This window comes from Nicotiana sylvestris, chromosome 5, assembly GCF_000393655.2.
Source record: "Nicotiana sylvestris chromosome 5, ASM39365v2, whole genome shotgun sequence".
Classification (NCBI taxonomy): domain Eukaryota; kingdom Viridiplantae; phylum Streptophyta; class Magnoliopsida; order Solanales; family Solanaceae; genus Nicotiana; species Nicotiana sylvestris.
The window spans coordinates 173,964,724-174,036,812 of record NC_091061.1 but is presented as its reverse complement, the minus strand read 5'-3'; the positions used below and the strand labels follow the sequence as shown (position 1 = coordinate 174,036,812).

Genomic DNA, 72,089 nt, shown 5'->3' with positions numbered 1-72,089 from the left:
CATCTCAAAAACTCCAGCGAACTCCTCCAAAAGAACACCCTTAAGCAGCGGTTGCTGCTTCTTCAAACACCATCTTAGATCCCTCCCCACTTGAACCCTAACGTCGTCGTCTCAAGAAACATCCCAGCGGCAAGTCCCTTTTCTCTCTAACGTTCCTCGTTTCTCGCTGCCATCGCCGATCGCCAGCTTCCTCCGCCCAAGTTCCACCTGAAACGCGCCATTTTTGTCGTTCAAACGACCATCCTTACTACCTCATCGTCCAGCCACTCCAACCCTCAACCAAACGAACCAGTCCATTGCCACCTACAACCTCCTTCCACGACCACCCATACCCACGACGAACAACAGCCGTGAAACAACTCTAAACGCCAGCTCCACTGTCACGTCTTCAACACCCCAAGTCGCCGGAAAAACCAGCAACGACCACTCCACATGAGCAACCACCATCGCTTCTGCTACGTCTAGCCATGAACTCGATCATCATTGCGTCAAAAATGAAAATGGGTAGAAAACAGTGATGTTTGTTCAGGCGCGTCGAGTTTCCGTTCGAACCCGTACTTCAAACTAGTAGGTTTCCGTTCTTTTTCTTTTAGTTTTCATTTAGTAAATTCATATTCCGCTCCTTTTCTTCTTTCCATGATTATGTTCTTGTTCCGATAGGTTGGTTTGAATTCAAACCCAGGTCTTTGTTTGAGTTAGATTTAATTCGTGTTCATTTTTTGTTGAAGCTCGTTAGTTTTTCATCAAGTGATTTAATGTGAGTGTTTATGTGTTGGTCTTTAGTTTTTGATTTAGTTTGAATCATTCACCTTTGTTGTAATGTTGTTGGATTTAATTCGAAGTTCGATTGATGATCGAGTTTAGTGATTTGTATTTACTTGTTTGTTCTGCTGAGTTTGTTCAGATATGAATCTGACTTTGTTGTTAATTCATGAACATTGTCGATTAGGAGTTTGTTTGGCAAGTTTATTATGCAGAATTTGATTATTAGTTGGAAATTGATTAGATGAATTGGTTATAGCTGTTATAGTTTGGTTAATTGATTTAGGAGGATTGGATATAGCTGATAGGGTAGAATGGTAATTTCAGTAGTTTCAGTGGCATTTTCGGGATTTTAAATGAGTCTTAAAATATGATTAATTGGAGTGCTCCGTCAACTAGGTACTAATAATATTAAAATAATACATTGTTTAATATATGGTGGGGGACAAGAAAAGTGGTAGTGGGAATTAATACATTGTTTAATATAGTGGGGGACAAAACATGCGGTAGTGGGGAATAAGGGAATTAAATAAAGAAAATATATGTGTTAGTGGGAACTAATATATTTGTTTAATATAGTGGGGGACAAAACATTAAGTAGTGGGATTCAAAAGGGGGATGAGGAGAAGATGGTGGGGTTTTATTTAACTGCTTCAAGTTTTGCTATAAATAAAGAAGAGCTTGACACAAGTTGAGGGAGGAAATTTTCTGAATATTAAGAGAGAATTAGAGGAAATTTTCTGAACATTATGAGAGAATTGGGGATTCTCCGGAACAGAAAAAAAACATTCTGGAAATATAAAGAGAGAGTAGTATACACCCGATATATAATATGCATACACTGGATATATAGAGGGGTCAGAATTTAAGGGTTAAACATTAACTGGTCTTTCAATCTAAAAAAGGTTCACTTTGTTTCTGCCCGTTGATTGTTGTTGGTGTTTTTGGATTTTCATTTGGTTTGTTCCTTGAGTTTGGTTGGTTATTTGCTACTACTTCACTGGTTATTGCTGGATTTTTTGCTTGATTTTGAAATCTGTCACTGGTTTCTCGTTGCTGGTTGTTACTAGTTGCGGGGTGTTGCTGTTGTTATATGCTACTGCATTTTTGCTGATCTTCCTCTTCTTTTGCTTCCAATATCAGGTACACAACTGACATGTTGGTTACTGTAAGCTGAAACATGAAACATGAATACAAATAAAGAGTTGGAGTTTTAATTTGATTTAGTTTTGTTACTGGTTGTACTTAGGACATTCTATACACTACTGTTTTTCGTAAAAAAGTTCTGCCATTTCTGTATAACTGGACAGTGTTATAGTAATGTAGTCAATAATGTCTCATTGTTTTAGTTTGGTTATTAGGTAGTATAAGTTCAAATGCATGTTAAATAAAACCAGGCCAGTAGACTGTTTTAATATCATGGCAATTTAGCTCCAACAATCAATTGTTTGAATTTAGGATTAAAACTAGACCCTTAAGTTACTTCATTCCAATGAATTGCTCTTTCTAAAACTTGCATGTAACTTGCTTAGTTAGATACTATCATCTTATATCTCTGTAAGTGCAAAAATTGTGAACATGTGTAGAAATAATTAACTAGGCCCAATATTGGAATAAGACGGCCCAAGTCAAGTTTAATACTACATGCGGTGAACCTGGGCCCACGTTGGCCAACAGACTGTCCATATTGTGTTTACATTCTGATTTAACAAATTGCGTTCGGAACCCGACTATAACAACTCGTAAGCATGTAAATAAATTAGGACATTTTCTCTTTCATTTTTAGAGACAAATTTAATAGAAAAATTTAGGCACTTTAGGATTATCCTTTTAAAAATAAATGAGATGAGTCTCGCCCAATAAAATGCACGAGTTGCGGGGCCCTCAATAATTGATTAATAATTGTATAGACTTCGGGATTGGTCGTTTAGCAAATTTCACGGCTTTACCCAAAATAATGATACGTTAGTTGCTTTAGGCGCGCCTTTAACAATTTACTTTCGTAAACTCGGGTGCACATTTATGTGACCCAAATCCAAATCTCAACAGAGTCGAAATGTGTCGATAACCACGGGCACATTGATGTGACGTGGTTCGAGATATGTTTTTCACAATGTTGTAATTCTCTGTTAAATTAATAATAATAATAAAAGCGGTAAAGAGTTTAAAGTTTGCACATAAGTTCATAATTGTATAAAATCAGATAATCAAGCCGAATATGACAGTTGAGCAATCGTGCTAGAACCACGGAACTCGAGTATGCCTAACACCTTCTCCCGGGTTAACCGAATTCCTTATCCGGATTTCTGGTGCGCAGACTGTTAAACAGAGTCATTCTTTTCTTCGATTCGGGATTCAACCAGTGACTTGGGACACCATAAATCTCCCAAGTGGCGACTCTGAAATAAATAAATAAATCCCGTTTCGATTGTCCTTTAATTGGAAAAACTCCTTTTCGCGCCCCTTTGCGGCGGCACGGGCGAAAAAGAAGGTGTGACAACCATGGTTTAGTTTAAAAGGGCTAGGTTAGTTTGACATAGGTTAGTAATTTTAGGGGCAATTCAGGGGTAGTATAGACTTTCTAATTAGGGAATCTTTTAGTAACTAAAACTGGAACCCCCTAGAATCTTCTAGAAGAGGGTTCTAGTTAGAATTTCAGTAACTTAGTAGTGTTACTTGGCCAACAAGCCAATAACAGAGGGACTAATTAGCTAAAACTGAAAATAAAAGAGGGATCTAAGAGTGTAAAATAAAATCTGCATGCTGCCTATAAAAAGGGAGTCTACCTGCCTTACAAGAGAAGGGTTAGAGATCCAGAAATTTAAAATTCAAAATTTTCAAAAGTGTAGAATCCTATAGAATCTGAAATTTGAAATCAAAATCTAAAAACCAAAAAAAATTGAAACTCGAAAGGGAGAAGATGAATACTGAAAATCAATCAAGTTCTGCAGAATCCGAAAGTTTTTAAGCACTTAGAGCCCTTGAGGAGCTGATTTATACTGATTATATCTATTTTACCTGGTTTAAAGAATTTCACATGATTTCCTCATTCACTGTTGCTTAAATGATTTTACTGTTTTGATATAGAACTGCTTAGTGCCTTTACGTGATTTCATACTGTCAGCCATTATTTATTGTTATTACTCACTGGGTCGGAGTACTCACATTACTCCCTGCACCATGTGTGCAGGTATAGGTATTCCTGAGGCATAGAACGAGCTTTCTTGCCGTTCTGTTTTCATTGGAGTTATTGAGGTAGCTGCATGGCGTTCACAGACCCGATTTCTCCTTCTATCTCCACTTATTATTCCGCATTTTAGACATATTTCTGTATTAGATTGTTAAAACCTTTTATTAGAGGCTCAGACTTGTGACACCGGATCAGTGGGCTGTTTTATAGAGATTTTTCATGATTATGGTTTCCGCACATTTCATCTGTTAAAATTCATACTTCTATTTATATCAAATTGGTATTAAATCCCGAAAATTATATAGCGATTGGGCTGAAGGAGCCCCTCCGGAGTCTGCACACCCCCAGTGAGCGCAGTCGACTATTATTATTATTATGGATCGGGCTGTACGCCACAACGATATACGGATCGGGCTGCACGCCGCAGCGGTATATATATTTATTGATTCGGTTATCGTGAGAAGTATATGAATTGAGAACTGAGGATAAGAACGAATAAATGAACTGAAGGTTCTGAAACTTCAATAATCGAGGTCCTAGAAGTTCCTAGGGTGATTTCGAATGTGAATCTGTTTCATTCAAGCTTGGTTTGAGAGTTTAATGGTGTTTTTACTTGAAATTACTTCTTGGATGATTTGATAGTGTTTCCTGGGCCTGAAATTAGTACGAAACTACTGCTGATTGCTACTCACTGCTACTGCTCATCATTTAATGCCTTCCTGACTTGAATTTACTTCTGTTTTGGCCATATCCAGGTATTCCTTTGAGCTATGTATAAGTATTATTTTATGCACATGTAAAGGATTCAAAAATCATGCAAATAAGGAATTTGTTGAAGTTGAATTGATGTTGAATGTGATGCCGCCATCTGAATTTAGAGCCATAGATGCTAGTTGATGTCTGCTATTGTTTTAGTGTAGTTTTAGTTTTGGTTTGCATTTACATGAACAATGGACTGTGGTCACTTATATGCATGTTTAAATCTGGTCTAAGTTAGCTAAATACGAATTAGTTCAGTTTGCTGAATTCACAAATGCTTCCATTTCGGAGCAGATGCTAGACCTAGAAAAATATCATTAATTAGTCCGTCAGTTCGAAATTAAAAGCTTACTGTGGCTCAGCCTTGAATTGAAATATTGGCATTCATTTGTAACTAGTACCTTTGTTTGGATTATATGTTCTAATTGATTCGTTTTTTTCATATAAACATCAGTAGATCCATTTGAATTTACAATATGTTTGTCTGTTTAGCCTAATGGAATCTATTTTAGCCTATAAAATCAAGCACCCAGTCATTCATGTTTAAGTTTAGAGCCTGCTAATTAAATCTATTTCATCCAGTTGCTGGTCATTAAAAACAAAGCAGAATTTGGCTCATTGAGTCATTGTTAATGGACGTTCAAAATCAGTTACACTAGTAAGCAATTTATTGAACCATACTGGTCTATAAGGAATTGATTTAACATGGCCCAGTTATACAATAACTGTCCAGAATTAACACCGGGCCCACCCCCTTCTAATTCAATTATTTCATCAAGTCAAGGGCCTGGGCGGCTTGGGCCCAAGTCCCAATTTCGTTGATGTGATGATCTGACCCATCGTCTCATGTGTTACTACTCCATTTTCCTCGTTTATTGCTTCTTCATATTTCATTATCGGCATGTGGTGTGTGAGAGTTGATTTGGAATGGTTTTGATAAGAAATGAGACACTTAGTCTCTTTAAGGAAGGCTTAAGTTGGAAAAGTCAACCAGACGTTGACTTATGAGTTATAGGGCTCGGATGTAATTTTCGGTAATTTGGTTAGCTTTGGGGAATGATTTGTGACTTAGGAGCATGATCGGAATTGAATTTGGAGGTTCGTTGTAGAATTAGGCTTGAATTGGCGAAGTTAGTATTTTGGCGAATTCCGGTTGATATGTGAGATTTTGATTCGAGGGTCGAAATGGAATTCCGAGAGTTGCAGTAGCTCCATTAGGAGATTTTGGATATGTGTGCAAGTTTTAGGTCATTCGGAGGTGTTTAGGTCGAGTGTTTGATCAAAAGTGCATTTAGGAAGTTCTTGAAGAACTTAGGCTTTGATTTGGTGAAATTTGATGATTTTGATGTTAACGATAGTGTTTTGATGGTTCGAGTAAGTTTGAATAAGGTAATAGATCATGTTTGTGCTTTTGGTTGAGGTCCCGGGGGCCTCGGGGTGAATTCAGGTGGTTAAACGGAGAGTTTTGGAGTTTGTTGCATGTTTGAGATTGCAGGTTCTGGTATTTTTGCACCTGCGATTTTGGGACCGCAGGTGCGGTCTCGTAGAAGCGGTCTATGGGAGCGCAGAAGCGGAAATGGTGCTCAAGGCAGGTTCCGCAGAAGCGGAATCCTGGCCGCTGAAGTGGGTTCGCAGGAGCGGATACTTTGCCGCAGAAGCGGTCTAGGACCTTTTAAGTTGAACCGCAGAAGCGGTGGATTAGGCGCAAAAGCGGTAACCGCGGGTGCAGTGTTCGAACAGCAGAAGCGGAAATCTGGGCAGAATAATAAGTTAAGTCTTCTTCGCGAATTTTGAAAGAGCAAACATTTTGGACTTCGGACTAAGGAGATTTTGGGCGATTTTTGAAGAGGGTTCCGAGGGCTATCATCTGGTATGGATTCTTGGACTTAGATTTTGATATTATTGTGTATAAATATGGATTAACATTGAAAACCCAAGGAATTAAAGGTTAAAAATGGAGGCTAGGGCTTGAGTTTTTGATATTTCAAATTGGGATTTTGATAGGACGTTAGAGCTCGGATTTGGGAGTTCTTGGTATGTATGGACTCGTGGAGAGACGAGGAATCCGGTAATGTAAGTTTCGTAATTTTTCGAGAAGCGGGCTCGGGGCTCAGGTTTTGCTAGTCTCGAGATTTTTGCTATTTCTCGATTGTTTTCGATTGGGTATTGTTCCCTTAGCATATTGTGATGCATTCGCTCTGATTTTGGTTAGATTCGACGCACGTGGAGGCCGGTTTGAGGGACAAAGGCGTCGCGGGCTAGAGATTTCGCCAGTTCGAGGTGAGTAATACTTGTAAACGACATCCTGAGGGTTTGAAACCCCGGATTTGCACATCATAGTGCTGTATTGAGGTGACTCGCATGCCGGATACGAGCGTGGGGTAGAGCACCGTTGGGGATTGTGACTTGGTCCGTCCCGGTTGTTGATTTTACTGTGTAGTTGACTGAAACTACTTGTTATCATCATAATTTGGGGTGAATGCCATGTTTGGGCTTCTTGCCAACTCTGTTAATCCCTTGGGGATTGATATCACTGTTTTCACATTTCTTTGCATATTCTTTGGTCTCGGTCCAAGGTTTTAATACTGTTTTGCAAACTTAGCCAACTTTCTAAGATTTGAAAAATTTAAACAATATTTTATTGACATTTTGAGCTGAGGACTATCATGTTAATATTTCCCAAGTGGCTTATGTGCATTTCTTGATTGAGCATGGATCGGACTGTGCGCCGCAGCAGTATACATATATTATACGGATCAGACTGCACGCCGCAGTAGTGTATTATATGGATCGGACTGCACACCACAGTAGTGTATTATATGGATCGGACTGCACGCCACAGTAGTATAGCGCTTAGGCTGTAGGAGCCCCTCCGGAGTCTGTACATACCCCCAGTAAGCGTCGTCGACGTTAAATGGATCGGACTGCGCGCCGCAGTGGGTACTGGAATGTACCATCATATGCATTGCATTGCATTCATGCATTTGTTCATTATTTGTTGTTTGTGATATCTCTAGAGATATTTATCTGCTTTTGCTGGTGCTATCTGATCATTGAGTGTTGGGGCCCGAGTGGCTGACTAGGAACGAAGATATTGCCCGAGGGGCGGATTTCGGTTCATAGTGTCACGAATTGTTTTGAAAGTATTTTTAACAACTATTGAAAAGATCAATTTCAAAAGAGGTTTTTTTTACTGAGCCCAGATGTTTTCCAAAGGATTTCACGGTTTTACTGTTTTCTAAAAAGGGTTGTACTGTTCTATATAGCATGATAGAGTGCCTTACGTGATTTCTTGCTTTCAGTTATCATTTACTTTTATTATTCACTGACTTGGAGTACTCACTTTACTCCCTGCACCTCACGTGCAGTTGCAGGTATTGTTTGCCCGGTAGCGGGTTATTAGCGGATTGAAGATTTGTTATCGTAGCTGAGCCAGGTGACCGCTAGCGTCCGCGGCACCGGATCTTCTCCCTTATTTTATGTTGTTCATAATATATTCAGACTTTGTTCCTATCCCCAGACTTGTAGTACTTTAGTGAACTCTGTAGTAGCTCATGACTGGTGACACCCTGATGGTGGGCTGTGTTGGGTTGTATTCCGCGAACTCATGTTATTTAATTTTCTTGAAACTGTTTATTCATGTTAATTTATTGTTGAAAGAGGCTGTTTAAATGGATTGGCTGGCCTTGTCTTCACGAGAGGCGCCATCACGACCGGAGCGGGGTTTGGGTCGTGACAAGTTGGTATCAGAGCCTATATTAATAGGTCTCACGAGTCATGAGCAGGTTTAGTAGAGTCTCGCGGATCGGTATAGAGACGTCTGTATTTATCCTCGAGAGGCTGCAAAACCTTTAGGAAAACTTCACATTCTTGAATTCTTATCGTGCGTTCTTGATTCAGCTTGAAGAGCAACTCTTGAAATTCCTTCCACGCGATTGTATACGCACGTGAGCGCTCGGTATCAGATGTGCCTTGAGGGCTTGTGATCCCCCGATCGAGGGGTGAGATGTGATTTCTATGAGTTGATGTTGGGACAGTCTGGAGGACTTGAGGCCGAATCTTCGCCTATGGCTTGAGCACTGAGGTGCTGACTTGGTGAGCAAGTGTTTTGAACTTATATGTTCGGTTTTGTCCCTATTAGCCGGAATGGCGGTTGGATAGCCATGTGATGAGTATGTTAGTATGGCGAGATGTGTTTATATGACTTGGTAGTGATGAAGAAGTCTGCAGGATAGTAGATGGACTACTAAGTGATTCGGTTCCTATCGTGGCTTGATGTGTAGCCTGAATTATGGGCACGTGCAGAATATTTTCGTATCTCCTAGTTGAGAAGTGAAGTGCATTTCATGTGGCGGTATGAGTTCAGACTCAAGAAGACCAATGCTGTGTAACGTATATGATGGTGGAAGGTATACTGAAGTACTAAATTGAGGCGAAGTAGGTGGATTATCTCCTGCGGAGTGTTCTTAAGTGGCATGATCCTTATGTGTATGTTAGAATATCTCATGAGTAATTGAAGGGTATGTGTTGAAATTTGATAAATTCGGGTCGCTCTAGATGGTGGACTCTGTGAGCACGTGAATTTTGCTTCACGGAAACTACTCCAAAAGAAATCGAAAAACAAAACAAGTTACCTTCGGGTACAATTTTTGAGAATATACTTGACATTTTAATAATTGTTTTGTCCGTGAACGCTCACCTTGCAATAGTTGAAAATACAAAAATATGTTGCATGCATTTAGGAATTAATGGTACATTTAGAAATTAATTAGCCATAATTTGGTTAAAAGAAAACCAAAAATACATGCATGTGTGTTTCTTGTCATTGAGTGATTTTATTTAATGTTAATTTGTGTGTTAATATGTGTTAAATAATATGTGTGTAATTTTATTTATTTAGGAGTTTTTGTTTAATTTTGGTAATTAAAGAAAAAGAAAAGAGTTGTGAAAAAAATGAAAAGAACTCGGATGGGGCCAAAATATAAATGGAAGTCAGGCCCAAATCAATTACCCCAACCCAGGCTGCCCAGGCACGGTCCCAAACGACGCCGTATCAGCGTCCCCGTTTGAGCCGTTGATCTGATTCAAATGAACGGTCCCAATCAGGCCACTCATTAAACCTCGACGGCACCGTTTCAGGCAGGCTGATCTGAGCCGTCCAACCCCATTGATCCAACGGATCCAGGCCCTCCCCTAGACCCGTTAACACCCAAATGACGTCGTCCCCCTCCTGTGAATAGATCCTGGCCATCAATCTCACCTGATCCAACGGCCTGGATCTAAACCCTAACTCATATATAAACCTAACCCTTTTGCCCCGCCCCCTATCGAAGCACCCCACCCTGTTCCTTCGTCTCTCTCAGAAAAGATCCCAAACCGCTCGAAACCCTAGCAGCCGCCCTGGTTCCCTTTCAACGTAAACCCGGCGGAAAAGACGCCGGTGACTACAAAAACAACACCCCTGATACACCCAACCACCCTGAACACGAATCCACCAACCGTTTACCTCGAATCACCCTGCAACTTCTCGAATCTTCAATCGAAGATTCGAGCAACAAGCAGATCTACACCCACCAACCCCAAACTCACACCACGACACCTCCTGACCTCCCTCACCCCCTAAATGACCTTGATCCCATTCGAATCTGACCAGAACTGAACGAATCCCAAATCAGACCACCAAGAACCCTAGAACTCAGATTTATGGGTGTCTGTCCAAATCAACAAAGGATCGGGGTCTAATAGACTTTAACCGAGGTGTTCTCAGTTGAGAACATTTCGATTAAAGTCTATTCAAAACCAAAGTGGTCGAGTTGGAGTCAGTTTTGATTTCAAATCCCTGAGGTAATTTTTCCCTTTTTCTTTTGTTCTCCTATAGATTCTACCTGTTTTTCATGTTTAGTTTGTTTTGGCTCCTATTTTTCTGTCAATACTCTAAACCCTGAGATAGTATTAAGTTTGTTTTGGTGTTTATTTGATTACCTGTTGTATATTATAGTTTGTATAGTCGTTTAAACAAGTGTCGTCAATTAATGTGCTTGAAATTAGATGAAATCATGATAGTAGTTTATTAACACCCTCCATGTATACTTTCCAGGACAATAGCTCATCTAAATCTGTATGCTAGCATATAATGAACCTTCGAAATATGTTCAGTTTTGTCTGTGAATTAGGCTACTCGTTTAGCCAATGGGTTGTTGTCTTTTGCATTGTTTGGCTGTGAGTTGGGCAGGATTGGTTCCCAATACGACCAACTCATACCATCTTTGATTGACACCCTTGTTGATGGTGTTTGAATCCTTGTTTGAACTTAGTTTAGGAACTAAATATAGCTACAGAAAATCTGACAGACCAACCTAAAATCAATATTGAGTTTAAGCTGATTAGCTAAGTATTCAGTGATTATTAGCTAAAATTCAAAGAGTTTATATACTGACTATTAAAGTTAGGATAGTGCAGTAATATGCCAGGTTTAAGGGGTAATCCTGGGAATCTAGTAACATACTAACAGGCTGTTAAGGATGGGGTCTGCTTAGAGGGTCACTCATTAAGCTTATTTTAATGACAATAGGGTACTGAAATAGGATTAAATTAATATAATAGTGGGGAACCAAAATTGGTAGCATGGGGGTTGATTAAATATTATAGTCTGCCCATACCTTTAGGCAGAAAACACATGCTGGTAGGCTGTCAAGAAGATGGGCTTTGGGGGGTTTTGATTAGTTTAAAGGAGTTATGGGCAGGGATCAAAAGCAGCCTGGAGCCTGCCATTTCTGCCTATAAATAGGCCTATTTAGAACAAGGAAAGGGGGTGGAGGACTGAGAAAGGTCAGTGAGTATTGAGAGCATAGGCTGGAAAATTATTAAGTGTTCAAAGAGAAATAAAGCTGTTAGTTCTAAAGGGTTTGGTCTGTTACTATTTCATTAGGGTATTCTGATTTCTCTGTGGGATTACTACTGTATTCCGGGCTTCTGTATGTTGCTGATTGAGATTGGTCTTATTGCTATTGAAGCTGTTGTTGGTTATTCGTCGAGTTGTTGTGATTATTGAACTGTTGTTACTATTGCATCAAATATTCTGGGTTTTTCTGCTGGTTTACTACTCTGTTCTGGGATTGTTGGTTGGTGCTCGACCATCTGTGGGTTTATCGTTGTTGCAACTGCTGTTGGTTGCTCGTGAACTAGTGGTTATACTGTTGTTGTTTGTTGCTGCTGTATTACTGCTGTCTGTTTGATTGCTGCTGATATCATTCTTCTTATTCTTGTTCTTATTGTCCAGCATCCAGGTACACATTCTAATTTCACTGGTGTAATGATGAACTTGGAGCATGAATAAGAGTATAAGAAGAATTGCAGTCTGAACTTAGTGTAGTGGTTTTTATCCTTTTACTGTTTGCAGTTTAGAACATTCTGTATACCCGACATGTAAAGTTTGACCTCCAAACTGTGTAATGGAATAGTTTTCAGTCTATAAGAGTTTGGTCCAGTAATTTGTCGGTGTATGTTAATTAAGAAGAAACTAGTGGTATAGTAGTGATGTTCGGCCAACAAATGGTTTCACATAGGGTCGGTTAAGAATGACAATGCAGTAATCGCGTTTGTTTCACCTTGGTTCATCAGTAGATAATGTATATTTCAAAGGCATGCTAGGCAATTTGGATTATCGCAAAAAGATAAAAATCGCGTAGGTCATATTGTTGGATAAATGTTGCCTGAAACATGTAGTGATATCACCTAAGTTAGATAGGGTCAGTTTCAGTCTTTTTGCCTTTAAGCGTGTATGGAATAATTAACTGAACCTCATATGTATGCCCATCGATGAATAAGGTTGCCATATGCATGTCTATTTTTCCGATCCAATCAACTGGTTATCACATTTTGCGAGCAGGTAATTGAAAAGTATTCCCCGATTGTTTTATTACAGAGACAGATTTAATAGAGAAAATGTAGTCATTTTAGGGTATCCTTTTAAATTAAAAATTAGATGAGCCTCGCCAAATAAAATGCGTAGATTGCGGGGCCCTCACAAAATGTATTGCTTTAATTATTTAGCCTTAGGGACGAGCCGTTTAGCAAATTTCACGGTTTTCCCAAAATACCAATACGTTGTTCTCTTTAGGACGCGCTTCAATAAATCTTACCTTCTTAAACTCGGGTGCACATTTATGTGACCCAAATCCAAATCTCAATAGAATCGAGATGCGTTTTTAATCACGGGTACATTGATTGTGACGTGGTTCGAGATGCGCGTCCATGATGTTGCAAATTCCTTTTAAAAGAAAAGAATGAGATGAGCCTCGCCGAATGAAAAATACAAAATTGCGGGGCCCTCAGTAAATATTTGACTTTAAAATTTCTTAGACTTCGGAATGGACCATTTAGCAAAACTCCATGGCCCTACCCAAAGTAAATGATACGCTAGTCACTTTAGGCGCGCCTTTAATAATTTAACTTTCTTAAACACGGGTGCGCATTTATGTGACCCAAATCCAAATCTCAACAGAGTCGAGATGTGTCAATAATCACGGGTACATTGATTGTGACGTGGTTCGAGATGTGTTTTCACTATGTTGCAACTCTTGATAAAAAATAACAGTAAATGATAAAAGCGGTTAAAATCTAAATTTTGCACATAGGTTCAACATGTATTAAATCAGATAATCAAGCCAAATATGACAGTTGAGCGACCGTGCTAGAAACACGGAACTCGGGAATGCCTAACACCTTCTCCCGGGTTAACAGAATTCCTTATCCAGATTTCTGGTACGCAGACTGTAATATGGAGTCATTCTTTTCCTTGATTTGGGATTAAAATTGGTGACTTGGGACACCCTAAATCTCCCAAGTGGTGACTCTAAAACAAACAAAGCCCGTTTCGATTGTCCTTTAATTGGAAAAAACTCCCTACGCCCCTCGCGGGGGCAGAAAATGGAGGTGTGACAGACTCAACTGATGTGGGGATGGATGCGAGGTTTGCCGAGGGTTCCAGTACTAGATGATCTGTGTTTTCACAAACTGGTAGATGATTTGAGTTTAATCTCACTATGATATTGTGGCATCATTAGAGTAAAGGTATTATGGGTTATTGAGTGTGTCTTGATATATGGCTTCGAGCCAAGTTGGGGAGGTTGCTATTGATTAGCTGATTGCACGGTCATGTGCTATGTCGGTTCCAGTTCAAGATATGCTGGTGGATCAGTTCTGGTTGCAGAAATTGAGCCGAGGATGGCACGAGTGAAGTAAAATTTTGACAAAGGTTATATGATACTTTGTAGATGTGTTGAAATAATAGAATGCCTGGAGCTGTTGTGGATGAAGAATGCTCAGTGTATCGAGAAGGAAGATATTTGTTGGTGTTTGAAAGAGCTCATATCCTGCGGTGTCAGAGTGCTAATAAGGCACGAGTGCTTCTGTTCGCTAAGTCAGGTAAATTATAGATCGAATATGAAGTAAATAACTCTCGAGAATGGTCTTATTGTGTTCAAGGTTCTACATGTAACAATCAGGTGCCTTAAGGTCGTGTATGTGGTTAGAGAATGTGTTTCATTGGAAAATGTCAAGGCTTGCGATATTTTTATGATGATTATGGGATCCTATGTATTGGTATCTAGAAGGTAATGGCAACGGATTCAGATTCGTAGTAGGTTCTTCAATCAGAGCATGCGGGAATGTGGTATTTATGGGAAACATTTGAGAGGGTATTCAGTGGACTATGGGTCTTTGACAGTGTGGTCTTGTGCTTGGGTCTCGTGTAGTGAACCTAGGTGGAACCATTGTGGTGCTACAGCAAGAGGGGATATCAAGTTGATGATGAATCAGAAAGGAAATTAAATAGAGGGAATAGCTTGATAGTAGAGCAAATCGGTATGGTAAGGATATGATTAATTCTTTGTGTGTTCGAGGCAATGAGTTCGTTCAGGTAGTTTGCAGCAAAGCTCTTGAGTTCTGATAGCTTGTTTAGCTTGGTCTAGTTAGAAGGATTCAGTCTTGACAGTTTAGCCTGTGCAAATGGAATTGGGAGGGAAGTCTTGTTGGGTTTCATCGTGGTTTGGAGATGTATATTTTCTATGGACATGCGGAGCATGGAGTGTGTAATGATTTTTATTCTAAAGGGGATCAATGAAAGTTCTTGGCTAGTTGAGTGCGTCGGCGTCTGCGGCGCGGAAGTGAGATAAACGTTCTCATGTTATCCTTGGAGGGTATGGTATATGCGGTATGTTGTAGAAGACCGAGACTGGCGTGTGCGAGGTTTCGGTCCAGTTCTGAAAGGAAGTTCATAAAACCCTTAGGCAACGGGTAGCCTCAGATGACCAAGGAAATGATACTACTAATTGGAAGTGATTTGACAAGAGTATACGTCTCAAGAAAGGGTAATGTGATTAAACTGATGATACTTCGGTAGTATTGCAGCACTTTCTTGCTAAATCGACTACTAATATCTTTCGTGGAATGATTGGGTACTTGAGGTGTGATGTATATGTTCATACAACAGAATTTGGGATCAGGTGTGGTGATTCGTGTGCTATATGGAGTAGAGACCGGGAGTTCTCATGTCCAGGCTATGTAGTGGTTGTGGATCGTGTGTGTTGGTACCGTTAACGGCTATTGGGATTTGGAAGCCCGAGTGGACCTTTCTTTGCTTGGTATATTAGATTTTGGATATGATATTGGTGTGTAGACTGGTTGTCTCCGTGTTGGGTTATTCTAGACTATTGTGCTATGGGTTATATCGGAAAATGCCACAGGTTGCGTGGCGGGGTGCCTCGGATTATGTTCTAGCGGAGTGGTTGTATTCCAAAGACCAGCGGATGGCTAGGAAGGATTGTTTTTCTTAATTGGGCCTTCGTGGCGGATGTCAGTGCAGAAGTTTCTACCATTGATGCAGTTCCGGTATTGAGGGACTTCTTCGGATACGTTTCTTGTGGCGGGGTATGTCGCTGGGCGAGATTGTGGATTTCGGTATTTATTTGGTGCCGGGCACCGTATCGTATGGCTCCAGTGGGAATAGCTTCAGGCTTCTTGGAATTGAGTTCGTGGGCAGGCCGATGTGGCTATGTATTTGGCTTGAGTTAGCTTGGTTGGCTCCGAAATTGTGTTGATGAGGGATAGGTTGATTCGATAGTTATTGAGCTTGCTAGTGATCTAAGGAGAGCTATGAGTTGCTTTTCGGTGTTTTGAGACGTCATGATTTGTTGGATATGGGCACATGTGGTGCGGTTCTATTGAGGATTCATAGAGAGTCGAGCGGGAAGAGTAATTGAGTGTTGCTCGGTAAATGGAGTGTTGGTTATGGCCTATCGGGTTGCGTGTCATATGTTATTTGTTTCACCGTGGATGTAATGAATCGCTTTGGTTTCAGACATCAAATGTGTGTGGCTGTCGATTTTGATCATAGAGACTTGAGGTGCTTTATGTGTAACAGTATTTGGATAGGATCGCGCATTGTAGCGAGGCTACGTGGAGTTATTACCCTTCGTGGTAGGTTCAGGTACTCTATTTCTATGATGTGAGATGGGGTCTCGGCCTGGTGTTGTAATGGTATTGATGAGCTTAAGGTACAGCTCTTTCGTTTGAGTCATTTTCATGATTTGAGTATGTTCAGACCGTCTCTTATTGGTGCATGTATTATGCAAGTGTGTCTTAGGTCGGTGTTGAGGTGTCATATCACCAGAATGGTATGTAGGATTCGAGGTGATCATTGGAGTCATTAATGAATACGAACAGATTTGATCTCAGTTTGTCAGAAGGATAATATCGAGGTTTGGCTCGGAAATCTGTTGTGATATTAGTCGGAGGGAAGTGGCTTCATGAATGGTTGATCTGAGGAATGGTTACGGTTTATCACGTGTTTCACTTGTAGTTGGTAGTATATGAAAGTGTTGGAATAAGACTTTGGCTAATAAAAGGTTTTCTATCAGTATTTGTTTATTGTAGGCAACTGCTGTGAATAGAGGTTACAGTTCGACTGTTTGGATTATGTGGTATATCATATGATTTCACCTGAGGTTGTAGGTATGGGCTATTATAGCTGGTTTGGGCTTATTCTGAGTGTAGATGTGAGGTTCTGATCTTGTGTATGGTTTCGGAAAGTGCAATGTGGTTCTACGGTTTATGGTCTAGATAGATTGTGAGATTTCAGCTATGTTGTGTTGTCGGACCGATGCGAGATAGGGTGACGTGGGATCACCCCGGGTATATGCTTGGTAAGGTTATTCAGCTATTGGTCGACTTCTAGGACAACTCTGGGTACGCTCGAGACGAGCATTGGTTTAAGTTGGGGAGGATGTGACGACCCGACCCGTCGTCTCATGTGTTACTACTCCATTTTCCCCGTTTATTGCTTCTTCATATTTCTTTATCGGTATGTGGTGTGTGAGAGTTGATTTGGAATGGTTTTGATAAGAAATGAGACACTTAGTCTCTTTAAGGAAGGCTTAAGTTGGAAAAGTCAACCAGACGTTGACCTATGAGTTATAGGGCTCAGATGTGATTTCCGGTGATTTTCGGTGATTTCGTTAGCTTTAGGGAATGATTTGTGACTTAGGAGCGTGATCGGAATTGAATTTGGAGGTCCGTTGTAGAATTAGGCTTGAATTGGCGAAGTTAGTATTTTGGCGAATTCCGGTTGATAGGTGAGATTTTGATTCGAGGGTCGGAATGGAATTCCGAGAATTGCAGTAGCTCTATTAGGCGATTTTGGATATGTGTGCAAGTTTCAGGTCATTCGGAGGCGTTTAGGTCGAGTTTTTGATCGAAAGTGCATTTCGAAAGTTCTTGAAGAACTTAGGCTTTGATTTGGTGAAATTTGATGCTTTTGATGTTAGCGATAGTGTTTTGATGGTTCGATCAAGTTTGAATAAGGTAATAGATCATGTCTGTGCTTTTGGTTGAGGTCCCGGGGGCCTCGGGGTGAATTCAGGTGGTTAAACAGAGAGTTTTGGAGTTTGTTGCATGTTTGAGATTGCAGGTTCTGGTATTTTTTCACCTGCGGTTTTGGGACCGCAGGTGCGGTCTCGCAGAAGCGGTCTATGGGAGCGCAAAAGCGAAAATGGTGCTTAGGGCAGGTTCCGCAGAAGCGGAATCCTAGCCGCTGAAGCGGGTCTGCAGGAGCGGATACTTTGTCGCAGAAGCGGTCTAGGACTTTTTAAGTTGAACCGCAGAAGCGGTGAATTTGGCGCAAAAGCGGTAACCGTGGGTGCAGTGTTCGAACCGGAGAAGCAGAAATCTGGGTAGAATAATAAGTTAAGTCTTCTTCGCGAATTTTGAAAGAGCAAATATTTTGGACTTCGGACTAAGGAGATTTTGGGCGATTTTTGAAGAGGGTTCTGTGGGCTATCATTTGGTATGGATTCTTGGACTTAGATTTTGATATTATTGCAAGCCACGTAATTATAGTTTAAAAATATTAATATAGTTTTTAGAAATTATACTTATTGGTAATTAGTACAGACGCTTCAAAAATAGATTTATAATGGACAAAATTGTAATTTAAATGATTTTTTTAATATTTAGGACTTTAATATTAATTAAAAATTATACTTATTAAATTGTTAATATATAAGAAGTCCTAATTTTTAGGACTTTAAAGTTATATAAAAGTTTACCTTATATAAATTTTCAAAGAGCTCTGCCCATCCTTTAGCGTCTTCCGGCTGAGTGAACATATTAGGCATGAAGTTCATCCGCTTTGGGTGGTGAAAGGCAATATGGTCATCCCAATCCCTGCGTATGATTTCCTATCGCTAGTCGCCTTTCTGAAGGTGTTCTACAAGCCAAAGCTGAAGTAACAGATTGCACCATTCAAAGTGCTTGGCCCCTTGTTGACACTTTTCTAAGGCTCGATATATCTCGGCGATGATCATGGGCACTATGCTGAAAGTCTGCCCATCAATACCTTCCATTAAGTTTCTGGTTACCATGGCTAGTCTGGTGTGCATCCTAGCCTTCTTCATGGGAAAGATCATCATACCCAGGAAATAGAACATGAACACAAAGACCCTTCGATGTATATGCCCTAAAGAGGTAAGGGCGAACTCGTCAGTGTAGGTGCGATAGGACTTGCTATGGCCGAACCTTTCATACAGGAAATCAAACGGTATGTAGGAATCCTTCAGACAAGTCAAATCCGGATTCTTCTTGAGTCCCATCATTTTGAGGAAGCCCCTACCCTTACGATTCTCTGGCATAAGTAGACCAGGAGCCTCCCAAGGAATTCCAGCTAGACCTCCTATTTCTTCCATTAAAGGGGTCATTTCGAGGTCCCCGAAGCGAAAAACCGACCGATCACTGTTCCAGAACAAAGTAGCAGCTTCGATAATTTTGTTGTCAGGCCGGACTTCCACGAGTGAAGGAAGATTTCCTAAGTACTTGCGGACAAGGGTCCGATCACTGGCATGAAGGTCCTCCCACCAGCTTAGCAGCCTTGGGTGGATGTTGGTTACCATACCAAATCTGGGGACTTCGTACCTCATTTTCTGCAAAACAAAGCGTTAGGCCCATACCCCACCAGACTCGACTATTTAAATCAATAATTAGCAATAAGGACATTTAGTTCTCTAAATAAATGCACATAACATGGAGGTGTTCGTTTGGGTTTCAAGGAAACTCGATGGACTTTGGTTTAGGCTATCTTAATGAGTCATTATGCGGACAACATAACTGACTCGGCTAAGTTTTACCATGATGCTAAGTTTGAACAGTTTAACAGTTTAGGCTAAGTTTGATTTGAGTAGAGGTTCAAGAGAACCTAGTTCTAAGTCATGGATAGCAATAATAGGAAGCTGCCATGACTCAGAACTGTACTCTCACACAAGAGGGGGGTCAAAGGGAAGGGACTCACATAGAAAAACATTTACAAAAATACAAGGAAAGAAAGGAAGCATAACAGACTAAGGGTGCAGAAACATAAGGAATGAGAGCATAACAGACTAGGATATAGATGCATAGTGCAAGAAAGCATAAAATAAACACATAGTGAAGAATCCATAACAGAAGGGAGGAAATAAACACATAGTTAAGAGGGTGTTATTTAACTAGGGGGACATACCAGTTGCAATTTTAGAACAGCAGAACAACAAAAGCAAGTAACAGCCAGAAGTCAGCAGGATCAAAAATCCAAATCCCTCCGCAGGTACTTAAGAGTTCAAGAAGAACTCAAGAATGTTTCAGATAGCAAAAAGAGAGAGGAGCAGAGTGCTCAGTAGAGAAAGTAGAGTAATAGTAGAGAAAGTTTTTGAAATTAGAGAAGTGTTCGGAGTGTGTTTTTAATTCTGAAGTGTCTGTGTGTGTTTGTGTTAAGAGAGGAGCAGGTATTTATACTTTGAAGTCAGGCAGGTAACAAAGCAAGAAAATAATCAAGTATCCATTAGGATCAAGCAATAGCAGAGATTTCTTTAATTAAGGAGCCCTAATTTGAACGGTAAAAGGGCAGAAGCTATTTAAGGAAAGGGGATCAAGTAACATATTGTGCATAACATACAAATAAGGGGGTAAATACCTATGGGTCTTGATTAAGGAAAAAGAATTTGAAGTACACGGTTAAGTAAATAAGGCAAGAAGTGAATCAATTAGCACATAGTAAAATCAGGGAACCAGAGATTCAAAAATCACCAATGAACCAAGTAAGGAAATAGGGGAATCGAAAGGTTCAAATTAAACAGAGAAAGAATCAATCAGTCTCACACAAGGCAGTCTGAAATCAGTCCCAAAATCAGAAGTTACTCTGAGAGGGGAATTCTACCTATAAAGAGTGCATAAACTTTAAACATGCGAGGCTGGATTCAAACAAAGAAAAGTGTCATGCAATCAAACATCAGTGAGTAGCGGACTATAGGTAAGAGGGCACATCAGATAGCATGCAAAAGGTCACGCAAAAGGTCTTGCAGAGTTTAGCAAAAGTCAGAACCACATGGAGAAACAAAGTTGAAACAAAGATGACACAACTTCAGGAACTCAGAAATTAGGGCTTTGAAACCAAACAAATTCAGAGATGAGAAGCAAACAAGTCACGTGCAAGTGGCCTCAAGAACTCGACTGAAACCCCCAAATTCTAGGGTTTATACCCTTAATCGAGTGTAGAGACAAAAGCAAATAAATCAGGCATGAATGACAACGAAATAAGTTCAGAAAAACCCAAAGGGACTAAAACCTTAAACATGTCATGAAAACATAATGAAAGAACAAGATACAGTAGAAGAAATCATAAGGAAACAATAGAAGAAATCATAAGGAAACAGTAGAAGAAAGCATAGTAGAAGAAAAATACATAGGAATCACAGTGGAGCAAATAAAATTAAAGAAAACACATAGGAGTCACAGCAGAGCATGTAAAATTAAAGAAAACCCCTAAGTCGGAGAAGATGGACGGTTCTGAAAACAAAGTTTTTGAAAGAAACTTCGAGAAATCATTTGAAACCCTTAAAATAAACACAGATCTAGAACAGATCTAGAGAAATTAGGAGAACCTCGAAAGGCTAGGGTTTCAGAAGAACCCTAGAAGCGAGAAAGTCCTGGAAAAGGTTTGCTCAGAGCCGGATGAGTCAGATATAGGCTCATAGGACCAGGACATGCCGGAGATGGCCGTGAAACTTGAATCGGCGGAGATATGAGCAAAAACCCTCAAGATCAGACCTTGGATCTTCAAGAAAAAAGTGTGCAAGAGCACCTGGAGGGGAGTACGGGCCACCCAGGGCTTGGGATGCCATGGATTCCGGTGAAACATGGTGGAAACCGGTGGGAGAAGGCTAGGGTTTCAGAGAGGGCCAGAGAGAGTTAGAGAGGGTGAAGTGTTCAGGGGCGGCTGTATTTGGGTGAAATGATTAGGGTTAGGGTGTTAGGGATTAAATAATGAAAGAATGAGTTATGGCCGTTGATCAAAAATGATCAACGGCCAGGATTTAAAAGAAAACCGGACGGGTTTACAAATTGGGCTAAGGGGTCGGGTAAAAATGAAATTGGGTCGTTTTAATTGGGTGGAATTGGGGTTTGAATTGGGGTGCAATTTGGGCTAAAATTGTAATGAAATAGGGCCAGATTTTAAATAGCCACTTCTCCCCTTTTTATTTTATAAAAATAATAAAAAAGATTTCTGAAACAAATTGAAGGTACTAAATTAATAAGTAATATACAAATATTAAATAAAAAATACTGGAACTAATTTTATAATTATAAAATACTATTAACTACAAAATAGGCTATAATTGCAATTATATGCAATTTAGTTCTAAAATTGCCAAATAAATTGGTAAAAATATGCAAAAATCACCTTAATTATATTTTGGTGTAAATATGAGGATGAAATAAGTTATTCACCAAAAAATGATAATTTTGGATTTTGTACTGTTAAAATAGACAATAAATTGATTTTTAAAAACTCTTAAAAATTGGAAAAAATACCAAAATTTTTGGGCATGCTTATATATGCATACATATGCTATTTTTAAATTATTTTGAGTATAAAAATACATAGGAAAATATTAGGTATCAACATCCACTGCACTTGATCTTCCTTCAGATTCTCAAATAGCTCTACCCATCCTCTAGCGTCCTCTAGTTGGGCGAACATGTTGGGCATGAAATTCATTCGCTTAGGGTGGTGAAAAGCGATATGATCATCCCAATCTCTGCGTATAATTTCATGTGGGTAATCACCTTTCTGAAGATGTTCTATAAGCCAAAGTTGAAGCAAAAGATTACAACTTTCGAAGTGTTTGGCCCCTTGTTGACACTTTTCCAGGGCTCGATATATCTCAGCGACAATCATGGGCACTATGCTGAAAGACTGCCCATCAATCCCTTCCATCAAGGTCTTGGTTACCATGGCTAGTCTGGTGTGGATCCTAGCCTTCTTCATAGGAAAGATTATCATCCCCAGAAAACAGAACATGAAGACGCAAACCCTTCTCTGGATATGTCGTAAGGAGGTAAGAGCAAATTCGTCGGGGTAGGTGCGGTAGGACTTGCTATGGCCGTACCTCTCGTACAAGTAGTCGAATGGGATGTAGGAGTCCTTCAGACAAGTCAAGTCTGGGTTTTTCTTGAGTCCCATCATTTTGAGAAAGCCTCTACCTTTGCGATTTTCCGGCATAAGCAAACCCGGAGTCTCCCAAGGAATACCAGCTAGACCCCCTATTTCCTCAAGCAAAAGGGTCATTTCAAGGTCCACAAAGCGAAACACTTACCGGTCACTATCCCAGAACAAAGTTGCAGCTTCTATGATTTTGTTGTCAGGATGGATTTCCAAAAGCGAAGGCAAATTCCCTAAGTATTTGCGGACAAGGGTCCGATCACTGGCATGAAGGTCTTCCCACCAGCTTAGCAGCCTTGGGTGGATGTTGGTTACCATACCGAATCTGGGGACTTCGTGCCTTATTTTCTACTAAACAAAGCGTTAGACCCTTACCCCACCAGACTTGACTATTTAAATCAACAATTAGCATGATAGGCATTTAGTTCTCCAAATAAATGCACGGAACATAGAGGTGTCCGTTTGGGTTTCAAGGGAACCCGATGGAATTTGGACTGCGCTATCTTAATGAGTCATTATGTGGACAACATAATTGACTTGGCTAGGTTTGACCATGATGCATGTACAGTTAAATAGAGTATGGTTTTTATTTGAGGTATTAGACTGGTACCCTTGAGCGGACAACTCAAGAGGGAAAGGCACGGAACCGTCGACTACACCATTGATCGACTGGTTTTACCGCAAATATGTCTTTGCCAAATTTAGGGGGTGATAATATCGGAAGAGCGCAACCACTCATTATAAGTGTTGCTATAGTATTTGTTTTGGCACGAGTGGAATATGATGTTGAAGATGCAGTTTACAAAAATGAAACAAATTGACATGTATTTTCACGTACATAAGATAAATGATTACAATAATTGCTCGAAATTACAACGGTATTGAAATAATAAATCAGTAAAGGAAAGCAGTTAAAGGAAAGAAAAGACATGAAGAGCCAAGTTAGTTTCATGATGAAATAATAAAAGGCAGGAAATAAAGGCAATAAATAAAGTCACAAATAGCATGTAATGGTAAAAGCCTAAAGAAGTCCCCAGCAGAGTCGCCATGCTGTCGACCGCCCCCTTTTCCATCCAAACCGGGGTTCGAAAATCGGGTACACAACATTATGGGAGGACAACTCTTATTCCCTTGCGAGAATTGGGTTTGGAATTTAGAGAGTCACCACCTAATAATTATAGTGCATTAGGACACATTTAAAGAAAGGATTTGAGAAGAGGAACCAGAATTTGAGTAAGGGCTTGAGATTATCTCTAGGGAAAGGTGTTAGGTACCCCTCAAGATCCACTAGTGTGGTTCCCGGACATACTACAATTGTGACTTTAGAAGATAGAAGAAACAAATAAGGTTTTCACATAATTATTGCAAGCAAGTTCAAAAGTTCAAAAGAGAAAGGAGATGGAAAGTTTTTAGAAAAAAGTTGATTAAACGAGACAAAATTAATTATAAGTAAAAGGAAATGGGGTCCTAGGTTTATACATAATATGGGTAACATCAATGCAGTACCCGGCGCACACTCCTCAAAAGAGGGGTCGCACGTAATATTAGTGCACCGGTCATCATATCCATATTCTACCCTTCCCACCCCGTTAAGGTATTAAAGCGCGATTAGTCTCATTTACTTATTGCATGCTAGTACCCGTCCAAATCCTATCAGTCTCGGGGTATTAGGACTTCTAATCCTAAAGGGGAGAAAAGGGATGGGGGCCTTTATGGAGTTTAACGGACAAAATACTATATTATGAACTGAGTATAAGTGTATTAGGTAATACTATATCGAATATAAATTATATATATATAATATATATAATTACGCTTTACTATGCACAGAGTATAAGTGTATTAGGTAATACTGTATCGAATATTGCTTATATATATACTTACGCTATACTATGCACTGAGTATCAGTGCATTAGCTAATATTATATCGAATATAGCTTTTATATATATATATATGTACGCTATATTATGCACTGAGTATAAGTGTATTAGGTAATACTATATCGAATATAGCATATATATATATATATATATAATATATATGTCACGACCCTAGTTCACCAATCGTGAACACGTCATGACAGCACCTAGTCACGATGACTAGGTAAGCCTAACAGTGCAGAAGTAACATCTAATACAAAAATATTAAATCAAAAGTTAAATAACTTAAGGAAATGTATATAACTTGCCGCTTGACACATACACTTCGACACTACAAATTCTGAAACAGAAATCCCAAAACCCGGAATCTCACAGAAACCACAGGCTAATAGAAATGTAATACACTGCTCTAACTCCGGAATGTCTACACAACCGAAAGAAAGGAAAATCAAATACTAAAGCTGGAATGAGATAGAGACTCCTGGTCTGCGTACGTGGCAGATATACCTCAAAGTCTCTGGTAGATGTCTCCTGGATCACTGATGGTGCGCCTGACCGGAGGTACCTGGATCTGCACATGAAAAACATGCGCAGAAGAGGTATGAGTACACCACAGCGGTACTCAGTAAGTGCCAAGCCTAACCTCGGTTGGGTAGTGACGAGGAAGGTCAGGTCCCTACTGAGAATAAACATAATAATCAATATGATAATGAGAAGACAATATGAGTATAATCATTGCGAGAATCTAGCCAGATAATAAGTAAAACAGTAACAGAGAACAACATAATCAATGAATAGAGGTACAAACCACAACTGAATATTTATCATCGGGGATCTCCTGGTATCCCGAGTATCTCTTGGTATCCTCAATAAATCGTTCGGGGATCTCTTGGTATCCCGAGGATCTCTTGGTATCCTCAATAAATAATTCGGGGATCTCTTAGTATCCCGAGGATCTCCTGCTATCCTCCATATATAATATTTTCTGTGTCAGGGATCTCTTGGTATCCCGCACTCTCAATCTTAGAACATATCACGTGCAGGGGGGACTCCCGGGATGCCGTCCCATAGTCCCAAATTGTAAATACACCACAACAATTCAAATATTATAAAATGCTAAGTGAGAACAATAAATAGGATTTCTAGTCTAGCATGCTTCACGGAGGACAAATAATACTGTTTAGGCAAATAAGCAAGTAAGTCAGCTAAACATGCTTTTATTAAGCTAACACAGGTTAAATTGCATTTAAAATAGGCAATTACGCAAGAAAACACAGTTTAAATATCCTAAATAAAACGGATTTTCAACAATTATCTCAAGTACGCGCTCGTCACTTTACGCACAAGGCATTCAATTACCAAATTTCATATCTTAAGGGACAAAGTCCCCCACACAAGGTTAGACAAGCCACTTACCTCGAACAAGTGCAAGTCATCCTGAAACCACGCTCTAACCACGAGTGTCCGACTCCAAATGGCTCAAATATATTCAATTAAATTGCATATTGTAAATAAACTAATTTATTCTACAATTAAATTCTAAGCTAATACGCAAAATTATATAAAATAACCAAAATGCCCCTCGGGCCCCACGTCTCGGAACCGGATAAAATTTACATTTCCAAAAACCTCGCACTCTCACGAGTCTAACCATACCAAAATTATACAATTCCCATATCATTTCGACCCTCAAATTAGTGATTCTATCCAAGAGGGTTTCTACCCTTTTCAACAAAATTCTCAGATTAAACACCAAAACTTGTAATAGATTCGATTTATACAACAAAAATTGAGTTAAGAACACTTACCCCGTTGTTCTCTAAGAAAATCTATCCAAAAATCGCCCAATCCGAGCTCCAAATCTCAAAAATGGGAAATGGGAACGAAGTCCCATTTCCAGAACTTATACATTTTGTCCAGGCTTTTCCTTCTTCGCGAACGCGATGCCTTGTCGCGAACGCGAAGAACAAAATGTTCAAGTTCAAAAATTGTTCTCCGCGAACGCGATGCCTTGTCGTGAACGCAAAGAACAAGATGTTCAAGTCCATAATTTACTCTTCTTGGACAGCCCCTAGTATAATGTCCACGTCTTTTGCTACAGATGTCCAAATAACTATTATAATAGGTTTCTGGAAACTAGATTCAAAGAGCTACAACTTTTGTTTTTGTATCATCTCAAAATCCATTGTATATCGAGAGATATGATCCTCCGAAGTAAGACCTGCGCGACATAACTTCTTCTTCTTCGCGAACGCGAGGCACTATTCGCGAATGTGAAGAACAAAGTCCCAGATGAAAAATCCTTCTTCGCGAATGCGAGGCTCTCTTCGTAAATGCAAAGAACAAATTCTCAGAGGCCAAATTCTTCTTCGTGAACGCGATAGGACCCTCGCGGACGCGAACAACAACACCAGATACCAGATACCAGATATCAGCTATTGCAAAACAGCCCAAAATGATCCGTTAACCATCCAAAACTCACCCCGAGGCCCCCGGGACCTCAACCAAAAATACCAACACCTCCTAAAACATCATACAAACTTGTTTCAATTATCAAAACACCTCGACTAACACTAAAATCATCGAAGTACATCAATTTCAAGCCTAAGTTCTTTTAAAACTTCCAAAACACGCATTCGATCAAAAACACAACCAAAACACGTCTGAATGACCTAAAAATTTGAACGCATATCCCAAATCACCTAACGAAGCTACAGTAACTCTCGGAATTCCATTCCGACCATCGGATCAAAATCTCACCTCTCAACCGAAAATTGCCAAAATACTAACTTTCGGCATTTCTAGCCTAAATGAGCTACGGACTTCCAAAACACATTTCGAACACGCTCATAACCCCGAAATCACCTAATGGAGCTAACGGAACCATCGTATTTCCATTCTGAGGCCGTCTTCACACAGTTCCAATTACGGACCATTTTTCAACACTTAAGCTCTCATTTAGGGACTAAGTGTCCCAAAACACTCTGAATCCCAACACCGAACGTTCCGGCAAACCAAAATAGCAGAAATGATCTTAGGGGAAGCAGTTAATGGGGGAACGGGGTGTAAAATCTAAAAATGACCGGCCGGGTCATTACAATATATATACTTACGCTATATTATGCACTAATTAGTATTAGTGCATTAGCTAATATTATATCGAATATAGCTTATATATATAATATATATATACTTACGCTATATTATGCACTGAGTATAAGTGTATTAGGTAATACTATATCGAATATATGTGATGACCCAAAGGGTCATCACCGGTTTTCTTCCTTTATCTGTTATTCCGAGGCCTTGAAAACCTCACTCTTATATGTGAAATTATGTGAAATTTGCTAAATTGTAGCTTTAAATGATTAAAGTTGGCTTTGGTCAATGGTTTGGGTGAACGGACCCGGACCCGTGATTGGACGATCCCGGAGGGTCCGTAGAAAAATATGGAACTCAGGCGTATGCCCAGAATCGAAATCCGAGGTCCCGAGCCCGAGAAATGAATTTTTGAAAGAAATTATTTTTCTAGAATTTATATGGAATTTTGAAATGGAAATTTGATCAGAAGATTATGGTATCGGTCTCGTATTTTGGTCCAGTTGTTCCTTCTATGCGATCGCATAGGCCTTCCTGCGATCACATAGTGTGAGTCTTCCAGGTGCCGAAATTGTTCAATGCGATCGCATAGTCTGCCTCTCGATCGCATAGCTTGGCCAGCTTCTTCAGTGCGAACGCACTCATTCTCTCGCGATCGCACTACATTAAATCAAACCTGGAATTTGCAGCCTCATTTCTTCTATGCGTTAGCATGACCACTTCTGCGATCGCAATGGTCAACTTTCCCTTCCCCTATGCGATCGCAATCCTCCTTCTGCGATCGCATAGAGTAAATCCGCCCAGTGATTTTTTTTAAAATGTTCAAAACAGAATAGTTACGGGACTTAGCCATTTTTCTCACGAACTCTCTTCTTCCACAAGATCTAGGACTCCATTGAAGCCCCCACTCTTCAGGATCACTTGGGTAAGTAATTTCTCACTTATTTCCTTCATTTTCCTTCATTAATTAATGAGTTTCTAAGTTTAAATCATGAAATCTAGTGTTGAAATAGGGGGAAAAGGGTAGAGTTAGGGCTTTTCGATTTTTTTTTATTTAGACCTCGTTTTGGGGTCGAATTTGAAAACAAATTGCATATCCGGGCTCGTGGGGAAATGGGTAACATGGAATTGGTTCGAACCTCGTGTTTTGACCAAGCGGGCCCGGGGTCGATTTTTGAAATTTTGGAAAGAAAGCTAGAAACCCATATTTAGGTATTGGGTTTAGTTTATTTAGCTATTATTGATGTTCTTAAGTCATTATTTCATAGATTCGATTGTGTTGGAGCCGGATTCGAGGGGTAAAGCTATACTAGAGGCTTGAGTTAAGTTTGGAGCATTCGAGGTAAGTGTTTGATCTAACTTTGGCTTGAGGGAATAAGATTAGAGTATTTCTTGCTAATTGCTAATTGATGAGTACGGTGTATAGTCATGGTGATGAGTATCTATACACCGGAGTCTAGCATGACCGTGAGTCCTTATTTGCGTTTATTCGGATTCTGTAGTGACTCTTCCTTGTTAATTGATAAATTCTATATAATGTGAAGAGTATGAGAGAGAATTATGATTTGTGAATTCTTGGAGCGTTGGCTCGAATGATGACTTGACAATTGAGTAAGAAATTGACAAAAGAGAAAGAGATGTAATTATTCCCTTGCCGGGACGTGTAGGTTATTATTGTTGTTGTTCCCTTGTTGGGATTTAAGTATTACTTGTGGTCTTCCTTGCCATGATAGTTGAGCTATTAGTGTGTACCCTTGCCGGGTTAAATATGTTACCGAGTTCCCCTAATAGGATCTTTTCTAGAAAGACTTATATATATTATGAATTGGGATCGTGTGGCACGTAGACCACTATATGAATCATGAAATGGGATCGTGTGGCACGCCGTCCACTTATATATTATACAATGGGATCGTGTGGCATGTCGTCCGCTTATATATTATACAATGGGGTCGTGTGGCACGCCGTCCACTTATATATTATACAATGGGATCGTGTGGCACGCCGACCACTATATATATTATGAACTGGGATCGTGTGGCACGCCGACCACTTATATACTATGATATGGGATCGTGTGGCACGCCGACCACTTATATAATATGGAATCTGAGGTAGTTTTACTGTTTATTTCATATAGTTTATTTTCATCTGTTATTCACATGAGCATGCCCCCTCCCAGCTTTACTTTGTTTTCTTGTACTTGTATATATATATAAATTATGTATATTTCCTTTTATTGCATATATCTGCACAGGTTGTTTTTGGTAGGTCCTGTCTAGCCTCGTCACTACTTCGCCGGGGTTAGGCCAGGCACTTACCAGCACATGGGGTCGGTTATGCTGATGCTACACTCTGTGCATCTTTTTGCATAGATCCAGGAGCAGCTTTCGGACAGCAGTAGGAGCGTTGGGAGCTGACTTCAGTCCAGAGATCTCCCGAGGTAGCCTTTCTAGCGTCCGCATGGCCGGAGTCTCTTCTAGTTTATTTAGTTTATTTTCCTTTGTATCGGAACAAACAGCATTGTACCTTTATTCGGACTTTGTATTTAGCACTCTCTAGTTATTCGTGAGTATTGACACCAGTTCTGGGTAGAGTTGTATTTAAACTTCCGCATTTGCTTCCAGTTATCTATGTTTTAAGACTTCCGCCTTTATATTAATTGTCTTGTTTTATTTATATTGTTGAAGATGTTATCAGAAATATTTAAATACTCGGCTTGCCTAACTCCCATAGTAGGCGTCATCACGACTCCCGATAGTGAAAAATTCGGGTCGTGACAATATAGCATATATATATATATATACTTACGCTATATTATGCACTAAGTATTAGTGCATTAGCTAATATAATATCGAATATAGCTTATATATATATATATATATAGCTAAAATTGAATTAAAAACCTAAATTTATACTATGTACATAATTTTAGATTGAATTAAGAGTAATATAAATTTTTTTTAAGTTGGTCACTATTTTGGTCAAACGGTCAAAAAATAGCGACCAACTTTGGTCGTTATTTCTAAAAAATCAAAACTGATTTAGCTACCAAATTGGTCGCTATTTTTTTTTCAGTAGTCAAAACCGGGAAACCCCTCCCATTCTTTCTAAAAATCCCCAAAATCTCTCTTTTCTCTCTCCCACTCAACCCCCCCCCTTCCGACTCCCAGCACCAGAAGCCCCACTCACGCCACCAATGACCACCGCCCAGCGGATGCCACTCCGTCTCCGCTGCTGCCTCTCTCTCCTTCTCCACCTCCTAAAAATTCTAGGTTAGAATTACAATTTATATCTTTTGTGTATAAATATAATGTTTTGTTTATTAGCTATGAATTACTTTCAATTGATTAGTGTTTCAATTGATTATTTAACATTGTATTTTATGGAAATCTAGGGTTTAGGTTGTATTTAACGTTGAGCTCTAGACGTGACCTGTCGAGTTTCTTGTTACTTGTTGTTGTTGTGATTCTAACTCCTGCATTATTGCCATGTCTCATCCACCCCGGCACGTCACCGACCTCAGGAGGTGGGTTGTTGGCCTGTTACCCCATGCGGAGGCGACCCGCACGTGGCCCGCCTTCATGCAGCGTTACGGCTCCAAAGTATCTTTAGGTAGATTTTTAATAATTCCTTGTGAGTTTTGCAACCTTGCTCACACGTGTTTTTATGCCAACAGGTCGAGGTGCCTCTAGGAGGAGGGCTTCGGCCCCTGTTTTCATGAGATCTAATATCGCCCTAGATGCTCGTGACGTGCTATGCGAGTCGGTTCGGGAAGGTCTCCCTCTTTCGTCTCAACAAGGGACTACGTCCATGGACGCAACTCTGTTAGAGCCGGCATTACCTGCGCCGGCCTCACAACCCGTTAATGAACTTTCCGATGGTGAAGAGCCAGTGGACAGGAAATGGAGGAGGTTGGAGACAGGAAAGGGGGTGGCTACCGAAGCCGATGAGGCTACGTCGCCCCAAATGATATCGAGGCTTGTATTTATGGTCGACGCCATTCTGTTTGGAAGGTCGACTCAGCAGAGGAGGGCCGCTCCCGGCATTAGTTCAGGGCGTGCCGCTGAAGGGGGGTCGTCGACTAGTTTTGGAGTACCAGACGAGGGGGCGGATTCGGACTCAGATATCTCTCAGGAGGACGTGGACGAGTTCGTGGGTGGGCATACCCATGTAGAAATGACGACAAATGGGTCTAACTGTCGTATTACAATTCCAGGGGCTTACAACTTGCTGCAGAATAGTGAGCAGGGTGTGACGGCCCTTACCCTGCTATGTGTTGCCCCCGAGAGTGAGACGCTCAGCACCGTGACCGATGCGGAGTTGTCACGAAGAGTAGCCGGCATGGATTTAAAGGTATTCTTTCATACTCTTTCTCCCCTGTGTATCATAGGATGTCCCGAAAGCACACTTACTTCTGCTTTCTTTTTATAGCCTTATTTTGGAGGTAGGGGGGCTGCCGCGAGCAAAAGAAGATGACCCTCTTCAAGAAGATGCTGAAGAAGTGTCGAAAGTATCGCTCTAAGCATCAAGCGGTGGTCGACCTCTACCAGCAGGACCCCGAGTTTTAAGTGTTCCGCGAGGGGCTCGAGCAGAGGGAGGCCTAGTTGGAGCACAGGTGGGCCGAGCTTGAGGAAGTGAATAGTGAGTTAATGAGAATTGTGGCCCACAATAATGAATTGGAGATGCTCCTTAGAGAGAAAGATGATGAGCTCGAATTGAGCTGTGGGGTGGCGGCGGAGAACGTTGACCTGCAGCGGAGGGTGGCTGAGTTGACCGCCGAGCTCGACGCCAGGGTGATGGAAATAAACGGGCTCAAGGGAGAGCTGAGTGTGAGCGCCGACAAAGTGGTAGAGTTACAAGGGCAAGTCGTTCCCCCTAGTTCAGAAGAGGTGGTTCACCTTTCTCAGCCTTCCTCGTCTCGTTCCCTGTCTGGTCGAGATCCACGCCGCAACGCATATGAGATATGGGTCTTTGCGGAGGCCAAACTTGATGTATATAGATACCTCCATGTTGAGGGTCGGGCGACGGAGGAGGAGGTTCAAGCCAGGCGGACCGAGACTCGTGCTGCTCATGAGTCGTGTGGGTACTACCCCGACTCTCCCGATGGGGGGGATTCTATTTCTGGGGATGTCAATCACCTCAACTCGGAATCCTGGTACAACTATATTTACCCTCCAGGGGGTGACGAGTAGTTGTAGATTTGTGTACTTGTACATATACATATATTTTTGGCTTGTGGAATGTATGGGAGCCCGTTCATGTGGACGAATGTAAACATATTTTTGTTGTAATATAATTTTTACCTTTATTGCTTTGTCCACTTGCTGCTTTTTCTCTTTGGTTTTACTTTTGTGACGCTCGGCCTCAGTAGAGGTTTTTGTAATTCGTTACGAGGGCTCGCTATGGTTCGAACAAGGTCAAACTTATGTCAATGGCCTTAGCCATTAGGATGTCACTTTGACTGTTGTCAAAGTAGTATCCATCGTGGTTCGAATGAGGTCGAACTTATCTCGATGGCCTTAGCCATTTGTCAATGGCCTTAGCCATTAGGATGTTACTTTTACTGTCATCGAAGTAGTATTCGTCGTGGTTCGAACAAGGTCGAACTCATTTCGATGGCCTTAGCCATTAGGATGTTACTTCGACTGTGGTCGAAGTAGTATCCGTCATGGTTCGAATGAGGTTGAACTTATTTCGATGGCCTTAGCCATTTGTCGATGGCTTTGGTCATTAGGATATTACTTCGATTATCGTCGAAGTAATATCCGTCGTGGTTCGAACGAGGTCGAACTTATCTCGATGGCCTTAGCCATTTGACGATGGCCTTAGCCATTAGGATGTTACTTCGGTTGTCGTCGAGGTAATATCCGTCATGGTTCGAATGAGGTAGAAATTATTTTGATGGCCTTAGCCGTTTGTTGATGGCCTTAGCTATTAGTCTGTTGCTTCGGTCATCGTCGAAGTAATATCCGTCGTGGTTCGAACGAGGTCGAACTTATTTTGATGGCCTTAGCCGTTTGTCTATGGCCTTAGCCATTAGGATGTTGCTTCGGCCGTCATCGAAGTAATATATGTTGTGGTTCGAACGAGGTCAAACTTATTTCGATGGCCTTAGCCATTTGTCGATGTTTATTCATTGGAGAATTATGTTCATACAATGGAGATTTCTATTCACACAGTGGAGAATTGTCTGTACAATGGAGATTTAACTAGTGTAGTCCCTTCATTATATTGGCCCAGAGACTGTGTCGACTGGCCGATGTTATGAACTTGCGCTCAGATACCACCAAGTGTCCCCCTCACCGCCTCGTTAAAAACCTCCCCGAGAAAACCTAATTGGGACAAAACTTGGGTGAGGGGAAAAAGAGTACGACTTGGGAGATACCTTTCAGAAGTGGAAGTATTTGAGATGGGCGACATTCCAGTTGTTTTGGAGCGGTTTTCCTTCCATTGTTTCTAGCTGGAACGCTCCTTTTTTGGCAATGACGATGATTTTGTACGGTCCATCCCAGTTAGTTCCCAACTTTCCCTCACTCGGGTCTTTTGATGCCTGTGTTTTGGCTTTAAGGAGGTAGTCACCGATTTTGAGCGGTCTTGCTTTGACTTTTTTGTTGTAATACCTTTCTGCCTGTTGTTTTTGGGCTATCATTCATATATGGTCCATGTCTCTTCATTCTTCAGCTTCATCTAGGTCTTGCAACATGCTTTCGTCGTAGTCTATCCCGATGTTATAGGAGTATCTCAGGTTCGGTTCTCCAACCTCGACGGGTATGACTGCATCGGTCCCATAGACCAGCGAGTATGGTGTTTCCCCCGTGCTGGATTTGGGCATAGTCCGGTATGCCCACAGTACTTCAGGTAGCAATTCGGGCCATAGCCCCTTAGCTTCTTCGAGCTTCTTTTTCAATATGTTCAGTATTGTTTTGTTGGAAGACTCGGCCTGGCTGTTGGCGGCAGGATGATACATAGTGGAGAGTATCCGCTTAATGTGCCACTTTTTGAAGAACTCGGTTGTTTTCCTACCGACGAACTGGGGCCCATAATAATTTTCCATATAAAGGCGAGGACCTCTTGTTCGCGTATTTGTGCGTACGCACCTTCTTCCACCCATTTAGAAAAATAGTCAGTTAAAACTAAGAGAAAGCGTACCTTTTCTCGTCCTGCTGGCAGAGGGACGATTATATCCATTCCCCATTTTATGAAGGGCCATGGCGAGGTGACTGAATGGAGGAGTTCTCCTGCTTAGTATATCATGGGGGAGTACTTTTGGCATTGCTCACATTTTCGGACATGGTGCGCTGCTTCCTTTTTCATGGTGGGCCAGTAATAACCTGCGCGGATAAGGCATCAGACGAGGATGCGATTTCCCGTGTGGGCGCCGCAATGACATTCATGAACCTCTTCTAGTACTTGTCTTGTTTGGTGTGGTCCGAGGCACTTAGCGAGGGGATCCCCAAACGTTCTTTTGTAGAGGTCACGATTTATCAGGCTATATCGGGCGGCCTGCACCCGTAGTTTCTTTGCCTTTTTTTTGTCGTGTGAGAGTGTTCCATCCTGCAAATAGGATACAAGGAGGTTGCGCCAGTCCCAAGTTAGGTTTGAAGAAAGTACCTCGACGTGGTCGACGGCCGAGTGGAGGAGGGTGACCATGTTTTCTTTGTTGATGTTCATGGTGGCCGCGACTAGCTTGGCTAGGCCATCTGCTTCGATGTTTTTCACACTGGAGATTTGCTCGAAGCAGCATTCATATTAGCTTGTGGATTTCTGATTGGTATTTCTGTAGCCTCTGTTCTATGATTTGGTAAGTCCCGGTGACTTGATTTACGACGAGTTGAGAGTCGCAATGGAGGATGAGTCGACGGGCCCCATGAGTGCTAATTTCATACCTGCAATCACAGCCTCATACTCGGCCCTGTTGTTAGCCATCTCGGGACATCGTATGGACTAGCAAATTACTTCGCCCGTGGGGACCTTGAGGACGAGTCCTAGTCTCGATCCCGAGGTATTCGATGTGCCGTCAGTATAGAGGGTCCAAAGGTCAGTAATGGCGGAGGCACGGAGGGCCTCTTGCTCAGCCTTGGGTAGTATCTCCATGCTGAAGTCAGCGACAAAATCGGCAAGTACTTGCGACTTGATGGCGGTTCTGGGATGATATGTTATGTCATGTTCGTTGAGCTCTATGGCCCACTTGGCGAGCCTACCCGAGAGTTTAGGTTTATGTAGGATACTCCTTAGGGGGAAGGTGGTTATCACTTTTATAGGATGGCATTGAAAATAAGGTCTAAGCTTTTGTGAAGCTACGACCAGCGCGAGAGCTAGTTTTTCAAGGTGTGGGTACCTCGTCTCAGCATCTATTAAATTTTTGTTGATATAATAAATAAGGGATTGAGTACCTTTATTTTCACGGACCAAGAAAGCGCTGACAGCAACTTCGGATACGGCCAGGTACACTAGTAGACACTCGTCTGGGTCTGCTTTGACGAGTAGTGGCGGTGAAGATAGGTATGCCTTTAATTTCCTTAGAGCATCGATGCACTCATCGTTCCACTGTAGCCCATGATCTTTCCTCAGTACATTGAAGAACTTGTGGCATCTGTTCAAGGATCGTGAGATGAACCTTGATAGGGCGGCTATTCGCCCTGTCAGTTTTTGTACCTGCTTCTTATTGTTCAGAACCTTAGGTATTGTGTCTATAGCCTTGATCTGGTCTGGGTTGACTTCGATCCCACATTTTGACACAAGAAACCCTAGAAATTTTCTCGAGGCTACGACGAAGGCGCATTTTTTCGGGTTCAATTTCATCTTGTACTGCCTCAGTATCTCGAAGGTTTCTTTCAAGTGACTGATATGGTCCTCCTCTTTTGCTGATTTCACTAACTTGTCGTCGATATAAACCTCCATTGTTTTGCCGAGTTGTTCCTTGAACATCTTAGTGACCAATCTTTGGTATGTTGCTCCCGCATTTTTGAGTCCGAAGGGCATCACTTTATAGCAATAAGTCCCTTGGTGAGTGATGAAAGTCGTCTTTTCTTGGTCCTCTTCGGCCATTAGGATTTGGTTGTAGCCGGAGTAGGCGTCCAAGAAACTCAGCAGTTCGTGCCCTGCCGTTACGTCGATCAGTTGGTCGATGTGGGGCAATGGGAAGGAATCTTTGGGGCACGCTTTGTTCAGATTGGTAAAGTCCACGCACATTCTCCATTTTCCGTTTTTCTTTTTAACCGACCACGTTGGCGATCCAATGGGGTATTTTGATTCTCTGATGGAACCGTTGGTCAACAGCTTGTCTACTTCTTCACTGACTGCCTCGTTGATTGCGGCGTTGAATTTCCTCCTCATTTGCCGTACCGAGAGGTAGAGTGGGTCGACATTCAGCTTGTGAGTGGCGATGTCTTTTGGGATCCCCGACATATCTGAGTGAGAAAAGGCAAATAGATCTGCATGGTTAGTTAAAAATTCGTGGTACTTACTTAGGTTGGAGAGGTTGTGCCCAATATAAACCTTTTTGGTGTTGTCAGTACTATCCAGCTGGACCGGGTCGAGGTTTTTGACCGTCGCTTTGTAGGCTTCTACAACGTCTGGGTCCCTAATGACGTCTAACGGCGGGCTGATTTTAGTTCCTGACATGGCTGATTTCTATGCTTCCGGCTCGCTCCTTTCAACTGTTTGGTGTGCGCGCAGTCCTGAGCAATCTGGTAGCATTCTTGGGCGGTCCGAAGCTCGCCTCGAATGTTGAATATTCCCCATGGGGTGGGAAATTTGACTACCTGGTAGAAGCTCGAGGGAACAGCTCGCATGGTATGTATCCATGGGCGCCCTATGATGGCGTTGTAAGCCATTTCTTGGTTCATGACGTGGAATGTGGTTTCCACCGTGACTCCTACTGCCAAGACTGGCAGTGATATTTCTCCGAGGTTCGCTCCACTACATTGTTAAAACCCGTTAGTGTTATGCAACGCAACATTATTTTATCTTCGAGCCTCATCTGCGTGAGAACTCTCGGATGGATAATACACGCTCCACTTTCGTCGTCTACCATAATTCTTTTTACGTCAGTATCAACAATGCGCAAAGTAATAACTAAAGCATCGTAATGAGGGAAAGACAATCGTCGGTATCAGACTTATCGAAGGTGATACTATCTTCGAAATTGTCATACCGTTCGTGAGCGATCGTATGCTTCAGCTTGTGTGTGGTGGTGAACTTTACATGATTGATCGTCGAGTCGTCGTCGCCGCCGATAATCATCCGTATGGTGCGTGCCAGAGAAGGTGGCTTTGGTAGTCCTTGGGACGGGTCGCGCCCTCTGGAGAAATTTTCCCTTCCTTTGTCGCTAAGCAGTTTTTTCAGGTATCCCTGGTTCAACATTATGACCACCTCCTATCGTAGACCTATGCAATCTTCGATTTTGTGTCCCATTTCCTGATGGAATTCGCATAGGACGTTCGACCTCCTTGCACTTGGGTCTGATTTCATTTTCTGTGGCCATTGCACCTTCGTACCCATCTTCTCTAGTGCGTACACTCTTTCTGAAGAGGAAACACAAAAGTTATGAGCAGATAATAATGGGGGCATACCTCTTTCATTTCGGAGCGGTGCGACGTGTCGTGACACGGCATTTGGATGCCTCGGAGGAGGTGGATTGGGAGCTCTAATATAGGGTTGATGCCTTTCTCTGTTAAAGCGTGGAGGTTGTTCCCTTCACCCGGCGATGCATCGATCCCTTCTTACCTCGGATTGTACTGACGTCATTCGATGGGTTGGACCATTGAGGTCAAAGCTTTATCTATAATTTTGACAAAATAAAATTGAAATAATATTCATGTAATGAAAAAAAAATCGAAAACCCGAAAACCCGACAAAATCGAACCAATCCAAACTGATATAGTTGGTTTGGTTTGGTTTTAATAAAAATAAAACCAAACCGATCCATGTACACCCCTACCTGAACTTAAACAAACATATTACATTGTAGATACGCCCTCAGACAATATGTGTGGTTCATGGGTTATGATACACTAGAATTTGACTAGTCTTTGGTTAAGACAATGTTAGGTGAAGGTAGGGCTGTGTATAATTTGGTAAATACCGAATTACCATATTGAAATTGAAAATTTTGGTATTTGGTATTCGATATTTTGGTATTTCATATGGTGTTTGGTTTAAGTTTTAAAAAATATTGATATTAGATATGGTATTTGGTATTTTAAAATGAAATACCGAAATACCGATATCGTACCGGCATATATATTATACTACACAATACACATATTATTAGTTATAACATAAATATAAAAATCTAAAATTTTACTTTTCTTTTTTCTCTAAGTTGATCAATTAACTCTAAGTAAGTAACAAGACATTTCTAATGATGATCAAATTTATGTTTTATGTACAATTTTCTCTCTCTAAATTGATATTTGCTAGTTTTGGACGAAACTTTTGTCGACAAATGTTTTTAGTTTTGTACTTTTTAGTATTTTAATTCAGAATATTATATTTTATGACTCTATGTACTAGTTAGTATTCAAACCGTAAATCGAAATCGAACCATACCGAATTTAATTAGGTACGATATTAGTATTGCATTTTAAGAAATCAAATATCGTACCATACCGACCGACAAACACCCTAGGTGAAGGGGAGGAATATGGTGACTCGTCGAGCCAAACATACGCTCAAAGCACTACTATCATATCTGTTTAATCTTAGCTCGGCAATCAGCTTTTATTTGGAATTAGGATCATATTTGATCCGAGGTTAGGTTTTTTATCTTGTTTAACGGTTAACCCAAATTTGTAATTAATGGTTGTTTAAAAAATAGTAGATATAAATTGAGATAGTATCCAATCATACTTTAGTAATCTCAGTTGGTCTTTTAATAATAGCAAGCCACTATATTATTATAATACTGTAATGTATCATTAATATAATAAATGTATATACTATAAAATCAAGATCTAGGCTCTAGCATGTACAAAGGAGAATTCTAGTGAGCAGAATATATTTCTTTTCAAGTACCAATCCACAAAAAGAGATTTTAATTTTTGCCAAAAGAGAAACACAATAGGATCAAGTGTGTATATATTGAGAAGAAAAAAACACCTTTTGAGTCAAAAAGGGCAAAAGAACAAAATTCTTGATTACTTTGCAAGTTCTAATCCAGTATGTAAATCCAAATGCTGAATATATTATACCATATTGAGTAGTTTTTTTAAAGTTGCATATGTGCTAGCTAGTGAACTAACTATAAAATTCATAGCAACGGATAAAATCTCCATGGCCTCTAACATGGCCTTCAGTAAACATCCTGAATGCTCGTCCAAACCCTCGGATTATGTTGTCTAAGATATTGTGTTTCTTCAAAATTCTTTTATTCAATAAAAAATAAGGGAAAGTAAAGTCAACAAACTAACTAAAATTTGTAAACCATGTTTTCTGTAAAGCCAACATCCTTGAGTAGTCCAGTTAGCTGTCACAAAGCAAACATAAACATCATTAGAGGCAAAGCAATAATAAGAAACAGGTAATTAAATTCTTTTGGTAGATGGAATAAGTACCTCGCCTTGCTCACGAGGTTTTGGCTTTTCGCCAGATAAATGTTTCATCATCCCAGGAGGGCCACATACCTGGACACAAACAGAAAGTTCCGGATGATTCCACATAAATCTAATGTCATTACAGAATAAATTCAGAATATCAGTGATTGTTCTTGCACCTCATGAAATCTTGAAGAGTATGGCACAGATCACTTACCCTAACCCAGTCACTCTACACCGAGTAACAACTTTTCTATAGCAGTCCGCACCCCCACCCCTCAATTATCATGAAGAGCAAAATACTCTACATGAAACCAACTAACAGCTACATCCTTAAAGTTACCGCATACGGGAGAGCTGCCTTTGTAGCACCTCTGCGTGAAGGCCCCTCTAACGCGTAGTAAACATAAATTGAATGGAAAAGGAAAAGTGAAAGAACAAGTTCTCTATAGGAAACTTCTTCCATATAAGTGAAATCGCCACTTTTCCATGCAAACCTATAACATCTCTAATGTGTACATTCCATTTTGCAAATCTTTAATAAATGGAAACCCCAGGTAAAGGGTTTCACCCCTTTTCTGCTTTAAGAAAAGTTGCAAATTTTACTATACTGATTACATGTCCCATCTGCACCATCTTTCACATACTTTCGCATAGCACTATTGGTTCATGAACTTACACCTTTTCATGGAACAACTATTGGTTTGCACCAGCTACCAGTCAGAGTGAAGCCAATAGAAAGGAAACATACAATTAGGACCCTATCTTCCTTCTTGCTAATTCTCAGGTATTGTGTTCTCAATTACTATATAGTCCTTGACCAGAAAGCAGAGACAAACATCCAAGCATGAAAATCCACTTTCATGTCATACAAAAGATTGAATTGTTGGCCTTTGAAGCACTGACAATTAAACCTCTTTCAGAAAACTTACAAGGATAAGTGTATCATCACTGGGCGGAGGTAGTCCTTTCACAATCATGTCCTTTGATACGTAACCGATGCCGCCTCTCCAATCATTGGTTGGACTATCTACAGTGTAAAATACCTGGATATTGCCATATAGAGAACATGTTGGTTTAATGAGGAAAAGGAGAGGGCAGAAGAACAACAATTCATATTAACTCTGGCAGTACCTTGAGATTAGGGTGAGTTGCTGCAAGTACATCAAGCTTCTTCTTTAGCAGTATGTCATCAGGTGACACATTAGCATATATCAACGAGATCTAAAAGAAAAAAAGGCCCATGAGTGTTCTTGTATATTTATTGATAAAAGACCAACTTAGAAAACAACAGGGGCAAATGCTGCCAGCAAAGTACATCTTTACTACTTCGCATACTACATGGGTATTGAATTCGTCCGTTCAGTTGGTTTTGGATTGTTGAGTTCAATTTAGTAAGTTCACTCAATAGACAGGTAAACCGATTACTGAACCTATATAGGATCAGTTTGGTTTCAGTTTGGGCCTCTTTGGTCTCTAATCGATTGCTTCATAATACAAACTTTTTTTGGCCTTAGATTTGTAGAAATTAATTGTCGCGCCCTCTCCAATCAAAATTATCTTACAATAATTTTTGGACAAACTGTTTTTAGAATAAGTAAATAGGAAACTTTTGTGAAGATTTCAGTGCTTTTACCTTAGAACCAGAAACTCAAAATATTTAAAATGGAAAACCCGGTCGATTTACTTGGTAAGTGCAAAGTGATAAACACCCCTTGCATAGTGACTTGTGGATGACGCACTAAAAGATTGGATCAATAAACATACCTGAGTATGATCGTCAGGGTTTTTAAGAATGGCCTCTATCACCTGGAGCATTGGAGTGATGCCACTGCCCCCTGCAATCTGGCATTGGAAGAATGAGTTTGAATTCTATTATATTTCAGACACACATGAATGGAAGCATAATATAATTCAACCATAATCAGCATCTGATAGAAACATCTATTGAGAATCGGAAAAGGGCTAAATATACCCCTCTACTTTCAAATATTGTTTACTTGTACCCTCCGTTATACTATTGGGCTATCCATATCCCTAACGTCATACTATTGGGTTATCTATACCCCTATTGTCATACTTTGAAACAAAAATACCCCTATTTCTGGATGGAGTGTCACGTGGCAGCACCAGATTAAAACGACCTATTTCTTTTATTTTTACCCGACCCGTCTTTAAAAAACCCACAACCCGACCCCTATTTTCATTTTTTCAGTTTTTTTTTTTAATATTTCAGTTTTTAAAAAACGAAAAGATTATATTAAAAAAAATATTTTTTTTCTGTTTTTACAAATTTGTTTTTTCAGATTTTACAAAACAAAATTCTTTTAAGAAATGAAAAAAATAAAAATAAAAATATTTTTCAAAAACGAAAATATTTTGTTGAAAATAATTTTTTGAGTTTTTAAAAAACGAAATATTTTGTTAAACAATTATTTTTTTCTGTTTTTTTTATAACAAAATATTTTGCAAATAATTTTCAAAAAGAAAAATATTTTTCAAAAACGAAAATCTTTTTTGCAAATATTTTTCAGTTTTAAAAAAACGAAAATATTTTTTTAAAACTGAATTTTTTTTTTCAGTTTTTACATTTTTTACAAATATTTTCGTTTTTGAAAAATATTTTTTTTCATTTTTTTCGTTTTTTAAAAGAATTTTGTTTTGTAAAAACTATTGTTTTTTTTGTAAAAACAGGAAAAAATATTTTTTGTATTTTAACATAATATTTTCGTTTTTTAAAAACTGAAATATTAAAAAAAAAAAAAAAAAACTGAAAATAGGGGTCGGTTGTGGTTTTTTTAAAACGGGTCGGGTAAAAATAAAAGAAATTGGTCGTTTTAATCTGGTGCTGCCACGTGGCACTCCATCCAAAAATAGGGGTATAGATAACCCAATAGTATGACGGTAGGGGTATGGATAGCCCAATAGTATAACGAAGGGTACAAGTAAACAATATTTGAAAGTAGAGGGATATATTTAGCCCTTGTACAAAACAGTGAGAATTATAAATTAAAGTGTGCCCAATGGATAGAGGAGATTTGATTCAAACAATCACTGGAACATGATAAACCTAGATAACACCCACATTTTCAATCAAAACAGTGAGAATTATAAATTAAAGTGTGCCCAATGGATAGAGGAGATTTGATTCAAACCATCACCGGAACATGATAAACCTAGATAACACCCACATTTTCAATCAAAAAGAACCTTAAGGGGTCGTTTGGTAGGGTGTATAAGAATAGTGCGGAATAAGGTGTATAAGAATAGTGCGGAATAAGGTGTATTAGTAATGCATGTATTAGTAACGCATGTATTAGTAATGCAAGCATTAGTTATGCAAATATTATTTCTTATCTATTGTTTGGTGTGGTGTATTAAAATTATAATGCATTGCATAAACTTTAAAAAAAATAGGTGCTTACAAAAATGCCCTCCATATTCTCTAGCTTTAAGGGACTTTAAGGACAATTTTGTCTTTAACTATGCTAATGCATGCATTAAAGCGTTGGTATTACTAATGCCATAATTTTCTATGCATTACTTATGCATAGGATAATGGCAAGTATGGTGTATAACTAATACTTGTATTAGTTATACACAAGTTGAAAAAAGGTACCAAACAATGTATTAGTAATGCATAGAGCTAATGCTTGCATTATTTTTTCTAATACCTCCTACCAAACGACCCCTTAATGTTCATATTCACAATACAAGCTTTATCTACCAGAGAGATCCTAGAGTATTTAACAGTTCAAAATTATCAAGTCCTTGATACACTATCATTCACAGGTAAAGTTTTGATATCAACAAGCTGCATATAACTAGACTTAGCAAATAGTTCTTCTTCACAAGTTTCACATCTGACTCCTCCTGTAATCAGCATGAGTTCCATGCTTCAGTGACATCATTGCATAAAGAATATCACGTAAAGGACGCCATGTATTCAAAGCTGAACAGAATATGAACATGGTGGAAATACCTCCTACCAAACGACCCCTTAATGTTCACATTCACAATACAAGCTTTATCTACCAGAGAGATCCTAGAGTATTTAACAGTTCAAAATTATCAAGTCCTTGATACACTATCATTCACAGGTAAAGTTTTGATATCAACAAGCTGCATATAACTAGACTTAGCAAATAGTTCTTCTTCTTCACAAGTTTCACATCTGACTCCTCCTGTAATCAGCATGAGTTCCATGCTTTTTTTTTTTTTATGAAGCATGAGTTCCATGCTTCAGTGACATCATTGCATAAAGAATATCACGTAAAGGACGCCATGTATTCAAAGCTGAACAGAATATGAACATGCCTTCCACCAATTTCAACTTTCAGTATGGATAGTACTTTCTCTGCTGCTGTTTTTATTTTTGTTAATAGGCATAATAAACTAATTCTGCTGAGTACTCTGCCTACCTTTAAAACTCATCCCAGAAAGTGAGTTATTTCTACATAACTTCCTAATCAAGACCATGAATTAGAGTTTCAACCTAGTCATATTGTACTCTTTCTAAAATTGTAGTGTCACAGAGAACACTTAGATGCAAGCTCTTACCATGCCTATATGTTTCTTCATGTTTGGACTATAACGCAATTTCTCAATGGGCCTGCAGATATAGAATGCAATTGTTGACTTGTAAACTACAAGAATAATAAGATTACGAAAGAAAGAATCTCTGCTAGAATTTACTAAGTTGTGTAACTGACCCTTTCACTTCAAGTACATCGCCTGGTTTTAAGCTTGCAAAATGCTGGCTCATTTTCCCTTCAGGATAAACCTGCATTTTTTATAGTTCCAAGAAACAATGTAAAGAAAAGCAGGTTAAACAACATGTTCTGCAAGTTAGGTCAACAGTAAGTTCGATAATAGATAATGCAGGAATACTACAAGCATATACCTTAATTAACAAATCAAAGTATCCCTTGGAATCTGGATCAGATATAGGAGTATAACTGAAAACAAAAACATACTTAAGAAGATTACTTGCTGTTCAATTTAGAGCGTCCAATGAGGTATCTCATAATAAGCACCAGCCTAAACTCACAATATCAATTTTGAAGGGACAATAAACTTAGTGTGTGTTAACTGTACATGTCTATGAAAATAAAGCTTAGAGACTGTAAACTGTGGCACCTACTCTGGGCAGAAGCTTTAAAAGGGAATTTGACTAGTTGGAAATTTGGCCATTTATATACAGGAAAAGAGTGTTGGTATAAGTTACACTTGGATGTAAAAAATATGACAACCTTATTGTGACAAAGAGTGTAAGTGATTAGCTGAAGATTTTAGTCATTCAAGAGAAGAGATGAATTCGTTTCACATTGATATGAAAAGTAGGTCCATAAAAAGGGATAGATGGAATAGAAGAAAAGCACATAGATGTTTCTTTATGGTTTTAATTAACTTGAAAGGCATAGCACCCAAGGGTGTTGTCTAGTAGGCAATGAAAATGGAATAGACCATGGAAGACAAAGGTTCAGATCCCAGCAGAGGCAAAAAAAAGCTAGGTGATTTTTTTTCATTCGTCTTACCCTTGATGGGAAAAGTTACCGGTACTTGTGTTGGTGAAAGGTAGTAGAGTATTAGTGAATAGTCGAGGTGCATGCAAAATACTCCAAGACATTACCAAAAAAAATTAAGCAGAAAGGCATATTATCTGAACCCAAATAAGATTTTTCAACATTTCATGTGTCATCCTTGACTAGGGAGTATTTGTACTCCTCTCAACCATGGATGTAACCTTCTCACTTTTTATCGGGAAAAAAGACGTGATTTTCATAATTAATATTGTTATCAGCATAAAAATGTAAAAGGAGCATGACTAATTTTTCAGTTCATACAGCTGAAGAGCAACTAATAAGCATTCAAATGGATCAAATAGTAGAGCTATACATGAAAAAGGAAACGCTAAGAAAGAAAATTTATAATAATGAAACTTACGGTCGAATGACATATTTTGGTTTTCCTTCAGCATTTTCTCCCATCGGTGCCCTAAAAGAAGGAAACAATGTATTAGTATGTCAGAAGTAATGATCCAGAAACCATATTCTCCAATCTCCATAATTCTTGTAACACAAGTACAAAACTTCTGAACTTCTATGTTGCGGGACTCTCCAAACTGTAGCCGCACCCGCGTCGGATCCTTCAAAAATGCTCCACTTTTGAAGGATCCGACACGTATCCGGCCACATTTTTAGAGAGTCCGAGCAACATAGCTGAACTTTCTCATGAAACAAAGACACTATGCAAATGAGATAAAAATGTAATGGAACTTACCTCATAAGAATGCAAGATGCAATATCAAGACCTAACTTTGAAGAAGGATCGAATGAAAACCTACAATATTGGAGGAAAGAAAGAACATATCAATAGTATAACCAAACTCAGCCATTAACTACTCTTCATATATCTGAATACAAAACTTGAAGGGGATTTCAACGGTCATAAAACCGAATATACAAACCAAGCTCGGGAGGCTAGTCTATCTACCTTACAATGTAAAGTCTACCCAGTTATAACATGAAAGTCCAACATGATATATTTAGTAGCAAACATAGTGAGTGGAAATAGGGGTGTCAAATGGGCGGGTTGGGTCAATTTTGGGCGGGTCAAAATGAGTTGATTGACCCGCCCAAAAGCTACTTGGGCTAAGATGGGTTGGGTCAAGATGGGTTAAAATTCGGGTCATAACCCAACCCGCTCAACTCTTATTAAACTTTAATTAATATGTGTTATTTTCTTATAAATTATATAATTACTAAATAAGACTTTTTTGCTTTTGTTATGGTCATATTTAAAATTAAACAAAAAATAAAATTATTTCTAAGATATTTTGACAAACTTACTCATGGATCAATTTGGGCTAAAATTAGCCAACTTTAAATGGGTTGAGATGGGTTGGGTCAAGATGGGCTAATTTCAATAAATGGGCGGGTCAATAACCAACCCAACCTTGGGCGGGTCATTTGGGCTTGGGCCAAATTTGACCGCCCTAAGTGGAAACGATGCACAGAAGTCCACAATTATCTACTTAGTACTAGCAGAAACAAACGATGGCAACAAAAGCAAAGGTTTTTTTTCCACCCCGCCAGCTAGCATTTTCTAAATAATCCCCCTCCCATAAATCCAAAGAAAGAGTAGTAAAGGAAAAAAGATTGAGAAGGAACAGATAGTTGAAGAAGCAAACTTATTAGTTGACTCTTTCCTTTAACCTACCTTCCCAACCTTTTATTAGAATCTTCTAAAACAGTATGCAATAACAAGATTCGGGTGATGTTATGATGCAGGATAAAAAGGAAATAGTGCTTCCCAAAAGCTAAAGTCCACACATTCAACCACCTTCTTTAGATACAGATAGGCTAGAAAGCTTGGTTTTTCATATTCTAATTGGTGTAAGACCACCGTTGCAACAGTGGTATTATGAACTCAATTTGTCTAAGGAGTTTTTTGACCAAACAAGCCAGATTTAGTTCACAGGGAGAGACTTCATTTTCTTTTTGATAACAAAATAATTTTATTAATGTTTGGGCAAAGAAAACGCCTGTATACAAAGGTAAGAAACCTACAAAATGAAATCACAGGGAGGTCATCAATGAATGAGTAACATCACTATTAAAGCATTAAAGCAACAATCTTATTAAGATAAAAATAACCTGAACAGATGACTATTGTGGCTAACTGGAGCTCGATCTTGCAGCTTAAATTCAATCCATTTATCAGGATTTAGAGCTGAAAACGAAGACAACAGTAAAATCCATTCAATCTTTTGATCTTTAACAACTATCAAAAGAAACAAATCTTCCATAAGCTGATTTTACTGAAGCAGTTAAACTGGAAGCTCATCAAAAAACATGAACCTAAACAGAAGTGTAAGAGAGAGAGGGTACATATAGACAGATTAATGAAACAACAAAGCTCAGATCTAGCAAAAAAAATTATCTTATCAGCAGAAAACCGTGCAAATTTTTAGACAAAAGTATAAACTACAAGTTATCTGAAGTCATTCCTTTAACATGTTACACCCAAAAAGTTCCTTATATTTTATCTCTGGTTCCCCTTCTTCCTTAAGTAATTTAAATGATAGAACTTATAATTCATTACATCGAAGTCTATGAATATGAATGCCCGCATTTTCAACTTCCCACTTAACTGCATCCACAGTGGACTTATATCACAGACACTAAAATGAAATCAGCACTAATGGTGAAAAGGAAATAGTGTTTTGATTGAGTTGGTGTTCCAACCAAATACGAATATCTTGACTAAAGCATAAGCTTACAGAAGGCGTAAATAGAGGAACTAACCAACTTTTTGACCAGAATCTTCATTGATTTGCTCCAAGTACACCTGTATATGGAAAAATTTCAGCTTTCTATCGAAGATACAGTAAAACAGCTAACCTTAATATGAAAAAATTTCTCGAATTAATCAATTAATGTAGGCACTCTGAAAGTCACAGAAATAAAAATCATGAAGAGAGAAAATTTGTTTTCTGTTAGCTAGTCAACATCAACTCCTGAAAAGAAAAGGAAAACGAATAATCTAGGTTGTAAAACAAGAAGAATCTAATAATTTAACTTTCATTTCAAACCAATTAAGGTGAAGGAATACTGGGTTGTTGTTGTTGTAAGGTGAAGGAAAGACGAGCAAAAAGTTTATTTCAGGGGCACTGATTGAGTAATTCAGAATTAGTAAACATAACATCATACCAAATTACCTCTTTCCTGGTGAGGACTCAATAGCGATTATATTATTTTTAACAAAAATTCACCATTCATACGACCATTGTTTCCGCTATAGTCGTTACTTAAAAATATAGCAAGAAAAAGGATAGGTTTTTCTGTTGGTCCGCAATAGTCAAATATTAGATAAAGAAAATGAAAGTAATGTGCTGGCATTTTTTTTTTTTTTTATGAAGTAATATGTCTCATTAAGAAGGCATCAAGAAGATGCAAAGTTACAAGAAGCAAAAGGGCTAAATAAACAAAAAATTACAGTAGAACATTGTTTGCCCCAAATCAAATGTGTTGGCATTTGCCTACACTATACACATGCAAATAAATTATAATACATATAGATGTACAAATGCATACATAAACATATACAGGTACAAAACATATTACATAGACGTACTTCAGCAATTATAGGATGATAAGGAAGAAGAAAATTTTATCCTCACCAAGCATCTCTTTACGCAAACTTTACAAAACTTAACATATTCTAAATGCATGGTCATATTCCTTAAATAATATGTAGTACCTTACACGTTTAACATTCTAAGCTGTTAGGCCAGTAAATGGTTAAATCCCGAAGCGGAGACCTGTCAGATTGTTCCTCTAGAGTCCAAGTAATGACATCTATGTGGCATGCAAGCAACTTCAAGTCGCTTTTTTTTTTCTTTAATTTGTTCCACCATTAGCAATTATATTTGGACGGAAAGATTTCAAAGCAAAGGAGAGGAGACAAACGATTATAGTAGCTTCCTGTTACTTCCATCCTAAACATAACAAATTATAATAGATTCTGATCAGTACTGTGCAATGACATTAGCATTCCAATATAAACATTTACATATCTTATAAAATAATCCTTAACTAGTCACGGCTTTCCACTATGACAAAAGAAGATTATTCTCTTCTACTTGTACTTATCATAGGTAAATATCTTTTATTTATTTGATAACTAGAAATCTCAATCACCTGGTGCACAATTCGAAACTCAGTACACTTCTCCACTTAAATACGAAACTTATATCTGTGGGGTCAAACTCGTGATACGCGCCTAACTTCAGAGGCAGAACCATGATTTAAATTCTATAGGTTTAAACTTTGAGGTTCTTAGTATTGAACACATTATATTGTTAAGATCCTAGTTATATTTTATCATAAATTTATGATCTGCATCGATAGTACTGGGTTGAGATGAACCCGACACTCCTATGCTACATAGGCGCCTGCCTAACCTACACATCACGCACTGCATTCTTACCACCACTAATCATATACACCTGAGGGGAAGTATAAAAATGATGAAGATAAAAGCAAGCTAAAATAGGACAAGATCTGACATAAAAACAGAACATACATTGACATTGTAAAAAAATGGAAATGAAACCATATATTGAAATAGAGAGATGGGGAAAAGTACCAAATGAGGAGAAGAAGAGCAGTAATAGTAGGAAACACAACCAGCAACGGCAGCAATAGCTCCAAAGGGGAAGCTAGGGTTAGCAAAATTAGACTTGGAATAATGGCCTTCTCTACTGAATGCAGCGATGGGTGCAGCCGCCGCCGCCTTTGCTAGCTTCCTAAAGAACGCCGCCATTTTTAACTACACTGGAGGAGAAAAAAAGGAAATGTGAATTGTGTGATCGATTTAGTGTTCACTTATTGTGTGTGTGTGTGTGTTTTACATTTGCAAAAGCGAGAGACGCGAAAGGAAAGAATCCTACGCGGTCAAGTCCACCGTACTCACAGGCTAAAAAACGGTTTGTTAGTTAAAATACAGTTTTGTTATAAAATAAAAAAGGAAAATTTCCTTAACGTAAGCAAGAAAAATAAAAACAATTATAGACAAACTAAGAGATTAAGGGCTCGTGTACAAGGGATAAGAATAATTAATTTTGAGATTAAATTTGAGGTGAGTTCATTCTATGTTTGAATAGAATAAAATTGTAGTATAACGAGATTAGTTATCCTAGAATTGTAGTATTATTTTTATCTTTATGAAAGGGTGGAATAATAATTACAGGCGAATCCCTTCGCGGATGGCCAGTTGGTTTGAAGGGCGGTCATCCATGTAGATGACCTGGGATCGATCCTCCCTTAATGCCTTCTGGGTCGAGCCTGTCGCACAAGATTTGCCTAGTCGCTGCGAGTTTTTCTGGAGTTCCAAAAATAATTATAGGAGAATTAATCCTGAAACAACATGTTTCCCAACGAAACAACCCCTAATCGATTGAAGGATAAGCAGTGGGATAAGATATGGCGCAAGCTTTCAAGTTCTTAGCCATGAAAAGCTTACTCATCAGTGAAGATGAAGTATTAGACCAAAATATTCACTGAGGTATCAAAGATTTTTGCGTGCAATCATCTAAAGCAAGAAGTAGTCTACGTAAAATTTTATGAACGTGTAGATTTAATCAAATCATGAAGTTTGGTTGAAATGTTATGGAAGTTAAAATTGAATAAGACAGTAACAAATATCGATGTAGTAGTAACACTAATCGCTTTTGCAATTGTTGAACCTCTCCATTACAGGAATAGACTTTGTTAGGAGAACCCGCTAAAGGAATTTTTCCTATCGAAGTAGAGAACCAAACCACCACCAACAACAAAAACAACATATTCAAAATCAGTATAATTTCACTAGTGGGGTCTGGGAAAGCTAGTGTGTACACAAACCTTGCCCCTAACTGGCGAGACAGAGGCAAAGTAGAGAACCAAACCAACACAGAAAGTAAACAGCCAAAGTTTAGGTTCATATCCAAGTCACAAAAATACTACTCTCTACCGGGAAAAAGACATCCATATACTACTGCATTCTCCTAAATCAACTCCATTTTCTTTCTAGCTGACATACAATTCAGCTTTACGCGATGCCCGCTGAAATGTTGATAACTCTGCAAGTATGTCAGCTCCTTTTTCTTTGTTTACCCAATATAAGTCTGGCTCAATTAGCATTCTCACAAGCATTGGAGATTTTGCCAATAGAAGCTTGATAAGCTGCATATCAAGCTTTGTGCCTGTTATTCCTTTAACTTTAACTGTCCGAACATGATTCAATGTCACATCTGAAAAGCTTGTAGAAATGTCATCAGCTTCATCATCCAATTCATCCATAGATACCTAAGAAAGATTAAGAAGATTGAAGATCTAATGAGCATGAAAATAAGGAAGCCGTCATTACATACAAAAGAAAAGAAGAGGGGCAGCCCAGTGTGCAGGGTCCGGAGAAAGACTGGACCACAAGGGTCTATTGTACGCAACTGATAATAAGCGAAATCTAGGTGATTTAGCTATTGTTTATGCTTCTGCTTGATGATATTCCAATGATATATTGTGATTAATTGATGAATTATGGGCTTTAATAGTGAATTGTATATATTTCAGGTAAAGAAGCCTATATTACGTAAATCACATATGATTGGAACCATTTTGGAGCAATAAAAACCCCTCGGAACTAATTATGGTGGAAGAACAAGAAAAGAATCAAGAGCATGGGACAACTGGACTAGCGCGGTCAGATGCGCGGCCGCGCTAGTCCAGATTTCGGAAAAGTTTGTTTAAGGGGTAAAATTGGAATTCCTTCTTAATCCCACTCAATTTACATAAAGCAAAAACTCCATTATTGAGGAGATCAGATTTTTAGAGGAAGAAATAATTTTAGAGAGAGAAAGTGAAGAGAGGACTCAATCTTGAAGTGAAGAAAAGAAGGGGATTACAATCTTGAAGCAAGAACTTAAAAGAGTTTTTCTAAACTTTCTTCTTGTATTTACTTATATTATGTTTAAGACTTTTATTGTTGATATTTGTATAATTATGAGTAGCTAAAAACCCAAGTATTCTGGGGTTATGGGTGTTAGATGATTATGTTGTTTGAAGCTTAAATTGATGATCTTGAATTTATCATTATGGGTTGTTTATTTGATTCTATTGTTAATTATTTTACTGCGTAGCTAACAGTGAAATACTATTTACGAATCTTGAATTAAACTTGAAAAAGGAAATTCTTGATTGCATATAGAATCAAATAGAGCAAGATCCGGATCTTGGGCATCGGGTGAAAGATTCGCAATTAAGATAGAACTATACTTAATTGTCTTGCTTGGTTGAGAAATAGGATTTGTAAATGCATTTGAGTTAATATTAATACCATAGAAATATAGGTATTAATTTAACTTGAATAGGCGCATAAGAAATTAACATATTCTTATGGGTATTATTAACCCTATAATCAATAACCTAGATAATTCAATAAATTATCTTTAAGCTAAAAGCGTATCATGATCTCTAGCAAGCCCATGACCCCGAAATATCTCTCTTATTAATTGTTAAAAGAAAATTATATAAGTGGTGTAGTAACTTTGTGTAGTATTATTGTTAAATTACCAGTCAAAGTTTTAAGTTGGTTATTTATGTATTTTGTAATGAATTAGCTTAAATCGATAATTGTTTGAGTTTGCATCAGTTGATAAGTTAATCACAAGTCCTCGTGGGAACGATACTTTACTTGTTACTATATTACTTGTCGATCGCGTACACTTGCGTGAGTGTTTAGGTCGCAACAAGTTTTTGGCGCCGTTGTCGGGGACTTGGAAATTAGCTACTTGACTGAGTTAAGCTTTTATCAGCTATTGGTTTAAGCATTAATTTTCAGTTCACTTTGTTTGTGTCACGCAGGCTCTTCTTTTGAATGCGGAGGAGTAGAAGCACAAACAATCTCTTCCCTCTTGATCCTGAAATTGAAAGGACACTTCATAAGGCAAGGAAAGAGTTGGAAGCTAGATACAAAACAGAAAGAGCGTTGGACATCTTAGTTCAACCACAGCCAACAGTGATGGCAGGCAATGGAGGGCGTCCGGTGATAGAAGCTGCAAGGCCAAATCTTGCTAATATGACTCAGGCTATTGTGAAGCCTGATATCACTGGTCACTTTGAGCTTAAACAGTACATGGTACAGCTGATTCAGTCCACCGGGCAATATATAGGTCTATCTCATGAAGACCCGCAAAGGCACATTCAGAATTTTTTGGAAATCATTGATACTTACAACTATCCAAATGTTTCCAAGGACTATGTCAGGCTGACCTTGTTTCCGTTTTCATTGCTGGGGGAAGCTAAAGAATGGTTGCAGAAGGAGCCTGCTAATTCAATCCATACTTGGGATGATTTAGCAAAGAAATTCTTAATCAAGTTTTTCCCCACTAAAAAGACAAAGTCTTTGCGGAGTCAGATTCTTGGGTTTCAACAACGGGATGGTGAAACTCTTCGCCAAGCTTGGGAAAGATACAAGAAATTACTTCGAGACTGCCCACATCATTGTCAAACTGATGAGGTATTGGGCCATACTTTTGTTGATGGATTAGATGAGACTTCAAAAATGAATCTTGATTCAGCTTGTGGAGGTAGTTGCATGGCCAGGCCATATAGTGAAATACAACTTTTGCTAAACAACTTCACTGCTAATGATCATAATTGGCAAGGTGAGGGAGAACCAAGGAGAGCAATGAAACAAAAAGCAGCAGGGGTACTTGAACTTGATGACTTTTCCGCCATGAGAGCAGATATAGCAAAATTGGCGAATCAAATGAATAGAATGACAATGAACCAAACACAACAAATGCAACATGTTCAACAAATGTCGATTTTTTGTGAAATGTGTGGTGATAATCACACAAGTGACATGTGCCCAACGAATCTAGAATCTATTTATTATGTGGAGCAACAAAGCAGAGGTCCGATGAACCAACATGCACAATATGGGAACACTTACAATGCAAATTGGAGGAATCATCTTAATTTCTCTTGGAGTGGAAATCAATCAAATCAGAATCAATATAGACCCCAAGGAAATTTTAATCAACCACATAGGCCACCCCAACAGGTAGAAGAAAATACAAATGATTTGTTGAAGAAATTGTTGCATGACAACCAACAACTCAGAACTGATTTTAGAAATCTTGAAAGACAATTGGGACAACTAGTTGCAAATCAAAATACTAGGCCTGCAGGTGCTCTTCCAAGTGATACAGAGAAAAATCCGCAAGTTAGTGCAATTACACTTAGAACTGGAAGGGAATTAGAAGAAGTTCCAAAGAAGAGAAAAGACAAGCCTGTACCTAAGGGTGAATTGATTCCCAAAGCAACACAGGAAGTAAAGAAAGATGATACAATTTCAGCACCTATGAATGTTCCAAGGCCACCACCACCTTTTCCATAAAGATTGCAGAAAAAGAATGACGATCACATGTTCAACAAATTTCTCTCTTTGTTGAGTCAGATTCAATTGAATATTCCGTTGGTAGATGTGATTCGTGATATTCCAAAATATGCCAAATACATAAAAGACATTGTGGCTAACAAGAGGAGACTGACTGAATTTGAAACAGTTGCACTTACTGAGGAGTGCACTTCAAGGGTCCAAAATAAGCTTCCTCAAAAGCTTAAGGACCCTGGCAGCTTTACTATCCTTGTGAGAATAGGCAATGTTGATGTAGGCCATGCACTTTGTGATTTAGGAGCAAGCATAAATTTGATTCCATTGTCTTTGTACAAACAATTGGGTTTGGGGGCTCCAAAACCCACCACTGTGATGTTGCAACTAGCAGACAGGTCCATAGCTTACTCGGAAGGGGTGATTGAAGATGTGCTACTGAAAATTGGGAAATTTATTTTCCCGGCTGATTTCATTATCTTGGATTTTCAGGCCGATGAAAAAGTTCCTATTATATTGGGAAGACCTCTCTTGGCTACAGGTGATGCTATAATTAAAGTAAGAGAAGGAAATATGATCATGAGAGTTGACAACGAGGAAGCTGTTTTTAATGTATATAAAGCAATTCAACTTCCTCGCCATTATGAAGAATTGTCTATGATATCTGTCATGGAGATTGATGAACAACTTATTACCCCAAGTGTATATTTAAAGGATTCTTTAGAAAAAACAATTGTGTTGTTTGAGAGTTTGGAGATTAATGATGAGGTTGAGGAGATGAAACATACTTTGAATGCAACATGTGAATATATAAAAGGTTTAAACCCCTTTAAACCTTTGAACAGGCCAGATGGTCCTCCTCTGAAGCCCTCAGTTGAAGAAACTCCCAAATTGGAATTAAAGCCTTTACCTTCTTTCCTTCATTATGCTTATTTGGGTAGTTCTGAAATGTTACCTATTATTATTTTTGCTGACTTGTCTGAATTGCAGGAAGAGAAATTGTTAAGAGTACTACGTGAGCATAAAAGAGCAATTGGGTGGACAATGTCTGACATAAGAGGTATTAGTCCAGCTTTTTGCATGCATAAAATTCTCATGGAGGAAGGGCACAAGCCAAGCATGGAACAACAATGCCGCCTAAATCCGAACATGAAAGAGGTGGTAAGAAAAGAAGTGATTAAATGGCTTGATGCAGATATTGTATTTCCAATATCTGATAGCAAATGGGTAAGTCCAGTCCAATGTGTTCCAAAGAAAGGAGGAATGACCGTAGTGACAAATGAAAACAATGATCTGATTCCCATTAGAACTGTTACTAGGTGGAGGATTTGCATAGATTATAGAAAATTGAATAATGCCACCCGAAAAGACCATTTTCCCCTTCACTTCATTGACCAAATGCTTGACAGATTAGCCGGGCAAGAATACTACTGTTTTTTGGATGGCTACTCGGAATATAATCAGATTGTTATAGCCCCAGAAGACCAAGAGAAGGCCACATTTACATGTCCCTATGGGACATATGCATTTAAAAGAATGCCATTTGGTCTTTGCAATGCACCTGTGACTTTTCAAAGGTGTATGATGGCGATTTTCACTGATATGGTTGAAAGATTTGTGGAAGTATTTATGGATGATTTTTCTGTATTTGGATGTTCTTTTGATGAATGTTTAATGAATCTTGATAAGGTCCTTGCTAGGTATGAAGAAACAAATTTGGTACTAAATTGGGAAAAATGTCATTTCATGGTACGAGAAGGCATAGTCCTAGGGCATAAAGTGTCCAAGAATGGATTGCAGGTGGATAAAGCAAAGGTGGAAGCAATTGAAAAATTACCTCCACCGACATCAGTTAGAGGCATTCGCAGTTTCTTAGGCCATGCGGGTTTTTACCGTCGTTTCATTAAAGATTTTTCAAAAATTGCATCTCCTTTGTGTAGGCTTCTTGAGAAAGATACATCCTTCAAGTTTGATGATGCTTGTCTGAAAGCATTTGATGAGCTGAAACGAAGATTAGTTACTGCACCGATTATCATTGCTCCAAATTGGAAACTTCCATTTGAATTGATGTGTGATGCAAGTGATATAGTCATTGGAGCTGTTTTAGGGCAGCGGAAAGAGAAAATATTTTATTCCATTCACTATGCGAGTAGAACTCTTAATCCAGCTCAAATGAATTACACTGTTACTGAAAAAGAGTTGCTCGCAGTAGTATGGGCATTTTATAAGTTTAGGTCCTATCTAGTGGGGACCAAAGTCATAGTTTACACAGATCACTCAGCTATAAGGTATTTGTTTGCAAAGAAAGATGCCAAGCCAAGGTTAATTCGATGGGTTCTTCTTTTGCAGGAATTTGATTTGGAGATTCGAGATCGAAAGGGAACAGAAAATCAGGTTGCAGATCATTTATCCAGGCTGGAAAATAGAGGTCATGTCACTCAAGGAGAATCAATCAAAGAAACATTCCCTGACGAACATTTGCTAGCCATCACTTCGGATGAAACCCCGTGGTATGCTGATTATGTGAATTTCATTGCAAGTGGGGTGACTCCACCAGAATTCACAGCTGACCATAGAAGAAGGTTCTTACATGATGTGAGATTCTACATGTGGGACGAGCCTTTTCTATACAAGCAATGCACAGATCAATTGGTAAGAAGGTGTGTCCCTGAGGAGGAGATGAATGCAATATTGCATGACTGTCATTCTTCTCTTTATGGATGTCATCATAGTGGAGACAGAACTACACAAAAGGTTTTGCAATCAGGTTTTTACTGGCCAAAATTATTTAAAGATGCACATGCTTTTGTTAAAAATTGTGATAGGTGCCAAAGAACCGGAACGATCACGAAAAAGCACGAGATGACTTTACAAAATATTTTGGAAGTAGAGCTCTTTGATGTCTGGGGAATAGATTTCATGGGACCATTTCCGTATTCTAATGGGCACAGATATATTTTGGTTGCAGTGGATTATGTGTCTAAGTAGGTTGAGGCCATTGCTCTTCCTACTAATGATGCGAAGGTAGTGGTAAGTTTTGTGAAGAATCACATTTTTACACGTTTTGGAACTCCAATGGTGTTGATAAGTGATGGAGGAACACACTTTTGCAACAAATTGTTGAAAAATGTTCTAGCAAAATATGGTGTAAGACACAAGGTTGCTACTGCATATCACCCTCAAACGAGTGGTTAAGTTGAAGTGTCAAACAGGGAGGTAAAATAGATTTTGGAGAAAACTGTGAGCGCAAATAGGAAAGATTGGTCCGGTAAGTTAGAAGATGCATTGTGGGCTTACCGAACTGCATACAAGACTCCAATAGGTACTTCTCCATACAGGTTGGTTTATGGAAAAGCATGTCATTTGCCTGTTGAGATAGAACATAAAGCTTATTGGGCAATCAAAAAGCTAAATATGAATATGGACTTAGCTGGAGAAAAAAGACTGCTACAACTCAATGAACTTGATGAGTTTCGGTTGCATGCTTATGAAAATGCCAAGTTATATAAAGAAAAGACCAAGAAGTGGCACGACAAACACATTCAACATCGTGAGTTTGAGCCGGGTCAAGAAGTTCTCTTGTTCAACTCAAGGCTAAAGCTTTTTCCTGGAAAGCTTAAGTCCCGTTGGGCAGGCCCTTTGTTGTAGTAAGTGTAACTCCTCATGGAACAGTTGAATTGCGAAACATGAGTTCAACAGGCACGTTCTTGGTAAATGGTCAACGAATTAAACACTATTGGGGTGGTGACATTCAACGTCACAAAACCTCAGTAGATTTAATTGATGTATAATGCAATATGGCATCGTGCCGCGACGTAAAATAAGGCGTTGGTTGGGAGGCAACCTAATGATTGTGGTATTTGTGAATATACAATTTTTTTATTTTGTGTAATAATAAATGCAGGTGAACAAGGGTGGATGCTAAGGTAAGAATTTAAAAAAAAAAAACGAAAATCGCCCAGGTGCGCGGCCGCGCGTTTGACCGCGCTAAGTTGAGATGCTCTCTGTCTTGGCCGCGCATCTGACTAGTGCGGCCGCGCATATGCCCGCTCTAGTGCAGATTTTTTTTCTTTTTCTTTTTGTTTTACTTTGTTAAGTAAATTACTATCCTACCCCCCCTAATTACCCTTCATCTGAAAACCCTCCCCTCTTCAATAATCCCAAACCTTTCCAAACCTTTCTCTTCTCAATAATCCCTCCCCTCTTCAAAACCCTTCTCTTCTCCAAACCTTTCTTCACCATTTTCTTCCAAACAAACCCAACCCTTAAAAAACCAAACCCAAACGATCCCCCATCAAAATCTTCTTCTCCATCTTCACATTCATCTTCTTCACCATTCTCTTCCAACAAAGGTATGAACTCTTGTTTCTTTTTCTTTTATTTTTCTAATTTTTTTTCCTTTCTTTTCTTTTTCAGATTTTGTTTATATGCAAATAAATTAATTATAGTTGTTAAAGTTGATTTTTATGTAGATATTTGATAACATTAGTTGAAACACTAGTAAGAAATTAGTTTTAATTTCTTCTTTCTTGTCATCTTTTATTTTTATTGTTATTTTTCAGATTTTATTGTTGAAGTTTTTATACATATGTTTCATTAGTTGTACATAAATTGTATGTATAAATTAGTGAAATACTTTGGAGTGTTGTTGGTTGATGAGAGTGGGGTGGAGACCCACTTGATTGGTGATGTTTTATGGGTGAATAAGGATGATTATTGTTTATTTGAAAAAAAAAATCAGAAATCACCCAGGTGCGCGGCCGCGCATATGACCGCTCTAGTGCAGAATTTTTTTTTTCTTTTTTCGTTTTTTTTTTAATTTTCTTTTTCTTTTTGTTTTTGTTTTACTTTGTTAATTACAATGCATACAATATGTTTGTGGAAAAGCCCAAATGAATAAGCAAATGTAGTTTGTGACCAATGATGAGTGTGAAGTCTAAGTAACCCCATTGAGTCGCAAATTTTGGATTGGGCTGTGTTAATATGTTATTGTTCTGCAGGTACCATAACTAACTCTAGGAAAATATGTACCACAAGTGCTTCATCGAGCAACCAGGCAGGCAGAGCTAGGTCAACAGGGGCAGCAATTGCATGCCCATTTGATAATACAAAGTTTGTTTCGGCCAAGGCTCAGGACCGATTTGTAGAAAAAGCTGAAAAGAAGCCAATTCCTGAAAGAGGTGTTGACATGAGAAAACTTCAGCGGTTATGCCCTCGTATGCACGATGAGTTGATGAGAAGGGGCTTGCACACATTCGTTAATAAACCCGGTGAGGCAAATCTCATGGTTGTAAGAGAATTTTATGCCAATGCTCCAGAGCATACCAATGGAATAGTTACAGTGCGCCGAAGAGAAGTGAATGCTTCACTCGAGGTGATTTGTACTGCTTACCAGCTGTCTGCACCTCCATAGGAGTATAATGACTTCTATAACTATGGTAAGAACCCCACATACGAAATTTGGGCAAGATTCTTTGAGACCATCTTGGCACCTGGCAAAGAAGTTTCATGGATGACTTATGGGCAAAATTTTCATTCTAATGCACTTATATTTGAAGCAAAGTGTTGGTTGCATCTCATATGCACCCGATTGATCCCATCACACAATAAAACGGAGGTCAATGGCCCCCGAGCTTGTCTTGTATGGTGTTTTGTTAGTGGTCACGACTTTGACGTAGCTAAAGTCATGTATGATGATATGTTCACCCGCAGCAAAATCAAGAGGTATGGGTTCTTTTTCCCTTCACTAGTTACTCAACTATGCAAGGCTGCTAGTGTGCCAGAATATCAACCTGCTGATGGGTTGGTTGGAAAGGAAAGCAAGTTCCGAGCTGATAAAGTGACAACGAGGAAAGAACCGGAGGTAGTAGAGGTGGTAGAATCAAGCATCTCTGATGATGATGACGACGATGACGATGAGGAGGAAAATGAGGCAATGAATGTTGAAAGTGAGGTGCAGCCAGAAGCACCTCGTGCATCAGCTGCAAAACTGTCAAGATCAGCATCACAAGTAGCGCCAATAGCAACACTATCACAAGCAGCTTCATCTTCTCGATCTACCAGATTGCCTCGTCAAAACACATTGGAAAAAGAGGTGGAGGATCTTCGCATCACTATGACTGGGTTGGGCAACCGTGTAGAGGAGATAGCTGACCGACAAGTCAAATCGGAGAAAAAATTTATGGGCTGGCTTAGAAAATTGGGGCATGCATGTAATGTGAATCCTGACACTGTCTCATATCAGGAATGAAATTTCGGGGAGTATCTTTGCCTCTTTTCTTTTTAGCAATGAAAGTCATGAGGACATGCCTAAAGTTTAAGTGTGGGGTGTGGGGTTATTTTAACTATTATGGATTGTAGGATTATTTTGAATTGTGTGGTTTGTTTTTGTTGGATTGGTACATTATGTAAGTTGTTTATGCTATTTCAGTTAAATTAGGTTGTTTGTTTCGTATTGTTTGGCTAGATAGTTAGCCAAGTGGAGTAGTAGAATTTAAAAATTATGGGAAAAAAAACTTTTGTTTGATATGGCTCAGCCTGATGAAGGATTTCTTTCAAAAGGAGGTCTTGAGGGAATGAGTATATAGAAAACAACAAAAAGATTTTTAATTTTATTTGTATTTTTAGGATAATGTAACAACTTCCCCTTGGTTTTTCTTTAAGCCACGGTTCTTTTCCAAGGGTTTATCTTGAACCGAGCATAGGTAGTTTTTAATTTATGTTTTTATATTTTTTATTTTTAGACTAAAATAAGGAGTTATAAGCTATAGAAAAGTGAACTCATAGCGTTGACACACCTGAACGCAATAGACCCTAGAGTGTAACGCGCTTAGTCTTAATTGTTGAATCTCATTGAAAGTGCCTTAAATTGTATGTGTGTTACTGAATTGACTGCTCATAATGAAGTGTCTTGATGAGCTAATCTGAATGAGTTATATGCCATGTGTGGTGAGAATTGTGTAGTCCATGCATTGTATTTGTGTCTAGAACTTGTCCGGTATGTGAATTAAAGCGAAATATTAGGTGATGTTCGATTTGAAAAATAATTTTAGGCTTTCTTTGACCCTTTTGAGCTTAATTGCTTATCACAAATAAAATTTATCTCTAGTTAACCCTATTGAGCCTATAAACTTTTGTTTGGCAACCACATTACAAGCCTATATCCTTTTGTTCTTCATTGATCTTGTTTTGAACATTTTTCCTCTTAAAGCACTTTAATTGTGAAAAGTATGCTAAAAGAATTAAGAAGGAATTAAGTGTGGGGTGGCTTTTTAGTGGAGCAAATGAAAAGTTAGAAAATGCACTTGTTTTGTAACATATACACCATTAGCTGAACTTGAATGAATAAATACATGAGGTTTTGTTCCAGCTAGTGGGTAAAAAATTAATTGGGTGTTGAAAACAAAAAGGGGGAATATTTGGGTGATATATTCTTTGTGAATAAAAAAATGGGTTGGATAAATGAAAGTAACATGTGATGTGTTAAAGTGCTTAGGGAAGTTAGTCACTATTCCTAAATATTTCCTACCTGTCCCTTAGCCCACATTACAATCATGAAAAAGTCCTGATTGATTTTGAATTGAGCTAGCCTACATTAGTAAAAATTTACATTACGGGCAAGCTTATGGTACCAATTGCATGTATGAGGCTTCTATTATGAGAGTGAGTGCTTTCATTGATTTATGTAAGTAAATGATTTGAATGTGCAGAATAAATTCCAAATCTCTTTTGTTGGTGTGATGGTGAGGGCATATGATTTGTGACGAAAAAGCAATTCTTGATTTTTGTGTAGAGCAAGTTGAGGAAGTTTGAATATGCATGGCACTTGAGATTCAACTTTAAAGCTAGGATTGTTCGCTGCTAGGAGCAACATATGTACATTGTTCTCGGTGTAATGCGTTAAGGGAAATGGTTGAGTGAAGGGATCTTTAGAGATAGTTCTAATATAATAGTTTGATTGCTCGAGGACTAGCAATGGATTAAGTGTGGGGTGTTGATAATAAGCGAAATCTAGGTGATTTAGCTATTGTTTATGCTTCTGCTTGATGATATTCCAATGATATATTGTGATTAATTGATGAATTATGGGCTTTAATAGTGAATTGTATATATTTCAGGTAAAGAAGCCTATATTACGTAAATCAAATATGATTGGAACTATTTTGGAGCAATAAAAACCCCTTGGAACTAATTATGGTGGAAGAACAAGAAAAGAATCAAGAGCATGGGACAACTGGACTAGCGCGATCAGATGCACGGTCGCGCTAGTCCAGATTTCGGAAAAGTTTGTTTAAGGGGTAAAATTGGAATTCCTTCTTAATCCCACTCAATTTACATAAAGCAAAAACTCTATTATTGAGGAGATCAGATTTTTAGAGGAAGAAATAATTTTAGAGAGAGAAAGTGAAGAGATGACTCAATCTTGAAGTGAAGAAAAGAAGGGGATTACAATCTTGAAGCAAGAACTTAAAAGAGTTTTTCTAAACTTTCTTCTTGTATTTACTTATATTATGTTTAAGACTTTTATTGTTGATATTTGTATAATTATGAGTAGCTAAAAACCCAAGTATTATGGGGTTATGGGTGTTAGATGATTATGTTGTTTGAAGCTTAAATTGATGATCTTGAATTTATCATTATGGGTTATTTATTTGATTCTGTTGTTAATTATTTTACTGCGTAGCTAACAGTGAAATACTATTTACGAATCTTGAATTAAACTTGAAAAAGAAAATTCTTGATTGCATATAGAATCAAATAGAGCAAGATCCGGATCCTGGGCATCGGGTGAAAGATTCACAATTAAGATAGAACTATACTTAATTGCCTTGCTTGGTTGAGAAATAGGATTTGTAAATGCATTTGAGTTAATAGTAATACCATAGAAATATAGGTATTAATTTAACTTGAATAGGCGCATAAGAAATTGACAGATTCTTATGGGTAATATTAACCCTATAATCAATAACCTAGATAATTCAATAAATTATCTTTAAGCTAAAAGCGTATAATGATCTCTAGCAAGTCCGTGACCCCGGAATATCTCTCTTATCAATTGTTAAAAGAAAATTATATAAGTGGTGTAGTAACTTTGTGTAGTATTATTGTTAAATTACCAATCAAAGTTTTAAGTTGTTTATTTATGTATTTTGTAATGAATTAGCTTAAATCGATCATTGTTTGAGTTTGCATCAGTTGATAAGTTAATCACAAGTCCTCGTGGGAACGATACTTTACTTGTTACTATATTACTTGTCGATCGCGTACACTTGCGTGAGTGTTTAGGTGTCACACCTCCTTTTTCGCCCGCGCCGTCGCAAAGGGGCGCGGAAGGGAGTTTTTCCAATTAAAGGACAATCGAAACGGGATTTATTATTTAAGGATCAGAGTCGCCACTTGGGAGATTTGTGGTGTCCCAAGTCACCGGTTGAATCCCGAATCGAGGAAAAGAATGACTCTGTTTAACAGTCTGCGCACCAGAAATTCGGATAAGGAATTCTGTTAACCCGGGAGAAGGTGTTAGGCATTCCCGAGTTCCGTGGTTCTAGCACGGTCGCTCAACTGTCATATTCGGCTTGATTATCTGATTTTATACAATTATGAACTTATGTGCAAACTTTAAACTCTTTACCGCTTTTATTATTATTATTATTATTATTATTATTATTATTATTATTATTATTTTAACAGAGAATTACAACATTGTGAAAAACGTATCTCGAACCACGTCACATCAATGTACCCGTGGTTATCAACACATTTCGACTCTGTTGAGATTTGGATTTGGGTCACATAAATGTGCACCCGAGTTTAAGAAAGTAAATTGTTAAAGGCGCGCCTAAAGCGACTAGCATATCATTATTTTGGGTAAGGCCGTGAAATTTGCTAAACGACCGATCCCGAAGTCTATACAATTATTAACCAATTATTCCTTACATAAAAAAAAGTAAAAATAAAACGAATATACGTACGCGTAATTCGTTTCAAGACAATTCTATAATTACAAATAATCAAGTTAAAGTGGGTGATAAAAGTTAAAAATATGCAATAAGTTTAAAATGTATTAAAAGTCAGATTAATAAGCCGCATATGATAGTTGAGCGACCGTGCTAGAACCACAGAACTCAGGAATACCTAACACCTTCTCCCGGGTTAACAGAATTCCTTATTCGGATTTCTGGTGCGCAGACTGTTAAACAGAGTCATTCTTTTCCTCGATTCGGGATTCAACCGGTGACTTGGGACACCACAAATCTTCCAAGTGGCGACTCTAAACCTTCAAATAAAATCCCGTTTCGATTGTATTTTAATTAGAAAAACTCCCTTTACGTCCCTTAGCGGGGGTGCAGCGGAAAAAGGAGGTGTGACAGCTCTGGCCAGAGCTGTCACACCTCTTTTTTCCGCCCGCGCCGCCGCAAAGGGGCGCGGAAGGAAGTTTTTCCAATTAAAGAACAATCGAAATGGGATTTATTTATTTATTTCAGAGTCGCCACTTGGGAGATTTATGGTGTCCCAAGTCACCGGTTTTAATCCCGAATCGAGGAAAAGAATGACTCTGTTTAACAATCTGCGCACCGGAAATCTGGATAAGGAATTCTGTTAACCCGGGAGAAGGTGTTAGGCATTCCCGAGTTCCGTAGTTCTAGCACGGTCGCTCAACTGTCATATTCGGCTTGATTATCTGATTTTATACAATTATGAACTTATGTGCAAACTTTAAACTCTTTACCGCTATTATTATTATTATTATTCTTTTAACAGAGAATTACAACAGTGTGAAAAACGTATCTCGAACCACGTCACATCAATGTACCCGTGGTTATCGACACATTTCGACTCTGTTGAGATTTGAATTTGGGTCACATAAATGTGCACCCGAGTTTAAGAAAGTAAATTGTTAAAAGCGCGCCTAAAGCGACTAGCGTATCATTATTTTTGGGTAAGGCCGTGAAATTTGCTAAACGACCGATCCCGAAGTCTATACAATTATTAACCAATTATTGAGGGCCCCGCAACTTGTGCGTTTTATTGGGCGAGGCTCATCTCGTTTATTTTAAAAGGATAATACTAAAGTGCCTACATAAATTTGTCTCTAAAAATGAAAGAGAAAAGGTCCTAATTTATTTACATGCTTACGAGTTGTTATAGTTGGGTTCCGAATGTGATTCGTAAAATCTGAAAATGATGCAAGCAGGGCAGTCCGTTGCCAATGCGGGCCCAGGCCCAACGTGTATGGTACAAACTGGACCCGGGCCATCTCATTCACATGTTACTACCTAGTTACATCATACTACACATGCTCACAGTTTGCCAAATTAAAGAACTTAGCAATCTAATTTTAATCCTAAACCATTTATATGCTGAAATTAACCAGTAGTATCTAGCTAAACAATATTCCTACAAGTTCCGAAACGGGCTATTTGTTTAATAAGCTAACTGTTGAATGTTTAAGAATAGTCTAAATCAGCTAACATGCTTTTTGAGACATGATAATCATCAAACCATAACGAACTAACTGAACAACACTACTACACCATTAGTCTTTTTAACTAGCATACATAGACAATTCGTCCACTAAGCTACTGTCAGATGTTCCATTATATATATCAAACAACTACATGATTCTAATTAGAGGAAGTTAAATAATGTACATATACAACTAAAATTCAGAATATAACTAAGATAAATTCTGAACTTCAACTCTTCATTTCATATTTATGCTTCAGTTTCCATTCTACAAGAACCAGTGTATCAATTTGTGTACATGATATTGGAAGCAAAAGAAGAGGAAGATCAGCAGAAATGCAGTAGCATACAACAACAGCAACACCCTGCAACCAGTAACAACCAGCAACGAGAAACCAGTGACAGATTTTAAAATCAAGTAAAAAATCCAGCAATAACCAGTGAAGTAGTAGCAAATAACCAACCAAACTCAAGGAACAAACCAAATAAAAATCTAGAAACACCAACAACAATCAACGGGCAGAAAAAAAGTGAACCTTTTTTAGATTGAAAGACCAGTTAATGTTTAACCCTTAAATTTTGACCCCTATGTATATCCAGTGTATGCAGATTGTATATCGGGTGTATACTACTCTCTCTTTAGATTTCCAGAATGTTTTTTTTCTGTTCCGAAAAATCCTCAAATCTTTCTTAATATTCAGAAAATTCCCCTATTCTCTCTCGAATCCCCTCTTAATATTCAGAAAACTCCTACATTTATACAAAAGGCTATTTCCACGACTCGAACTAGTGACCTCTTGGTCACATGACAACTACTTTACCAGTTGCACAAGAAAAAGGGAAATATAAACTTCATTAATAACCTTCACTTCAAGATCTTGTAAATATGGGGAGCTTCGCAGCAAGCAAAGAGCACATGAAAGATCGTCTAGTCCATCCAGAGATACGCAAAGACGTTTAAGATGGTTAAGAGAAACGGAAAGCCTTCTTGGTACTTCAGCAACCAAGAACTACAAATAAAACAAAAAATCAAGATGACTCAAATCCCAAAAGATGGTACATTCCATTAAAATGCATTACAATAAAGTTCTAAAGCAACACTTAACTTGACACTCCCGTATTCCAAGCGGAGATGCTCAAGGGCATGATGTGACTGAAAACATTTGTCAAGATCGCATTTTTCTGATTCCTCAAAAGATTCTCCATACAAAAGAGAGAGCTTAGCAAGAAGAGGAACATTGTTTAAGGAAATAAGTTTTATACAGCCCGAGAAGTCGAAGGATCTCAAATTGGGAGCTTTAATTTGAATGTGGTTTACAGTATCTGAGATTTTCAATACTAAATTCTCAAGAAACAGGCTACAAGAGATTAAACTTTCTAGTGACTTAAGAGGAAATTGAGACATAACACAGTTCCAGACTAATTAACATACCAAATCCTTTGAAGGCTGGTGGAGGACATATTAAACAATTTTGGAGTGTCAAATGCCTCAACTGCAAACACGTGAAAAATGATGGAGGCAATTTGTATCGGTTCCACTCCGAAAATTGAAGAACAAGATGTTCAATACCGTTCCTAGAGAGGAAATATATCAAGCTGCCAATCTGAGGATACTTTTTCAGTTCAGACATGGAGAGGGTAAACTTAGTAACTGGTCCAAAATGAAGGGTCAAAATGTTGTACATAATGCATCCAAACTTAATAGAAGAGGATGGAAAGTTATCTGTCGTCTTCCAAAGTTTATCATCAAGTGTCAACTGTGGAAGTCTGCACCAGTTATACCTCCATTTCTTTGATAAGATGCTCGTCCTCACCGCATCTTGCAAAGGCAAACACATCAGAATGGCTTTGACAACATTCTCAGGTAGATCGGTAGTCCTAGGTGGCATCATAAACATCAAGAGGAATCTGCAGAAAATAAACAAGAACACAAAGGTAAGCAACATTCAAATTATCTGCATATAGTACACAAATGACACTCATCCATCTCCTCCTGATATCTATAAATTGCATTCTTTAGAGCAACAACACCTTTCCAATAATAATTCAAGAATATAGTGGATTATACAAATTTGTTATTGGAAAGGAAAATTCAAAAAAACACATATGAGAATCACATTGTCTTTTACCGCTAATAAGCTTCAAAAATTTGACCAACATCGGGTAATTTTCTCTCTTAAAAGCAGCTCAGCGGCTGTTCACACTTTTGCTGGATTCAACAGCAAATCAGCTACTATTAGATTTCCAATAACCTAATACTTACCTTAGTATTTATTAAGTATCGAGTTGAATTGTATTAAATTACCAATGGAGGAAATGTAACGTAACTCTCGGCACACCTAAAAGCAATTTATAAAAAAAAATCAGCTTACCAAGACTTCAAGATTTTTGGTGAAGGAAGATCTACTTATGAGAGATTGGCTGTGGTGAGCATGAGGAGAGGTAGAGGTAGGCCTAAGAAGTATCAGGGTGATTAGGAAGGACATGACGCAACTTCAGCTTAATAACGACATGACCCTAACTAGGAGGGTGTGGAGGCCGAGGATTAGGGTAGAAGGTTAGGGGGTAACTGGGTGTATTCCTTTGTCATCCTAGCGGCAATAGTATGAGTCTTGTAGATTTCTTTTTTTCTTCTAGAGTTATATTCCTACCTGTTATTTGATTTGCTTCATTTAATTTACTATATCACTGTTGTTTCTATATCGGTATTGTTATTGTTTATTTCTACTGCTCCTTTTCATTTTGTCCTTCGAGTCTTTAGAAAGAGCATGGGCGGATCCACGTTCAATAGAGTGGGTGCTGAAGCACCCATTGTTTAAGAGTCTGAAACAGTATATTTTATATGAAATTCTGAAAATTTGCTATATAATGACAATGAGCACCCACGAGCAAAACTTGGGGTTGGGTGCTTTGGTTTAAGGTCACTCTTAGCTCTCTAAATGGGACAATCAAAACTTGACTGAAACATTTTTATGGCGAAATGACTTCCTGGACACTCAAACTTGCGGCCGATTTTAAAGCCGATATATGAACTTTCGACTTTCTCATTTAAACACTTAAACTCGTGAAACTCATAACTAATAAACACATTCTATCCTTGACCATCCGCGCGTGTATTACACATTCGCTAACGTGTCCATCCAGTCAGCACTGACCCGATCGTAATGTTACACGTCAGAGGCGGGAAAATAAACCCCCATTGATTGAGTTCTAAGTAAACCCCCATTGATGCAGCGGCATTTATGCAGCCTCTGTCATTACATTCAAGGGAAAATAAACCCCCATTGATTGAGTTCTAGTTAGGTTAAGAAATCACTTTCTCTCGTCGGTTGTCCTTTCACAGCCACCAATCGTCGCCGTAAAATAGTTTGATATCTAGTAATACAAATTAGGGGTGTGTTGGGAGGTCATTGGATATCACCCAGTTCCACAGCTATCATGAGCTACGACGGGAATCGGGTCAGATGTTCGGGATTGAGGGGTTCCTTGAAGATCCTCAAAGATCAGGCTGTCAGCTTGTATTTGTCGACAGGGAGAATGATATCCTTCTCCTTGGAGACGACCCATGGGAGTATCACCTTGAATGGTCCCAGAATAAGTTTCCCCAGTATGCAGCGGCATTTATGCTTCCAGCCATGGAAGGATTTGATAAGAAAAGGCATGGTGTAGATTTGCTTGGAGGGGGTGGTTTTACTGATTTGGTTTTGCTGGAGTTGGGAAAGGGGCTCTCACTCTCCTAAAAGTCAGTGAGACTCACGCACAGAGCTTACTAGGACCAACTGATGTTACATGAGATGAGTCAACCGTCAAACGTGTTTATTAGTTATGAGTTTCACGAGTTTGAGTGTTCAAATGGGAAACTCATAAGTTCGTAATCGACTTTAAAATCGGCCGCAAGTTTGAGTGGCCAGGAAGCCATTTCTTACTGTTAGAAGATCCTCTCTTTTTTCTATTTTTTCTCTTTTGCGCTTTTCCTTATTTCCTTTTATTCTTGTTATCTTTTCCCTTTTTTAAAAAAAATATATATTTCTTCTTGTGCGCACCTGACTAATTTCATGAGATATGTATCTTCTGCAATAGTTAATGAGATAACTCTATCCATCAAAGGTTGGATAAATATCACGTATCAGATATACTTATATTATGTGTATACCAAAATTAAAAGTAGTCGACTACTAGCTATGAGTAAGGGTCTATTATAAATAGTATCTCTACCTCCCTAAAGTTACGGTAAGGTCTACGTACAAATTACCCTCCCCAGACGCATTTGTGGGATTTCACTGGGTATATTGTTGTTGTCGAGCACTCATTACATAAAAATCCTGAATCCGCCGTTGGGAAAGAGCCTCTCTACCTCTCGAGGTAGGAAAAAGGTCTGCGTACGCACTACCTTCCTCAGAACCCACTTGTGGAATTCCACCAGGAATGTTATTGTTGAAGATCTAGTTATGTTTTCTTATGTGTTCCTTACACAAGGGTATAGCCAATCGGTCAATGAAGATGGACCTAAAACCATAGCAGACTAGGTTCAAATCTAGATTTAGGTGATTTTTTTCTATCTGCTTAAATATTAATGTAATGGATAGAGATTACAAGTGCCCAAGAAATAGTCAAGGAGCAAAAGCTAGCCAAGGCATCACCATTTTAAGTGAGGAAAGAACTCTTTGTATCTCATGGTGTTTGGATCAACTTACATATTTCAGATTACTAGTCTAACGCTTTAATTTTCATATTATACTTATCTCTAATTATTTGCTTCTAGAATGAATATTTCTTTATACACATGTACATATCCAAGGAAAACAATAACTAATAGGGGGCGCGAATCCAAATATAGTCGGTGTCCAATACAAGTACCGGACACGGAATAAAAAAAAATTATGAGACAGAAGATAGAAGACTTAATTTTTCTGACTATAAAAAACACAAAATAAAATAACAAAATAATGGGAAGAAAATTTTAAACTTACCAAGCAAGAAAATTTTGCTGTTGATGGAATCTGCCTTTTTCTCTGGGAAACTTAAGAGGGATTTTTCTGCCTTTTTTATTTTTTGGAGTGTTTGGCAACAAAAAAAGTTGTTTAAAAATGCTAAAAAGTGCTTTAAAAAAGCCAAAAGCAACAAGTTGGCTGACCCCAACTTTTTTGATTTTGGCTTAAAAACCATTTTAGTTTGACCAATAAAATTACTCGTTTGCCCTTATAAGTTTTTATAATACCAAAATTACCCTCTTCTTTCCTCTTCATCTTCATTTTATAATACCAAAGTTTTTATATTTTTGTCTTTTTAATAAGAAAAAGTGCATACCACCACTTGTTTGCCAAACATTTCAAAATCTTTTTTTAAGCTTTAACACTTTTATCCAAATATGTAACTGTTTATTTATAAAATAAGTTCCAGCACTTAAAAGATGTGCTTAAAAGCCACT

At 38.7% G+C, this 72,089-nt stretch overlaps 2 protein-coding genes across 2 annotated transcripts; both read right to left on the bottom strand.

The window, feature by feature from the left end:
* Positions 1-39,886: 39,886 nt before the first annotated feature.
* Positions 39,887-50,746, bottom strand: LOC104217609 (NADH-cytochrome b5 reductase-like protein). The gene is made up of 13 exons (XM_009767904.2): positions 50,408-50,746; positions 48,565-48,607; positions 47,914-47,989; positions 46,538-46,597; positions 46,202-46,252; positions 45,159-45,213; positions 44,968-45,038; positions 44,816-44,867; positions 42,023-42,100; positions 41,390-41,479; positions 41,188-41,301; positions 40,277-40,345; positions 39,887-40,188 (listed from the first exon to the last, which is right to left on the bottom strand). The coding sequence occupies exons 1-13, from the start codon at positions 50,582-50,584 to the stop codon at positions 40,132-40,134; spliced, it is 993 nt and encodes a 330-aa protein (XP_009766206.1). The 5' UTR covers positions 50,585-50,746; the 3' UTR covers positions 39,887-40,131.
* Positions 50,747-66,891: 16,145 nt separating this feature from the next.
* Positions 66,892-70,282, bottom strand: LOC104234607 (F-box/FBD/LRR-repeat protein At1g13570-like). Its single transcript, XM_009788206.2, has 5 exons — positions 70,083-70,282; positions 68,094-68,569; positions 67,761-67,984; positions 67,483-67,671; positions 66,892-67,026 (listed from the first exon to the last, which is right to left on the bottom strand). Exons 1-5 carry the CDS (start codon positions 70,280-70,282, stop codon positions 66,892-66,894), a joined length of 1,224 nt encoding a protein of 407 aa, XP_009786508.2.
* Positions 70,283-72,089: the final 1,807 nt, after the last annotated feature.

What these genes read in the sequence shown, in the direction of transcription:
- LOC104217609 (XM_009767904.2), bottom strand. Translation starts at nt 50,584, where the DNA reads ATGGCGGCGTTCTTTAGGAAGCTAGCAAAGGCGGCGGCGGCTGCACCC. An exon ending in CCAAAATATGTCATTCGACC is followed by an intron (nt 45,214 to 46,201) that starts GTAAGTTTCATT and finishes TTTTGTTTTCAG; the next exon opens with TTATACTCCTATATCTGATC. An exon ending in ACCCTGACGATCATACTCAG is followed by an intron (nt 41,480 to 42,022) that starts GTATGTTTATTG and finishes TTTTTCTTTTAG; the next exon opens with ATCTCGTTGATATATGCTAA.
- LOC104234607 (XM_009788206.2), bottom strand. Translation starts at nt 70,282, where the DNA reads ATGCCGCTGCATACTGGGGAAACTTATTCTGGGACCATTCAAGGTGAT. An exon ending in CATGATAGCTGTGGAACTGG is followed by an intron (nt 68,570 to 70,082) that starts GTGATATCCAAT and finishes TATTTTCTGCAG; the next exon opens with ATTCCTCTTGATGTTTATGA. An exon ending in CCCTTTTTCTTGTGCAACTG is followed by an intron (nt 67,027 to 67,482) that starts GTAAAGTAGTTG and finishes TACTGGTTGCAG; the next exon opens with GGTGTTGCTGTTGTTGTATG.